Consider the following 72,089-nt stretch of genomic DNA (forward strand, 5'->3'; position numbering starts at 1 on the left):
CCCTATCGACACCAACTTAACCGATACCCACACCTAAGTGCATCAATAGTAACAAAAAGAAATAAAAGCTTTGCCAAACAATCCCTTTATTCTCTTAGATATTAGAAGTTCCTTTTCTCTTTTGAAATGAAAAGAAAAACCTGATCCGAAGGAAGTTAACGATAATTGAATTGATTTGGGTAAAGAAGTTCCCCCATCATTTAAAATTTGCTTTACGTTAAAAAGACAAAAATTGAAACTCATCGGTTCCCAACTCATAACACAATCATGATGATTTCCTTTTACCCGGGAGTCTGGGACCCAACTTCCATCATCCATGTCCCATTCAACGGTTGAGATTTAACAATACCAACCGTTATTATTTTCTATCAACTCTATACTTATTACCTCAACATTTGTTATTTTTATTTATATTTACAGGTTATAATTGTTGACATGGCAACATCTTAACTATTGAATTATAAACAAATAATTGAAATTTGAAAAACTTTACTGAGTAAAATATGTTAGAAATTTGAGTAATGTTACTTTGGCTTTTCTTTTGTTTTTTGTTTTTGTTTTTGTTTTTATTTTTAGTCACAGACATAAAAAGCTATTTGAAATAGGTCACTTTAAGGTGTGATAAATAGTAAGAGTGCGTTTGGCACTGTGATTTCATAAACAAAAAATGCGATCTTAAACAAAATCCCAAAAAATAGTTTAGTTGAGATTGCATTTTTAAAAAATCTACGTTTTTCAAATCTTAGATAACTATGTGTTTTTTTTAAAAAAATTCAAAGTTTTAAAGGATAAAACTATGATTTTAAAGGACAAACTGTGATTTTACATTTTGAAATCACAAACTTAAATAGATTCTAATACTACTTGTCACATACTTGTTATCATACTTGTTTGACATCGACTGATGTGATATATTTTAAGTGGCTTTTCATGTTAGTCATTAAAAAAAAAATCACTTAAAACACGTCATATCAACATAAAAAATAATGTATAAAGAATAACGTTACTCTATAATCTTTTTTTTTTTTAAAAAAAAAAAAACGTTATTTAGTAGACTATTATAAAACTTTCATAAAACAAGTTTACTGTAATATTCTGGAAAGCCCTTGCTAATCAAAAATTAATTTTGAATACCAACTCATTAATGATTGTATAACAGTGATGTTGCAATTAGTAAATAGCATTGAAGAACCGTAATCTTGCATTAATTATCATTCCCTTCTTCTGATAGGCAGTGATGGCAACTTTTGTCACAGCACGTGAGAAGATCAAACGGCTTCCATCATCAAAGAAGACACCTACTAGCACTCTCTCTTTCCATACAAGAAAGCCTCAACAAAGGGACGGTATCACAGTACTCCAGGGAAAAGACCAAAAGCGAAGCTACTTCTCTCTCTCTCTCTCTCATATAAAACCAACTTTGGAAAGAGAAAGTGGAGAGAGAGGATAGGGCGAAGCCTATTGAGCGTAAAAGATCCTTTTTGGCTGCGTCTTCTTCTTCTTCCAAATCTCTCCTACAAAATCCATTTCACCAAGAAATTTGAAGGAAAAAATTCGAAGAATTATTCAAAGAGAGAGTGCTTGTTGTGATCGATGAAAAACCCTAGGATCGAAGAGGCATCGGCGTAGATGCTTGGCTCTGCAGTGCCTCTGGACCAGAATTGGTTCCTTCAGCTGCTTTTGACGGTTTTCGTGATTGCCGTGGGATTGCTCCATCTGGTGAAGAACACGGCCTCCAAGTACTTTGAGGTCGACGCCAATTTCGAAGCAGGAGGAGGAGAGCCTTCTCATCGCGCCCCAATGCCCGGCGTTCTCACCGACGACAACACCGTCTGCGCCAACTGCAACAATCGCGGCTCCAAGAAGTGCTCGCGCTGCAAGGCCGTTCGCTACTGGTGATTTCCTCCCCCCCACTAAATTTAATTGTTTTCTTGGGGAGCAATTATCTTTTTTTGTTTGTGATCATTGTCAGTTTTGTAAATGCATTTGGTTCTTGATTATGCCAATTTCTTTTTCTATTTCTTGTTGTGATTATGGCAATTTTGGTTGGCGATGATCATGTTGTTTCTAAATTTCAATCGTTTCTTGGTTTCTAGTGAAACACTTGAATGGTGGTGTGCGCTATTTTAGTGATTAGATTAGGCTGAGATCTTTTTTTTTTTAGATGAATAAGAAATTTTACCAAAGAGAAAACACAGTACAAACTCTCCAGATAAGCTGGAACACATGCTACGCAACATCTGCTTACAAAACACGCCACACCTATTCCTACTCTATGCAATAACCAAAACACTATTCCAGCAACCAAAGCCACTCTAATTCTCCTATTTTGAGAGAATTTTTACCTTGTAATCCCCAGCCGCAGCATTTCTCTAAATTCTCATTTTTCTTTTTGAATCTCCCTTTTAAACCCCACATACCAATTTGCATATTGTTGCCTTCATGTTATTGCTTTTCAAATATATTTTAAACCCCACATCGTAATTTCCTCCCATTCTGTACATCATTTACTAAGCACCTTTTCAAAGCCTCCCTCCATATCCTTGTACTAAATCTACATTGAAAAAACATATGATCTCTTCCCACTATACCGCTTCTGCAGAAAAACACACTATTCCAGCAACCTCTCTCCTGTAGACATTTCCCTTGAAGCTCCAATTCAGCAACCTCTCTCCTGTAGACAAACTATTGCTTACTACCAGCCACAAGATGAATGCGTGTCTGGGAATTGTAATGGGAAACCAAATTAATCTCCACCAGTTAACTTTTGGAAGCTTGGTTTGAATGGCATTCCAAGTTTCTAAGCTAGAATAGGTTCCTGTTTTAGAAATGACCCAAATAGGCTGATCTGCAGATCCTATTTTCACCATTGGCAGTTTACTTTGGATTCTAACTAGCGTATCTGATCTCGCTGCCTGTCATTTCCATTCTTTATCTTTTAAGGCACTTACCAGTTTTGCTTCCACCTTACTGCCAGCATCATACACAACCCTGTGCCTGTATTTTGTATAGAGAGTTCCATCAGGATACTGCCAATCTAACCTCAAATGGATACTTTTTCCATCTCCTACAGCAAATTTGATGAAATTCTTGGCAGTGTCACGATTTTTTAATGGCCTCATTTGATAATATGTCTTGGAGAAGTTTTTTGATTTTTATCAAAAAAGCATTGACAAGCAACATCAAACACAAAACACTCAAAACCATTTTTAGCTTTATGTCACAAAAACAAAAGGCGCCCTCTAAAAAGTATTATCAAACTAACCCAATATTTTCCTTCAACTCCAAAAGCAGTTCTGAGGAATTTTTGCTTGCCAGAAATTTCTACCCTTTAACAAGTTTTCCTTCACCCAATCCACCCATAAAGAACCAACATTAGCAAACATATTCCATTTGTGTCTCATGATGGCTGCCTTGTTCCATTCTTCAATCATTTTAAGCCTCAAACCTCCTTCCTTTTTAGGAACACAAATCACTTCCCATGCCACTTTAACTCTAGCAGTATCAGTCTATTTTCCAGACCATAGGAATCTATTGCATTTCTGTTCTATTGATCTAATGATATTTTTAGAAAGGATAAAGATTATAGACCAATAAACCTATATACTATACAATACAGATGAGAGGAGTTGTAATGTCCCTGCAAATGACAACTTTTTTGATAGCCAATAATTAATTTTAGCTGTGATTTATTCGATTAATAAAGTGCAATCTGCTGCATTAAGCTTCTTCAAGATCAAAGGGACTCCCAAATATCTAACTGGCAGTTTACCTTCTTTAACTTGCAAACAATCAGTAAGTTGCTCCTTAACCAGTTGAGGAACCCTGTACAGCAGAGTGAGCTTTTGTTTGGATTTGCACACAACCCTGACAGATCAGAAAACCCTTGAAGCACTTTTTTTTTTTTTTTTGGATAAAAGAAAACTCTTGAAGCACTTTCTTGATGGTCTTGACAGATTTTAAATTTGCAGCTGAGAATAAAAATTATCAGCAAAACATAAATGACTAAGATGAAGCTTCAAACATCTAGGATGAAAATTGAAAGATTTATCATCCATGGCAGCCTCTTCCATTAATTTCGACAACACTTCCATTGCTATCACAAAAAGATAAGGGGATAATGGATCCCCTTCTTCCTTCAAAGTACCCAATAAGAGTTCCATTTATAGCAACACTTCCATACTTATCAAAATTTATAGCAACTGTAAATCTTACATGCTAAAGGAAAGTTTTTAAATGTGTGGAGCAGGAATTATTTACATGCTAAAGATTATAGAAGTTCAATATATATACTGGTGGAACCGGGAACTATTTACATGACAAAAATAATTGATGTTTGATATATATTGTGAAAAAGCTTACAATGAGATGTACAGTCCTGAACCCCTGATTTATGGCAAGTGCTTCGGCAAATTTTCATTGTTTTTTGTCAATTTCTAATTCCAATAACTGGCATGATATTTGGTATGGAGATCAACTGTTGAAGATATCTTATCTGGATTTGTTTAGTATTGCTTGGAGCAAAGATGCGTGGGTGGCGGAAAATATGCATCTGCAAGATGGGAATCTCCATTGGACTATTATTTTTACTCAACCTGTTTAGGATTGGCAGATGGAGATGATACTTTCTTTCTTTGAGAGGCTGTATTTTGTCCAGTTAAGACATGGAGAGGAGGATAGATTAGGTTGGAGCCCTTCCAAAAAGGGTCAGTTTGAAGTCGTTCTATAAAGTGTTAACTAGTCCGGATGGTCCTTCTTTCCCATGGAGGAGTATTTGGAGAGTAAAAGCTCTTTCTAGGGTGGCGTTTTTGTGTGGACAATAGCTTTAAGGAAAATTTTGATGCTTGATAATTTGAGAAAGAGGAATATTGTGGTGGTTGAGTGGTGTTGCATGTGGAAGAAGAGGGGGGAATTGATTGACCACTTATTTGCTTCATTGTGAAGTTGCGAGAGACCTATGGAGTTATATTCTTAAATTGTTTGGTGTAGAGTAGGTTATGCGGGTCATAGATTTGATGAACAGTTGAGGTGATATGGTTTGGTGTGTTACCGTAAAGGAAGTATTGAGGCTGGTTCTGATGTGTTTAATGTGGTGTCTTTAGTGTGAGAGAAATGCTCGATACTTTGAAGATGTAGAGACATCAGTGACAGGGTTGCAGAAGACTGTGATGAACACATTACATATTTGGATACCGGCACATCATAGGTTATTTGGTTATACTTTTGCACATTTTTTGACTTTATGTTCTTTTTCTTTATCTTAGGGGTTTTCTTGTATACTCCCAGTGTACTATGGTTGCGCCCCTATGCGCCTTATTTATGATGTGACATGAATTTATTTTTAGGAAGTTTGTCTTTGAAGTTTCATCTCATGTTTAATAAAAGAACAGATGTGTAAATGGTTGTTGTCCATGTTACTATAATGATACTCCATTTTCCAACCATAGTAAACATTAGTAGGACAACCAATCCTTCAAGCCAGTGGATGATGTAGTGCCAACTAGCACTGAGTTCTGTTCAGGCAGGCAGTGTTGCACAATCTCTTGACAGATTATCTTCATGTCAAGATATTATTTCCGTGGGATTGTTACAGCATTTAAATTTGATTTAATTAGTAGTTCTGTGAACCAGAGAATTAATTTGTTAAATTAACCGTCTTTTTTGGCATGCTAGCGGATGATGTTAGCAGATTCATTTGATTCATTCTACAACATTGCTATATGATTGGTAGGCTGCATCTAAATTTGGATGATAAGAACTTCTAGATACAAGTTATAAATTTTTAGTTTTCTTATCATTTGGGTGAAAATATTTGTTCTTGGAGCAAAGGAGATTTGCTTCCTTTTCCATGTGGACTACAGTAAAATCCAAGCAACTACCTTGAGAAATACAAGCTCAGATGTACCTCTTGCTGATAATTTGTTGCATGAGGAAATAACTCTTTTGTCTATGTAACAAACAACCCTTGTCTGTTATTTTTTCCCCTTATTCTTTATTGTAGTAGTGGTATGTATTAACCTTCTGCTTTATTCTATTGTTTTTTCACTGCATTAAGTTTTTTAATGAGTTTTGTCTTTGGTCGGTGAGTTCATGCTTATGTTTTTCTTTTGTGGCATTATTTTTTATTATTATTATCTAGTTATTGTTTTACCGTTTATGGAGTTTCATCAGTAGTGGGTGACTGTGCATGCTTATGAGGTGTAGTTAGGTACAGAAAACATTATCATGCGGTAATATTAATTTTTTTTTTTACTTTTTTTTCCAGCTCGGAAAAATGTCAAGAAGCACACTGGAAATCTGGGCATAAGACAAAATGCAAGAATTTTCAGCCATCTGGGGTAAATTCAACTGCAATAGCCAACTCTGGACACACAGCTTCTGGTGTTGGGGTTAAAAGTTTTTCAGCAGTTGCACTGGTTCCCACTCGTGGAAGCTCTAAGTTTATTAAGCAGCCAAAAAAGGTAATTGTGTCTATTTTATTTTTTTCACTTTTGATTTTGTAATATAAGTGATGCTTGAACTATTTTGGTAGTTCATGCATTGAAATACCTGTAACCTGCGCTTGTATTTTTGCAGATTCTTTTCCCGTATGAGGAATTTGTGAAATATTTTAATTGGGACAAACCAGGATTTCGTCCTTGTGGACTTCTAAATTGTGGAAACAGGTTTGCATGTGTGAATATCATATTTATGCTTTGGTACAATATTATCATTTGGATGCTTAAAACATAGACATATTGCACTTGTGCAAACCCTTCTCCTCATATAAAACACACATACACACATGCATGTATATGGGGCTCAATAATGTTGATTCTCTTTTCCAAATCTTTTTTTCTTGTGCAGTTGCTTTGCCAATGTTGTTCTACAATGTCTTGCATTCACACGGCCACTTGTTGCTTACTTGTTGGAGAAAGGCCATCGGAGAGAATGTAAATTCATGACCAGACACCACCAAGCCCCCCACCCCTCCCCCCATGCGGGGGGAGGAATTATTAGTGCTTAAGCTATTTCTCACTCTTATAACTGCTGATTTTTTTGTTCCAGGCAATCGTAATGATTGGTGCTTCCTATGTGAGTTTCAAACCCATGTTGAAAGAACAAACCAAAGTTTGCAAGCCTTTTCTCCCATAAGCATTCTCTCTCGCTTACCTAATATTGGTGGTAATCTTGGTTATGGGAGGCAGGAGGATGCTCATGAGTTCATGAGGTTTGTGTTATTCACATCGAATTCATGTTATTTGTTTATTTTAGCAAGTTGTCCCCAGTCCTGTTGAATATGAACATAGTGGACTCTAATGGTATTTGATATAAGTTTAGTTCAGTTTCATGAAGTATATTGTCGTGCTTGTAGGTTTGCCATCGATACAATGCAATCTGTCTGCCTTGATGAATTTGGTGGAGAAAAAGCCGTCGATCCTAGCTCCCAAGAGACAACCCTTATCCAACATATATTTGGTGGTTACCTCCAATCTCAGGTTATGCATATTCTTAGGCTGAACTCAATGATTGAAGAAAATTCCTGTTACTTCTGCTTATAATCTAGGTGTTAGACTGTTAGAGATCAAATTGCCAGTCTTCTTCTTCTTTTTAATATGTTGAACATTTTTGGACCGCAGATGAAGAGATGATGGTGTTCTGAGCGAGCTTTGTTGTATAATCTGTAGTTGTGTCTAGTTTTTGAGCCTAACTTATCTCACTTTCTTTGGTGGCTTGCTGCTGACGTAGAAAGTAACTTGTAATACTTGTCATATTTGTCATGTACATGAATTTTCAAATTCTTTTAGTGGGGATGAAGGTTTCATAATGTCTATACTTCCATTCCTCCGTTCAACCTGATTATGTTATCACTTTTCCTTTCTTGTGTTTATTGATATTCTTTAAAATTAACATAGTCACAATTCTCACAATTTGGCCAACGATATAGCTCTAGTTACGCAAGGATAGAGTTTGATAAAATAGGGCTTTCTGAGTTACGGTTTTGATTCTAAAAATATTTTATTCTTTATTGGGCAATTAAACTCATTTGATAGTTTGCTGTGCTTGTGCAACTGTACATCTGATGACAATACCCATTCTCTTTTTCTTTTTCTTTTTTTTTTATTAGTGCCCTTTTGAGGTATTGAATTTGTTTTATTCTTAATTTTTTTCCAGGTGATATGTACAGAATGCAATAATATCTCAAATCAGTATGAAAATATGATGGATTTGACCGTGGAAATTCATGGGGATGCTGCATCATTGGAGGAATGCCTAGACCAGTTCACAGTCAAGGAATGCCTTCATGGAGAAAATATGTATAAATGTGATGGGTATGACTGCTTCTCTTTTTTGATCAGGTTCAATGAAAGAATGAAAAAAAAAACAAAAAAAAATTATAATTCTGCATACATGCTGTGTTGTTGGTTCTTGTGGGATGAATATCTGTTTTAGTGATTCTTTTCTCTCTTGACGTTAATAAGAGTTTATCGTTTTCTCTTTTGTGATCATTGTTTTGGTCATCCTTCTTTTTTTGATAAGTAATCGCAAATTCAAGGATGACCAAAACAAGGTGTCTCTCTTGTTTTGGTCATCCTCTTAAAGAAGTAAAACCAAACTTTTTATCTTTATTATTTTTATTGGAGCCCCTGTTTGGCATTATCTGGGGTTTTAAGAGTATGGTTTATTTGATGGTCGGAGAGGATGATGAAATACTTTTGGGCAGGGTGATGGTTGAGATATTCCTAATTTGGCCTTTGTGGTTGAAAAGTTTGAAGAACAAGCTACAAAAGAATGGGGGGAAGGGAAATTTATGTCTCTTGATTGAAGCAATCTCTAATTTTGAATTTCATTAACTCTTGTGTTTCTCTTGAATTTGCCTTGCATGCAAGAAAGCCTTTTTGAACATTAAAGGTTCTTTGTATGTTCTGTCATCTCATATGGAGCTAGTCATATATGGTGGTAATTAGTTTTATATGGTGGTAATTAGTTTGATATTGCTTATATTTAATTTACTGATGTTTTGCTTCTAAATTATGTGCATTGTGAGCGTCAGCATATGATCTCATGTTAGAAATTATATATTTCTGGTTTTTGCAGCTGCAATGACTATGTTGAGGCATGGAAGCAGCTAACTGTTAAAAAAGCTCCCAATATTCTTACAATTGCCTTAAAAAGATTTCAGGTCTGAGCTATACTGATTTTGCATGTTCTATTTGATATTTTTGTTAAACACTCTTAATGTGTTAAATGTGATTTCACATTTAAAAGTTTGGTATAATTTGATTTGTTTTTCTGGATCAAATTCTCCAATGTCACTCAGATTTTGGTTTGTCTTTGGGTTTTCTTTTGATTTCTCATATCTGCTGGAAAATGTTTACAGAGCGGGAGGTTTGGGAAACTGAATAAGAGAGTTACTTTTCCTGAGACTTTGAATCTTAGCCCTTACATGAGTGAAGCTGGAGATGGTACAGACTTGTACAAACTTTATGCGGTTGTAGTCCATGTGGATATGTTGAATGCATCCTATTATGGTCATTACATCTGCTATACCAAGGATTTCCGTGGAAACTGGTACAGGATTGATGATTGCAAGGTAGTTCTATCTCTCTTAGTCTTCTTCTCTTTCTTACATGTGTATCATGCATGTTTATGTGCACAGATTTACTCAATCAGACACAGTGTAAGAGTTGGTCTTCTTTATTCCTAAAACGTAAATTGAGATTACATGTTTTGTTTCCATGCTCTTGCTTGTTCAATAACAGCTAGTTTAGGAGTTGACTGTACCAGTGCCACTGACATCTGGTGTAGAACTTGTTATTTTTATACTAAAAAAGGGTTTGTATGTGATCCCATGTCTTGCGAGGCCACTGTACACATGTAATGAATCAGTAGCAAAACGATTGGTTATAAAAGATTGGATCTGCAACTTATAAGTTGTCTTGATGAAACATTGGTCCCACAGTAGAAGTCTTATAACCAACTTAGGAAACCAATTTGTGCGTCTCCCTGCAGCATTCAAGTAGGCATGGATGTCGGATGATGAAAAATGCACATGTTTTTATCTATCATAAATAATTTGCTTGAAAAGTCTCATTTCTTATATCTTCTGCAACTTTTCTCAGGTTACAAGTGCTGAATTAGAAGAGGTACTTTCTCAGGGAGCATATATGCTTTTATATTGCAGGTACTCGTGCGTTTATGTGTATGTGTGTGCCCCAATATCCACTCTCTTTTTCTTTTCTTTTCTTCTCTTATTTTATTGACATTACATTTTACGCAATTTTATATATGGGCATTTTAGTTGGGCGGCCTTGAGAGTTAAGTTTTGGGTTAAGTTGCATTGGTTGTTAATTTCTTGCATCTTCAGATTGTCCTCCTTTTCGCAATCTGCATATATGCTGACATATGTATTTATCAAAAAAATATGCTGACATACGCATGATTGAATGTGTATGTGCTTTCCCTGTAGATGCAATCATGAGTGTTTGCTTTTGAGTATGCCTCGGGGCAATTCAAATACACTATTGTTCTGATGCACACTCTAAATGATCCTGTTTGCCTTTGGATGAGCAGGATTTGTGCTAGACCATCGAGTCTTAGAACTGACGAACCTTCAGGGAAGGAGCAGCAGCAAATGATGCAAGTGAAAGTAGCAGCACCTTGCCCAAAAGAGCAAGTCGGATGCTCCACAACTGCCGAGTCTAAGAAGCACATTAACGGTTTCACCATACTAGCTGATAGTAGTCCATGCCCGAAGGTTTCTGGCTGTGAGGAAGAGTCATCCACTGGAATTAACCCTGTAGCTCCAGAAGAATGTCTTGAGGATATGGATGTGGTTAGTGTCAAGCCAAGTTCATCTGTTTCCATGGAAGTTTCCATCTGTAAGACCGAGTCATCTTCTGGAAGTAGTATTGAAGCTTTCAGAGAAGATCAAGGGGGTATAAATATGGTCAATTCTGCATCAAATTCGCTACTTTCAAATGGGTTTTCTAGCTACAAGAAAGATTCTTCTGTGGCATTTAATTCTGAGGCTGGAAGAGAAGATCTGGAAGATATGAACATATTTCTTTCTGATATGGATTCGTCTGTTTCAGTAGATAGTAAATCTGTAAGAGAAGATTCAGAAGATATGGACGTCGAGATAACACCGTCTGTTGCAGACGATATCGAAGTTTGTGGCAACGGTTACACACACCAAAAGGAAATAATGCCATGCCCAGTGGAGCATGCTCATAAGGTGGTTTCGGCTGAAATGAATAAATTGAAGCATGAACTACCTCTTTGCAATGAGGATGGAAATGGAGCTAGGAGAGTAGAAATAATGGGTGGCAATTTGTAAGAATTTAGGTCCTTTTTTTCTTTATAAGTTCATATTTTTTTCATGATCCCACCATCAAAAGGAAAAGATTGAGTTGGGAATTCTTTTTCTGGGGTTTCATTATTTGCAGAAATCTCGGATTCTATTGTACCATTTTCAGATGGGACATTTTAACTTTATCAAACTTGACAGAATTTAGGATATCGCCAAGGGGATTGTATTCCCTTGCTGAGCTAATTTTCATCTGTAAGAATATCTGTGGTACAATTAATAATATTTTTTCTAAATCTTTTGGGGCGGCTATTTTTTTTTGCAAATTAGGCTCTGTTTGGTAACAGCCTTGACCCAGACACTGTGCAGTGTCTGGGTCAAGGCTCGATTTTTGGTGAATTTTAACCCCTAATTTTGCCCATTTTGCCCCTCTCTCTTCCAAAGTTGAACCAGAACATTTTTTTGTGACTTTCCCCCGCTGAACAGAGGAAACACGCCAGCTTCTCCCCCACAGTGCCCCCTCACACGCGTCGCAGCTGCCCAAGGCTCTCCATTCCTGATTTCTCTCCCCCCCACCCCTGCGCTGTGTGGGAACAATTTCAGGAGCCCCCCCTTTCACGCGTGCCCAGCTGCCTGTGGAAAACAACAGCTGATTTCTCGCCCCCCCCCCCCCCCCCCCCCCCACCCTCTGCGCTTTGTGGGAAAAAATTTGATTCAAGGCAGAGATTTCAACAGTACCGGCTTAGGAAACCTAAGTTTATTCTCTCTCAAAATTCCAGCCTATCTTTACCTTTCTCTCTCTTTCTCCCTCTCGCGTTCAGCCCGCTTATGTGAAGCAGGCCCTCATCGAAACTCTCTCTCACCATCCTCTCCGGCAACATATCCGGTCAAAATGGTAGCCAAACCCCGGAGCTCACGCCTCACCCTCTTCCCCAGGACCTTCAGGGTCGCACCCGACCCGTCGAGGCCGTACGACCCGGATGCCGACCTCGACGCCATCGACAACAACCTCAAGTCGTCGGTACTCTCTCTCTCTGATTAATTTCTTCTAATCGAATTCTCCTTCGGCAAATCTCCAGTCAAAATGGTAGCCGTACCCCGGATCTCGGGTTTCACCCTTTTTCCCATGACATTCAGGGTCGCACCCGACCCATCTTGGCCGTACGTCACGGATGTCGACCTCGACGCCATCTACAATCACCTCAAGTCCTTGGTACTCTCTCTGTGGTTAATTTCTTCTAATCGAACCTAATCTTAAGGTTTTGTTTAGTTCGTGAGTTTAAACTTTAAACATTGAATTTATTCTCTGTTTCGTTGTTCATAAAATTTATGGTGAGAAAATATGCTGGCAGTTTGGGATATAGTTTTGATTTTGGTGTGACTAGTTTCTTCTTTGGGATTTTGTAGTTTTTTCTTTGGTACATTTTATTATTGGTTTGAGTGTGTTGCAGATTTTTTCAATGCGTTTAGGTCGATTAGTAATTCCACAAAGCGCAGAGGGTGGGGGGGGGGGGGGGGGGGGGACGAGAAATCAGCTGATTTTGCTCCTTCAGTTTTGCAAATATAAGGGGAAGAGACAATATAAGGGCATAAGTGTAACAACATATGGGCAAAAGGACAAAAACAGTAACTAGGCCTGGGTGAAGGCTGTTGCCAAACACCCCCTAAATTGTGCTCTTTTTTTTTTTTTTTTTTTTTTAAGAAAATAGGGGAAGAGATATTCGATTTAGTGACTTCTACTTCATATTGCATTTATTTATTTATGTTTTTTGTCGTTTAGTTCGGTTGAACTATGCAGCACACATCATATCCAAAGTTGACTAACAAGGCCTGGATAGAATTTGGGGCGATAAGTTTATAAGCAATACATGCATTTAGAAAGAATGAAATATTTTTATAAAATTTAACACTTTCTTTTATTTGTAAAATTTCGCTTAAAACCTTTTTATTTATTTTTTATTACTTATTAGATATAAAATGACTTATCACTTAATTCAAGAACCTAAAATAATGAGACTTGAAAGAAAAAAGTTATTGAGAAAAATGGAAAGCTATAGAGAGTAAATGATAGTGGAATACGATGCGAAAAGAAAAAAAATTGGCCGACACAGTTGGAGTTTTATGTATGTTGAAAACTTTCCATATTCTTCTAATTCAAATGAACATTGGAGAAAATTGGACTTTCATGAATGTAAAAATTGAACTTTCAAGAAAAGAACACATAATGGACTTTCTAAAAATTTATTATTTATGGATGTTGAGACTTCCATAAATGTGGATAATAACTTTCAATCAGTAATTACTATTACCATAATTAGGGGCCTTAATTAAATACTATTTATTAATGCTTTACCACATTATAACCTTAAAAAAAAAAAAATTAGATAGAATCTCTATTGTATAATTATTGACAGGAGCCTTAACTAGATACTATTTATTAACTTTTTACCATATTAGAGCCTTAATATATATATATATATATATATATATATATTAAGGCTCTAATATGGTAAAAAGTTATATATATATATTGTAAAGTTATTAGTTGAAGACTTTATTAATTTATTTATTTGAATGGAAATCTGAGAATTTCATTGATTAAAGATTACAAGCATAAAGCTCGTACATAGCAAAGCAAAAAGCTCTTACAGCACAAAGTATAAAGCTCTGCAAAAATCATAGGCACATGTTATGAGGTTACAAAATCATAGATAAAAACAAAAATTCTTATAATCAGGTGCTATTTATGACTTCAATATTCTATATTCTATTAATCCATGTACAAATACAGTTAAAGAGCAGATCTGCTTCAAACAGACTAAATCTAAGACATGAGTAGCCAAATTTTCTAACAAAATTTATTTAAATCGGTCATAAGAGATAACTTATCACACCTAATTATCAAGGCTGTAAGAAATAATTTATCACACCTAATTATTCACCCTCTCTCATGAGGGCAGATGTAGAGAGAAGAAACATCTTATTCAAAACAAAAAACACAAACAAACAACTAGCAAGTAGCAGCAGCGGTCGGGAGGAAATGAACGGCACAACACGGTGAAAGGTGGACAGATGTATAGCGAAGAAGTTGAAGTTGCTGATCAGGTCAGAGAACACCTACAAACACATAAAAATAAAAATAAAATAAAATGGAGGGTGAAGGTAGGAGCAGGGAGTAGAAGGGGAAGGAGAGAGGAGGAGGGAGCAGATCTGCTCCCTCCTCCTCTCAAAACTATTTTCCTAAGGAGAAGAACCGAGAGACGGCCCCGTTGAGTAAACAATCTCTCATACAAGACCAGGTCAAGAGATTTTAGAATTAATTTAAACTAGAACAAATTTATATTATGGGTCTGTTTAAATCTATGATTTTAAAATGTGTATTTTTTTAAAAAAAAAAAAAAATTCCTCTTATATGTAATTTAAAAAATAATTTTTTTTAAAGAACTCAATTAGAAAAAAAAAAAAAAACATTTTTTGTAATTTTGTTTAAAATTACACTTCTTAATAAGAGCATTCTTATTAAGCTCTTTATATTTAATTTTTCTTTAAAATTTTGAAAAAATTCACAATAAGAGTCATTGAATGATTTAAAACAAGTTTTTTAGTTTCTACTCTATTTCAAATTTAATTTTAATCAACAAAGCTCTCTAAATACCAAGTGCCAAAAAGTGAAAGTTATTTAAGTTTTTAATCTTATATATTCATTTTTCTTCTCTTTCTTGTCTACCAAGAACAATACAAGAATTAAAAAATAAGAAAATAATAATATTTAATTAAATTTAAAAAAAAAAAGATATAATGTGTTTTATACTTGATTCATTACTTTTTAAATTTACAAAAAAAAAATTTTTGCTCTTCAAATTTAAATTTTATTTGAAGAGTGCATATGCTCTTGGGCCGTTAAGTGCAGACGAAGACAGCAAGGAGCTACTCAGGAAAGATATAACATTCAACAGAGGAGGTAGCTTGGGACGATCTTGGGAGTTTTGAACTCAGAATTGTCAGGTTTTGTATCCATCCTACCAGCAAAGTAGCCAACCGATTGGTCTGTCATCGACATACATGAACTAATAATAAATCCCCATTTTTTTTTTTCTTAATAACAACTTTTCTATAAAAAAGAAAAAAAACCAACAACGTAAAGCTGAGGGCGAACTTGGGAGCTCGTGTCTCTTCTTCTCTGAAGAGCTTGTCTTTCTTCTTCCTATTGTAGGCTTCGATTGAGTTGAAGTGACCTGAGGTGGATGGCGGCGAAGATTTTAGGAATGTCCCCTTTTTTGTTGGGGATTACTACGGTTTTGATGGCCGTCATCGCTGTTCTTCTCTTCAGATTTTCACCTAAACCCAATTCTCACTCCCCCCAGGTCAGCACCTCCAAATTTTTGATTTTCTCGTGGAAATTTCAATCAAATTGAACGCTAAGGTCTTCTTGTTCTTGTTTGGTCGGAGTTTTTGATTTTCCGGCAAATTAAATTCGGACAGAAGACATTATTATTGTTATATTTACTAGTAGTAGCTGATGTTGCTTGCTTTTTTCAGAGACTGTTTACTGTTGAAGAATTGGCCTTGTACAATGGGAGTGATGGAGGGTTACCCATCCTTTTAGGAATTCTTGGGTACTCTCTCTTTCTCTTTCTCCATGTATGAATTTACTTTCAGGATTCTTATGTACATTCTATATTTTCATTCAGGTCTGTGTTTGATGTAACAAAAGGAAAATCTCACTACGGCCCGGGAGGGGGTTACAATCATTTTGCTGGAAGGTATTTGACATCCTCGTTTGTTTTCCCAAACAGGCTTGGTTTTTTATGTTTTATTTATGTCAATGAGTTTACCTACATGTCTTAGCATAATGCCTTTGTAATATTTTCTTTCTTGTAGATATTTAATTGAGAAATGCTAGAAGCTACATTTCTATCCCCCAATTAGCAATCCCAGCCTAACCCTTGAGTCTAAGTCCCCCGCAATGAATGATCCAAAGGTTGGTTGGGATTGTCAAATCAACATTGTGGGATGATTGTGAGATAAAAAATATAGTTTCTAGCATTACTTTATTTAATTTGTTGCCATGTCGGTGTTAAATCCCTTTTGTTGGCTTTGTAGACTGTATACCCTGTCTGCATGGTGAGCTCATATCCTCTTTTTGCATTATATTCCTTCACAAATTGTTATCTAAACAAAAAGTAAGAAGGAAAAATAAAGTTTCAGCTAGTCTCCTTGGCCAAGAGACCTGCATGGATTTCTGTATATGATTCTCATGGTGTTCTCTTTCAGTGAATGGCTTTAAAAGGAAGGATCAAAAAACCTTTGTTTTATGCTGTAAATTCTACATGTGGTAGGTCTTTTTAGGAAGTATGACTTCAACCTTGTTGGTGTGTTGCCAAATAGAAGACGTATGTGGGCTAGAATTTGGATTTAACTTGTTGGCAATTAAGCTTTATGATGTTTCTTCGACATTAGTGGCACTCAGCATTGTTAAAACATTCTGGTTTTATCTCTCCAAGTTGCTTACTTTGATTTTTCTTGCTTTGAAAAGTGTAGGAAGTTTCTCTTGCATAAGCTTATATTTTTTTGTCACCCTTTGTGAATCTATCTCAAAATCCTCATATTGTCACACCGTAGTGCCTAAAACGTCAAATTGCCAAATTTAAATACCATCATTGACATATCTCCCACTGACTTATATTCACTTATTCATATCATTTCTCTCGTTTTAATGTTTTAGAATTGTATTCTGACAGCCTTTTGCTTTCTTATTCTCCTTGAATCAGAGACGCTTCTCGAGCATTTGTTTCAGGAAACTTTACAGGTAGCAACTGTCATTATTATTTTTTCGTCAAGCCTATTGACTATCTTATGCAAGTTTCGATGTTTGACAACCTGTGAGAATATGTTGAAGATCTACTTTTCTTTTTTTAATTCATGGTGATCCTCCATTTTTTGACTAAGAAACCATCTTCTTCGTTTTCAAATTCGAGATAATAGTGGTAATTTGATACTAGAAGAAAATGGATAGTTGAAAATCATCATCGTATTATCACTTACCCAAAAAATTAATCATTCTGCTCCCTAATCTTGCCATGATAATCTGTGGGTGGGGGGAAGAATTTGGCATGGGAGCCTCACCATGCTGGGGCTTGACTTGATCAAGAAGAGATCAGGAAAAGCTTTTTATTACTAATTCTCATGTTCTTTTTCCTGTTTTGATTGGACACTACCAGAAACTTTCTCGGTGTCCAATCAAAAGTGGAAAAAGCAAAGAGAAAAGGAGAGAGGGGAGAAGGGAGAAGGTGATTCTATGTTGTCATTGTGGGGGACTTTATGTGCTGCCATTACTGAAGGATTCAAAGGCTTTTGACAATGTGTTGAAGTGAGATGTATGGATACACAAAGCAGATATTGTGATGAATGGGTTGGAGTGACATTTAAGGATACACAAAGTAGATATTGTATTCAAAAAAAAAAAAAAAAGGTAGATATTGTGATTCTATGTTGTCATTGCGAGGGACTTTATGTGCCGCCATTACTGAAGGATTCAAAGGCTTTTGACAATGTGTTGAAGTGAGATGTATGGATACACAAAGTAGATATTGTATTCATAAAAAAAAAAATGTAGATATTGTGATGAATGGATTGAAGACCTCTAATCTGAGGCCAAGGTGAAAACCCTGCAGATCTTTGCTTCATGGCACACTTAAAAGAGAGTGGAAAAAAAACCCTCAATGCCTGAATTTGAGTACTCTAGCTGAAACACAAAAACACAAAAATGATATTGTGAAGGCATCAAAATAATATCAGAGAAAGAATTGGGTGGAGATGGTGTAGAGTTTGCAGTGCTGTTGCTGTCATCAACGAGGGGAGAGGTTCTTCAAATTGTCAAGACTCTGCTCTTCTTCTTTATCTTACTTGATTCTTTCTCCTCTTGCTGGGGCTTAGATCAACAAGAGTTTTATACTTTTATTTTTCATTTTGTATTGTAGAAAAATATATATTTTTTTTAGTTGTCATGTGCTCATAACATGGGCCAGTTTCAATTATTATTTTGAATGGAAGGTTAACAGAAGGGGTTATTTGCAAATTTCTAATAGTTTGTAGGTACAACTGGTTACAAATTCATTTCAAGGGTGGTCGTGCAGCTAGATGAAAGTTTAGAAGGCATTTGTGCGTTTTAGCCTTTTTTTTTCTTTCTAAAGTAATGGCGTATTATAGCGGCAAATAATTAAACGATAACTTTTGCAGCTTCAAACTTATTGCATTGTGCAGAATTAACTTTTTTCACTTTGTTTCTTAATACAGGAGATGGACTTACAGACTCATTGCTTGGGTTATCCAGCACTGAGGTAAACCAACTTTATTTGGTTGTATTTTTTCAGTGGTGGAATTACATAGCATTCTGGGGTATTGGCATCCAAAGATCTGAAAAATCATTATTTTGGCCTTTGCAAATGAGGCTAGAAATAATTCCCCCGCCCCTTTTGCCTCTTCTTAGTTAAGTAGCCTATATTTGATGATTGCTTGATGCTAAATCCTGGCTCAATCTATTTGTCATAGTCCTTATGCATCTTTCTGATTTTGTTAAATAGACATACTCCAATTCCTACTTGAGGCAAGTGTACAGTTATCATAAATCACTTCTATCGTAGTAGACCACAATCTAGGATTTTTTTTTATCAACTTTGTTATATACTGTTAGAAGAATATATTAGGGTTTGAGGGCAATTTGGTCATTTTATATATTCTCTAAGCTTATATATAATATGTTTGAGGTAGGCTACGTATCTTTGAACAGCCTCCTCTTTTCTCTATACTTTCTTCATGCAAACCTCTCAACATGGTATCAGAGCCTAGGGTTTATACCTTTTCCTGATATCTTGTTCTTCTCTCCCAAATCTTTTTCTTTCTTTTATTTTAATCGTTTTTTTTTTTTTCCCCCGGTTCTATTCTTTTCTCCTCTCCCATTTATATTGCTACTGATCGAAGGCAGTTGAAGTGCTGGGCTTCAAGCCCGTGGTGGAAGATGGCGCCAGGTTCCCCATCGCCGCTGGTATGAACCGCCGTCATCTCCATGGGTCTTAAGTCATCGTCGATGATTGGTTGGAGTCGTCGGTCGGTGCTGTCTGTGGTGATTACCACTCTCTGCGGTGGCCGGAGATTGTAGTTGGTTGTTTTTCCGGCACGATCTGGGCAAGGGTTGGTTGTTGCCGGCGTCTGGCAGTCTCCGGAGGTTTGTTTGTCGTCGTTGGTTGTTTTCCGGCACGGGTTGGTTGTCGTCGGCGAGGTCTGGCTGTCTCCGGCGCGGTTCCGGCGACGTCTGGCAGTCTCCGGCGTGGTTCCAGCGGTTTTGACAAATGAAGATTGGGTGTTTGGCTCCGGGTGCTTGCTGTCGCGTATTCAGGATAAGGATATCCCAACCTTAAACCGGGACAAGGCTATCCGGTTTCTGGTTTTCCCCTGTCCAGACCGGTCCAGCCCATTTTCCGGCTGGTTCAGTCCATTTTCCGGCCGGTTTAGTCCGGTTCAGGCCAGGTTCAAGCCGGTTCAGGTCAGTTTTTTGCTAATTTCTCTCGGTTTCTTCCGGTTCACTATGGTTTAGACCTGTTTTTGCTCAACTTCAGTCCGGTTCAGGTCAGTTTTGACGTATTTTATCGATTCTACCATGGTTTGAGTTGTTTTTGGTTGGCATTCATCATTGTCAGCAAGCTTTGCTTCGAGTTGGGGCTGTTTTGTGTGAGTTTTTTTTTTATTATTCTCCTTGGTAGTTCGTTGGTTGGTGGACTTGTGTAGTTGTTTGCATCTGGTTAGTGCATTATAATGGCTCCTCCTTCCGATTTAATTAATTCTGCCTCTATGGGTCCGGCTACTATGACACTTGTGAAACTTAATGGCAAAAATTATGGTTATTGGTCACGATCTGTGGAAGTATACTTGAGAGGGAAAGGTCTGTATTCTCACTTGGAATTTGAGCAATCTCCGGAAGATGACTCCAAAAGCCTTTGGGACTAGGCCGACAATCAGATTATATCTCTTATGTTGAATAGTATTGAACCTCACATTGGATCCTCATGTCTCTATCTTCCTACTGCTAAAGCAATTTGGGATCATCTTCGGCATATGTACTCTGGCACTGGGAATATCACTCGAGTTTATGAGGTGTGTCAACGATATTTTGGACTTGAGCAGGGTACTCAATCTTTAGATGAGTACTACAATCAGGTTGTGACCGTCTGTCGGGAAAGAGACATGTATCAGCCGCTCTCCACTGACTTGAAGAAAATGGAGAAGCAACGTCAAGATGTGGATGTGGTTCGATTTCTTCTCGGCTTGAAACCTGAGTATGAGTCTGTTTGTGCGCAGATTTTGGGTGGTTCTGATCTCCCATTGCTTTCTGAGGTTTTTTCTCGGGTTCAGCGTGCTACTATTTCTGATCATGGTTCTTTGTTGAGCATGGAACGTACTGGTGATCGTGCTGCATTTATTGCTGCCCGTGGTAGTTATGGTGGTTCCCGTGGGGGGCGTGGCAGTCGAGGTGGTCGTGGTTTTCGTGGTGGACGTGATTTTCGGGGAGGTGGTCGCATTGGAGGTCGTGGGCCTCGCAAATGCACTCATTGTGGCCGTACCAATCATTCTATGGAGTTTTGTTGGGACTTACATGGCACACCATCTGGTTTTGCCAATTAGGTTACTTCTGATGAGGGTTCTCTAGCCCCGGCTGGACCACTTGGTACTTCAAGCTCACCTCTTGAGAATGATCTCATCTCCATCCCGAAAGATGAGTATGCTCAGTTCTTAGCCCATAAGCAGGCTTCTTCCTCTTCCACTGCTACTCTTGCTCAGTCAGGTACTGCATCTCATTGTCTTTTATCCTCCACTAGCAACCCGTGGGTTATCGATTCTGGCGCCAATGAACATATGACTGGTTCGTCTACTTTCCTCTCTAATTATCATCCTGTCGCATCACCTAGAAGTGTCACCCTAGCTAATGGTTCCCTATCCAAAGTGGTCGGCTCAGGCACTACCCATCTGAGTCTTGACATTGAGTTGTTATCTGTTTTACATGTTCCTGGCTTTCCTTTTAATTTGTTATCTATTAGTCAAATCACAAAATCCCTTAACTGTTCAGTTAGTTTTTATCCTTCTTTATGCATTTTTCAGGATCTCAAGACGAAGAGGATGATTGGTATGGGGCATGAAGTTGATGGCCTCTATTATCTCGATCTAGCACCTACAATTTCCTCTCATGCGTTGCAGTCGTCGGCCTCCCCTCTTCAGTGGCATTGTCGTCTTGGTCATCCTTCCCTTTCTACATTGAAGCATCAAGTCCCCAGTCTTCGTCATGAGGCGTCTGTGCCTTGCGAAGCTTGTCAGCTTAGTAAGCATCATCGTGTCTCGTTTCTGTCCCGTGTTGTTAGTAGGGTTTCTAGTGCTTTTGAGTTAGTTCATTCTGATGTATGGGGTCCAATTAATATCGCAGCCAATAAATTCCACTATTTTGTGACCTTTGTGGATGATTTTTCCCGAATGACATGGTTATTTTTAATGAAAAATCGTTCAGAGTTATTTTCTATTTTCCAACTTTTTCACAATATGATTAAGACTCAATTTGCTCCGAAAATCCGTATTTTGCGTTCGGATAATGCTAAAGAATATACATCTCATTCGTTTGCCTCTTATTTGTCTGATAAAGGCATTATCCATCAAACATCCTGTGCTCACACTCCACAACAAAATGGTGTGGCTGAATGCAAAAATCATCATTTATTAGAAATCGCACGTTGTCTCTTAATTCATATGCATGTTCCCAAACAATTTTGGAGTGATGCTGTCCTCACTGCTTGTTATTTAATTAATAGGATGTCCTCCTCGGTCTTAGATGGTACCTCTCCTCATTCTCTTTTATATCCTTCTTCATCCCCGTTCTCCTTGCCATTGAAGGTTTTCGGGTGTGTTTGCTATGTTCATAATTTGGGTCCCGGATTTGATAAGCTTGACCCTCGTGCTAAATGTGTCTTCCTTGGGTATTCCACAACCCAAAAGGGATACCGTTGCTATAGTCCGGTTCTTCGACGCTACTTCACTAGTGCCGATGTCACATTTGTTGAGTCTCTCCCCTATTTTCTTGCTACTACCTCTTTGGGTGACTCTTCCCTTGAGCCTGATGTCGAGTCTCTTCCGCTGCCTATTCCTCTTCTCTCTGTGCCGGTCTCTCCTTCTCCTCCGGTCTTGCTACCTCACCGCCAACCTGCTCCACTCCAAGTTTATCAACGTAGACTTCGACCATCAGCTCCTGCACCGCCATCATCATCCTTATCGTCTCCAAATCCGCTGCCTCCACATCCATCCGACCACTTGCCTATTGCCCTACGGAAAGGTACACGTTCTTGCACTACCCAACATCCTATTAGTCAGTTTGTCTCCACTCGTTCTTTATCTCCTACACTTTCTTGCTTTATTTCCCATCTCTCTAGTGTTTCTATTCCTAAGACAGTGCAGGCTGCAATATCTGACTCTGGTTGGAGGCAAGCTATGGAATTGGAAATGAAGGCTTTGCATCACAATGGGACATGGGAGCTTGTTCCCTTACCACCTAATAAGAAAACTGTGGGTTGCAAATGGGTCTACACAGTTAAGTTTCATCCTGATGGTTCGGTTGAAAGATTGAAAGCTCGGTTGGTTGCTAAGGGCTATACGCAAACGTATGGTATTGATTATGATGACACTTTTTCTCCTGTAGCCAAAATTTCATCTATTCGTGTTCTTATTTCCATGGCTACTAATCTTGATTGGCCCTTGTTCCAATTGGATGTCAAAAATGCCTTTCTACATGGGGATTTGAGTGAGGAAGTTTATATGGAGCAACCACCTGGGTTTGTCGCTCAGGGGGAGTCTCAGGGCTATGTCTGTAAATTAAGAAAGGCATTGTATGGTCTCAAGCAGTCACCGCGGGCATGGTTTGGAAAGTTCTCTGAAGCGGTACTAAAGTTTGGGCTGCAGAGATGTCAGACAGATCATTCAGTATTCCACTTACATACTAGTGCTGGCTATATTCTCCTTGTGGTATATGTAGATGACATTGTCATTACTGGAGATGATTCAGGAGGCATTGCCCGATTAAAACAATTCCTACAGGATCAATTTCATACAAAGGATTTGGGCAAACTTCGATATTTTCTAGGCATTGAAGTTGCTAGATCTCGAACAGGTATCAACTTGTCCCAGAGAAAGTATGCACTTGACTTATTAGAAGAGACAGGTCTTTTGGGTTCTCGACCAGTTGATGTTCCAATGGATCCAAATAAGAAATTACTAAAGGATGAAGGTGAATTATTTGAAGATCCCGGCAGATACCGTCGTCTAGTTGGGAAGTTGAACTATCTTACTATCACCAGGCCAGATATTTCATATGCCGTTAGTGTTCTCAGTCAGTTCTTGGAGGCTCCTCGGGTTTCACATTGGGAAGCTGTTACTCGGATTATTCGTTATGTAAAGAGACAACCTGGTCTAGGAATATTGTATAGACCAAATGGACATCTTAGGGTAGAAGGTTTTACTGATGCAGATTGGGCAGGTTCTCCTTTAGATAGACGGTCTACTATAGGGTATTGCACATTCTTTGGTGGTAATCTTGTAACTTGGAAGAGTAAGAAACAGACAGTGGTGGCACGATCTAGTGCTGAAGCAGAGCACAAGGCAATGGCTCATACGACTACTGAGTTGACATGGTTACAACATTTCCTTCAGGAGATTGGCTTCTCGACTACTACTCCTATCCCATTATCTTGTGATAACCAGGTTGCCATACATATTGCATCTAACCCGGTTTTTCATGAAAGGACTAAACACATTGAGGTTGATTGTCATTTCATCCGAGACAAGATACTCAATGGAGACATATCTACAGTATTTGTGAAGTCTGGAGACCAATTAGCTGATATGTTTACAAAGTCTTTATGTCGTAACCGGTTAGAGTTTATTTGTTCCAAGCTGGGCTTATATGATATATATGCTCCAGCTTGAGAGGGAGTGTTAGAAGAATGTATTAGGGTTTGAGGGCAATTTGGTCATTTTATGTATTCTCTAAGCTTATATATAATATGTTTGAGGTAGGCTACGTATCTTTGAACAGCCTCCTCTTTTCTCTATACTTTCTTATTAATAAACTAATTTTGGCTTCTGAAAATTTATTTTTTTCTTTTTCCCCTTCTTCCCTATAGACACACCCTTTGATAGGATATTTAACTCTTCTCTGCCTAATGGCATTTTAACTTCTATAAAACAATGTGCTCCTAAATCATATATATGCTCGACCATATGGAAAATTATCCTACTTTACCAATGTGGAGCACTGGGAGAGAAAGAAATCAGCACATTTTTTGAGGATCACGAGTCTAATGTGCTACAATTAAAATCCGCCTTGAAATCTCTTTTATTTTGGGCTGTAACGTTTGTTCTTAATTTTCGTCCTGTAATCTTGTAGATCTTCTTAACTTTTTAAATTTTCAATCCTATTAGGGTGGTGGCTTCTCTTGTATACTTTTCTTGTACATGACCTTTGCTTCTCCTCTGAATAAAAATTATTACTCATCAAGAAATCATATATAAGCCTAATCCCATTGTTCCAAATTTTCATTCTTCTTCTGTGTATTTCAATTATGTGTGTTCTAGGTAACCTAGGCTTTGGTGTCCTCCACCTTCAGCTATTCAATATTTTGTGTATCTTTTGATGATTTTTCACACTTTCAATGAAGATTACCAGAATATATGATGAGAATTAGAGCAGGAGCAATATAAAGAGCATGAAGCATCATTTTGAATTTTATACTAGTCTATGTGAACATATTAGGGCATGCCTCGAAGCTCCTCTTTAATTGGAGCAAACAAATTGGCCTTGGTGGTAGGTGTTGCTTGTTACATTGTTCTAGTCTTTTCACAATCCATCAAAAATGACATTCTCTGAGCCTTGTTCATACGAAATGGCCTTGAGTTACCAACAAGAGCTTCTGTCTGCCATATATTAACCAGCTGATTTATGAAGAATGTGCCCCCCAATGGTCATTGGGCCAAATGGCATCTCATCCCCTCTTAGGTAAGAGGTGGAAGGTGAGCTTACAGTTCAATATTGTGTCAGTGCAGCCTGTAAAATGGAGAAAGTATCAATTTATACTTAGCGAGGTCTTTAGAATGGTTGTGTATCCTTTATTTCAAAACATATTTTCTCAAGAGTGTTCAGAAAAAGGAGGGGGAAAAAACTTTTTTCTCTACTCTATGAGATCTGTTGTGATTAATCTTGCTCCATGAACCATAACCAATGTCATTACAACTTTAACAAGTTCCACATGTGATTGAATTATACTTGTGTTTATAGGTGAAGAGTGTTGTTGGATGGCGGGATTTCTACTTTAGAAGCTACACGTGAGTTACATTGATCAGTTATCTTTTTCCATTCTAGTAAGTTGATATTTGAAAATTCTCAATCATGTTATAATGCTTCCAATATAGTTACTAAAAGCATTCCCCCTGGTGAATCTTTGCTTTTGTTAGTGGCCTGCTTCTGAAACTTAACAAAACCTCTCTAGGATTATATATATATATATATATATATATATATATATATATATATAATGTTTCTTTAAAAGTTGTTCCAATCAAATGAGTAAAGATTATTCATACACCTCCAAAACATTTTCTTTATTTTTTTATTGGTGGATGTGATAATATATCTACATCTTCATATGCTGCATTTAAGATTTATTTGACACTAATTTTTTAATTCAAACATTGTCTAGCAGTTTGGATATGATATTCATTACGTAACTAGCAGTAAATGCTTGCTGTGCATGACATGATAGTATTGTACAAAAGCTAAGAATTATTTAAGAAAGTAATCGGTTGTATAATTTTGTTAAATTTTTTATATAATGTATTATTTAAAATCAAATTTTATTTAATGTATTATTTAAAATCAAATTTTATTTAGCAAAATTAAAATAAGAAATGCTATGGGGCCATCTTTGAATAGTCACTTACACCTTTTTTTCAAAGTGTCAAGCCCATGTTAAGCTCCTTTGCTGCCTTGGTTGTGGGACTGTAAAATATTGAGTAATGGCTTTCTTAGATAACATCCCAGAAGCGTTGCAACTATCTTCTCTTTGCTTGTTCCTCACTTTCCGAAGTTACTTTTTACGATTTTTACAAAATCAAAGCATGTTTCTCACGCTCAAACCTGTTGTCTATTTTGTCCCAAAGTCCAATATTGTTTCCATAAACATAGAAAAGTCATTTGCAACACGAGTGAAATTATTTTAGTTCAAAGTAAATTTTAATGAAATAAAAAGAAGGGATTAATAGAGAGAATTATATATGAAGTTGTTCACCTTGGGTTACACTTGTGGTTTTAAAATCCGAAGATTAAAAGAGTGTGGAGTACTTCATTGTTGATGGTTTCCCATCAACAGAAGTCTCATGCATGGACACTTCATATTACCAATCCTATGATACCCGATGTACATATCTCGGCCACTCCATCTCTATAGTACTTTGGATTCTTTTCATTGACTGACTCCATCCAATTCGTAACACAACTCATTCTTCACATCCATGGCAATCAACATTTCTCGTTATATTTATGGGGTGAAAGTAATTGCAATGAGTTGGTAACAATTTTATCAAGAATGTGAATGACAACCCTATCAATACTGATTTGTGTTTGGCAATATGAGATTAAATAGACAAGGTGAGTTGGATGTAAATGAATGAGGTGATAATATGTGGCTCGACCACTCTTTTTTTTTTTTTTTAATTATTATTATTCTTATTATTATTATTATTATATATTTTAAATTTTTTTATTGTAAGTTACACAGGTTAGAATATGATTGGTGTCGATGTGCCACATTAATGGATTCTGTCAACTCATCTAACGATAGACCTTTTTTTTTTCTTTTTTTTTTTTCTTCTGCCTACCCCAGGGAGTGTTTAATCAATTTTAAACCTCGAAGAGCTATTTGTTAAAACTCCAATTTACAGCAACCAATTAGCATGTTTCCAAATTTGTTTAATACTATTTCTTTATTTAGATAAGGGTTATTTTATTGCTTTTTCAATTAATAGATTACTGGTGCCAACTGTTTCAAAAGTTTAAAGCCATTTGCAAGTGAACAATGTATATCAAAGCCCACAGTTAACACACTAATATGCCCCTCTATGCAGTGTCCCAAAACTTCATGTGATTCCCGAAATAGAAATAGAAGTAGAAACAAGGTTCTAGTATTATGTAGGTCCATTAGTTATCTTGAAGATCAAGTAATCTGGAATAAAGCCAACAATGCATATCAAGCACTTGGTAGCATGGGCGAAAACTATTATTTGTAGACAAAGTTTCTAATGGCACACTACTTATGGCTAATTCGTCCTCTTGTAGATAATTTTTGCTTATTCAGCTAGATGCCTATTTTGCTTATATCGATGTGAAGCTGATGTTATATTTTGTACTAAAAGTGCCTGAAACAAAACTTAATATGGTTCTGTGTGTGTTAGTGAACTAAAACGTTTTCACTTTTCAGTTTTGAATTTGACATGCTTCTGCTTTTCATTTAAGGTGTCTTAAGAATGGAGGAAAGAATTATGTTACCATAGAAACTCAAAAATTTCAAATGAAAATATTGCTTTGTATCAAGTTTTAGCATAATATTTTGTATTGATTCAGTGTGAACTCGTGTTGTTAGATTTATTGGCAAGCTAGTAGGACGTTATTATGATAGCCAAGGAAATGCCACAAAATATTTGAAAGGAGTTGAAGCAAAGGCTGCAAGAGGTGCACAGCTTTTGGAGAAGCAGAAGATTGAAGAAGCTAAACAACCTAGTTGCAATTCAAGGTGGAGCCAAGATGATGGTGGAGAGGTATATATTTTGTCTCTGAGCCTGATTGGAATTGTATTGAGAAATAGAACTTTTGTCTATAAAAAGAAAAGCCTGAAAGAGATTTTTAGAAAAAAAACCTCACTTTCAAGCTTCCAAAAACCCAGTTTTCGGCTTTGTTAGAGCAAAAAAGTCAAAAATATGTTTTTAAGTTTTTTTACCAAACAGACCTATTTTTGTTTGGCATAGTTTTTTATATACTAAAAGCACTTTTTAAGCTCTTTGACACACAATTTCAAACATGCTCTTAGTGTTATTCCAGTTGTATGGCTTCCCCATCTCAACTTTTTGATTTTGTATAGGCTTCTTAAAAGAAGTCTGCTGGCACATGGCAGCTAGTGGAGTTAGCCCCCATCTTGTCACACACAAATCTGTAGTCATGAAAATTCTGGCGTGTAACATGAGAAGCGACCCAAACATTTCATAATGATTAAGCAGGCATTTTAATGTTCATTGAGCTATATTTCAGATCTTGATTGTTGTTATCAGGTTTGGTGTGATGTTGGTGTCCCAAGGTTAGTTCAGAGGCCTCTGGAAATTGCTTTGACTGGAAAGATGAGCAAGCGCTGTGCTTGCTTTAAAGAAGATCAACTTGACCAGCCAGGTTTGGAAGTTTATGATGGATGTGGCCTCCTTGCCAAGACTTGCCGTGTTTAAGTTAGATTGTATTAGTCCTGCTGGTAGAACTAATTAAGTTAAATCATCCCAAATGTGTTGAAAACTAGTTTTTCATATGTAATTTTCAACTCATAAAGAAGGTGAAGAAATATCAAAGATCTAAAAGCTAGGGGGTGGGATTGTATATGATTCTTAAACCACATTGGACGCTTTGCAACTATACATGTCTACCTTTTATTTTTCTCTGAAGCAGTATATACCTCTTTTGCATAATATAGATATTCACTCTTTGATAGATTTATTATGCTTAGTTAAAATGGTTAATGGCATAACCTTACGTGAAAATACAATAACAGACCCCAAACACACCGAGAGGGTGGGTGAATAGGTGTTTAACAAAATAAATACGGAATTAAAATTATAAAGCAATAAATAATTAATCACCAAAATATGTAAAGCGGTAAAGTAAATGAACATAGATATTTTGGTGACGAAGAGAAAATTTTTTAGAAACTGTTCTAAAAATAAAACCTCTCTGGGGCAGCTAAACCTAGGATTATCACCTATCAAACAGATCATCAAGAGATTAAAGACACATGGACACTTATAACCCTTTGCAAGTCTTTGGCTCTATAAGAGACAACAAGCCTTCAACTTGTTTTCCTAGCTCACAATCTTCTTAAAGTGATACTCTTTTATCGGACCCTTCCGATAGGCTTCTTCTCCAAAGTAGATTACACAAGTATAGCTTCTAAACAAAACAAACACTCTAAGAGAGTATGGCTTCATAGCACATAAACATCAAATCTCTCTTAGCACATAAAGAAACAAACACTCAAGCACTAAGGCTATTCTCTCACAATAGAGCTTCATCTCTGGTTGTTTGCTTGATAAAAACAAATGGCCCAAGTCCCATATTTATAGGCTCATGAGAACAGGGCTGGTCAGTAGTATTTTAATGATTTGGTTGACTAGCGTTCGAACGGGTGAACAATACTATTTGAAGTGTGCGCGACAGGGGGACAGCTTTTCTGAGATTCCTGCAAGAATATAAGGACCTTTTTGACCGTTGTTCAACCGACCATTCGACCACAGACCCTGACTTTATAGAGACATTTTCCCCATGTTTTCTAGAGCGTTTTAAGCTTGTTAGGCATGACAAAATGTCTTTTTACTAACCACCGTTCGAACGGTGAACAATGGCGATCGAACAGGCACAGTGATGTAACAGTACCATGAACAGTGCCGTGAACAGAGCAACAATACCGGTCGAACGGGAATAGAACAGCAGTCGAATGGACAACACTGAGTGAACAGTAACTCTAGTGTTAGAAGAGCAACGTTTGAACGGCAGTTGAACGGACATCACTGACTTTCATTTTGGAACCGAATTAAGCCAACCAAAATACTAACATTATGGAATCGAGTTAGGGCTCCAGCAGGTCGTCCTAATGTTATCTTTTTAAAGAAGCGGAAGCCACCGAAAACTTCGTCAACAAAACATTATGACGAGAGCTATTTTAGCGAGAGCATATTTTTTATACTTTGTTGCAGTAAACTGCCAATTTTAAACATTGAATGCTAAATTGAAAATGGAGTGAAACTTTGGGAGGTAAAATGTATTTTTTCCTTCTTTATATATAGATGTACATTAGTAACTTTATTTGTAAAAAACTTTCAGAAAATATATTTTTCTTTCATGAAAAAATAACCTTCATTAATATACTATGCTAAGTTAATAAACTTTACTTTAAAACTAAGCTTCACTCTATTTCTTAAAATAGTAATGCTAGAAATCACATTTTTATCTCACTGCTTATGTAACAACTCTAACTAACAATTTATTTTATTTTATTTTTAACAATGATTGATTCAATAGTTGGTTATATCTATCACGTTAGAATTGTGAGATAAAAATGTGATTTTAAACATTCATCTTCATAAAAATATAAGGCTCGCCCCAAATATTAAAAATTAATATTTTTATTTAAGAAAACATATTTACACTATAATTTTTAGAATATATATATATATAAAGAGTTCTTTTTTCCTTTTAACTTTAACGTTTTTTGATTCCCTAAATTTGACGTTTCATGCTTTTGTGTCCGAGAGGCGAGAACCCATGTTTGAAACATAAAATCCTACAATAAAATTTGAGAAATTCTGGAGTATCAAAATGTACATAAAATTCATCTATGCATCAACCTCAACCATTGAAAATTTATCTCTCTTTTCATTCCTTTTTTTTTTCCTACCAATGCAAAAGAACGGAAAGGAGAGAAAGAGGGGACCTTTCTCTATGAAAGTAGCCTCCTTTTATTTTGTATTTTCTTTTTTAATATTCTTTTATTCTTTCCATATTTCTCTCTCCATCACATGTCAGTTCCTACTTCTTACCGAACCACACATACTTTTTCAGCTATCAACTCATGTCTCATTTCCTTCGCAACCTTCTTCTTCTATTCACCATTTTGTTTTTTCCTTCTCAACTATTTTTTCTCAATTTAAGGAATAAAATTACTTTTAATTTCCTATAAAAAAAATACATCACAATAAATTCTCATACTTTTTTTTATATGAATTAAATACTATTTCTTTTTATCATTGCAACCAATAAGAGAAGAGAGAGAATTGTTGAGACATGTGAATGAGAGAGGAGAGAGAATGAGATGTTTTATAATTTAATAATGCATAGGGAGTTTACGGTGTTTTCCAATGCATTGGGAAACATTGTAGATGCCCTTTGATGTTGGTTAAATTTTGAGCTTTTGATATGGATGCTTTTTTGAGATTTTTTTTAAACATAAGAAAAAGAATGGGCTATAGAGAGCCTGCTGCTAGTGCTCTAACAAGGCCACCATCCCTTATTCCCCCTGCTGCTAGTGCTCTAACAAAGCCACCATCCCTTATTCCCTCCCCCCCCTTTTTTTTATCAACCCAAGGCAACTTTTATGACAACCTCTCGCACACTGCAAAAAAAATATAGTTTTAGTGACATGTCTACAGTAACCCTTTTTTTGAAATGTCACTAAATTTTTTAGTGATGTACTAAAGTTCACACGCCACTAATTTGTGACGTGTGAACTTTAACGCGTCACTATTCAGTGATGTGTGACAATTCAGCACGTCACCAAATTTAAAATCTATTAAATTAAACAAAAAATATTTAAATTTAAAAAAAAATTATGACGTGTGGAATTATGGCACGTCACCAATTTAGTGACGTGTCACTAATTGGTGATGTGTCACTATGACACATTACCAATTGGTACATTCCATAATGGCACGTAGTGACGTGTCACATTGACCCGTCACCAAAGTGGTGACGCTCCGATATGGCATGTCACCCCCATAATGATGTGCCACTTAGTGACGTGTCACTGTGACACGTCGCTATCTATGATTATAATTTATAAGTATCCATATAATATATAATTGAATGATAAAAGTTAATCATATGGTTAATTATAACTTAAATAATCTAACCATTCAATATCTTAAATGACCTAACAAGTACGGATAGTTAAAACTTGAATAGACAATTTGAATTATTAATCGTATGATTTTATGATACTTAATCATATTATTAATATAATCATATCGATCCCAACTTCTGCTATAATTGTGGTCGGTTGGTACATGAGGAGAAGGGTTGTCCAGTGATAAAAACAACCAAACAGAGCTCTAATGACGGCATCAAACAATGGCGTTCGTGGCTACGTGCTGAGGAACCAAAATGCAAGACATCTGGAGGGTGGACTCATCGGCCATGGGAAAAAGACGGATTCCAACGGGAGGAGAATCACGGGCAAGATGAAGGCGGCTGGCGAAACGTCTCCTCTCCCTGGAAGGAAAGTACCAGAAAAAAACGGAAACCCTAGCTCAGAGCACGCACGGGGATCTGCGTCTTTCTCGGAAGGAGTGAACAATTTCCAAAATCGGTGCAGGATAGTTGGCTCTCAAAAAGGAAGAAAGTTCAAATGGGTTCAGAGGGAGACTCTATTAAATCAAAAGGTGCAGGAAATAGGGAGATTTGGGCGGAAAATTCGGAGACAGAATCTGGAGATGATTGGTCCACATCTTTTAAGGGAAGTATGAGTATAAATGAAAAGCACGCAGCAGGGGAAGAAGAAGAAGGGGACAGCGCTGACCCACAAAATGGGCCCAAAAGTTCTGGGCCTAATATATAGAAGGTGACGGGCATCAGGAAAAAATGGGCCAGACAGAATTAAGTGGGCTACCCAAACCCATGGAATTAATTCCAAATGTAGAGAACGTGAACATGGAGAGTGATAGCCCAAATCACACATTATTAAAGGTGGACCACCAACCTTCTACCGAACCCAAAACTGATGCGAGGAAAACAAACTGGGGGAGGACTGGAACCAACTTGCGTGCATGGAAAAGAATGGCCAACGTGGACGTAGAAGGGACTAGGGCGGTAGCGGATGCGCAGGAGAGAACCCTTAAGCGAAAGCTTCCCACTTCTGGTGACGAGGGGAAGGAACCAAAGAAAGAGAAGAAGTCCCGGATGATGGAGAGGGACGAACCAACTACCACATGTACAAAGGCGGCGGCTGTTCCACAGCCCCGCCAAAGCCAATGATTCTCCTAAGTTGGAACTGCCGGGGGCTTGGGAACCCCTGGACAGTTCAGGACCTTTGCCTCATGGTCAAGGAAAAGAGACCCGAAGTTGTGTTCCTCATGGAAACTAAATGCGCGAATGCAAAAATGGAAAACATAAGAGTTAAGATGGGGTTTGAGGGTTTATTTGTCGTGGAACCCATCAGAAGGAGCGGGGGCCTAGCACTGATCTGGAAGGAGAAGGATATACTAGAAATTCAGAATTACTCGAGATGGCACATCAATGTGGTAATGAAGAAGACGGGAGCCACAGTGCCATGGAAGCTAACTGGCTTCTACGGTCAACCTGACTGGACGAAGAGGAGGGACTCTTGGGCACTCTTGCGACATTTGCATGAGTTTTAACCAACCCCTTGGCTGTGCTGTGGAGATTTCAATGAGATAGTGGCATCTCATGAGAAGGTGGGAGGAGCAGTCTGAAAAGAGGAGCAAATGTCAGAATTCCACCAAGCTCTAGAAACGTGCAACCTTAGCGATATGGGTTTTAAGGGAGCAAAATTTACGTGGAACAATCGACAAGCTGACCTGGAGTTTTATCAAAGAAAGGCTGGACAAGGTGGTATGTAATATGGAATGGCAGAGCTGCTTCCTGGAGGTGATGGTACAACCTCTACCGTCGATTGTATCAAACCATAAACCACTATTGATCTCTTTTACCAAAGAGAAGGAGACTAATAACAGTCGGCCGAAGGGTTTCAAATTTGAAGCGAGTTGGCTTCTTGATGATGAGTACAGTAGTATAGTGAATGAAGCCTGGAGTGAAGCTGTAGGGGGCAATACAGAAGCTGGGATAGCTTAGGCAAAACTAGCCTCATGCCAAACAAAATTGAAACAATGGAGCAGACAAAAATTTGGTAACACAGAGAAAGTGCTTAAATATAAAATAAAGGAGTTGGACTTACTACAGAGAAACGAAGGGCCAGATAACATTGAAACAATCAAAAGACTTCAGGGTGAGATTGAGTATATAATGGAGCAGGAGGATGTAAAATGGAAGCAAATGGGTAAACAAAACTGGTTTCGAGAAGGGGACCGAAATACCTCTTTTTTCCATGCTTGGGCGTCCCACCGGAGGAGAATTAATACCATCAAGAAGATAAAGGATGAAGAAGGGAGGGAATGGATGGATAATGACATAAGCACAGCCTTTATAAACTTTTATCAAAATCTATTTAAATCAGGCGAGGTAGAGGGAGTTGAGCGGTGCTTAGAAGGGATGGAGGCAAGGGTGACCGAGGAGATGAATACCAATTTGCTGAGGCATTTCATTGCCGAAGAGGTGGAGACAGATTTAAGCCAAATGCACCCTCTCAAATCCCCTGGACCCGACGGATTCTCTGCTTGTTTCTACCAAAGGACTTGGCCGATGGTGAAGGTGGAGGTATGTAGAGCAATTATGGCTTTTTTGAATAATGACTGTTTTGAGAATTCCATTAATGAGACATATATTGTGCTAATACCAAAGAAAAACAACCCAACTCGAATTACTGATTATCGGCCAATCAGCCTCTGCAATGTCATTTATAAATTAATTGCAAAAGTCCTAGCAAACAGGCTGAAGCAAGTGTTGAAGCACATCATCTCCCCTACACATAGTGCTTTTGTACCAGGAAGATTAATATTTGACAATGTATTGGTGGCCTTTGAAGCTCTACACATGATGGCCGCTAGAATGAAGGGTCGGCAAGGATATATGGCATTGAAGCTGGATATGAGCAAAGCCTATGACCGGGTGGAATGGGACTTTTTGGAGGCCATCATGAGGAAATTGGGTTTCGAAAATCGGTGGATTTGCATGTTGATGAGGTGTGTGAAATCAGTATCTTATTCCATATTGATAAATGGGCAGCCCCATGGTAGAATTTTACCTACACGGGGAATTCGGCAGGGTGACCCTTAATCCCCATATTTATTCATTTTGTGTGCAGAGGGCTTGAGCCATATGTTGGGGAAGGCGGAGCGGGAAAGGCAGATCACTGGCCTCCTTATAGTCCGGGGTGGAATAAGAATTAACCATCTATTCTTTGCAGATGATAGCTTGCTTTTTTGCAAGGCGAATGTGGATGAATGGGTTCGAACACAAGAAATATTAAGTGCCTATGAGAAAGCATCAGGGAAAAAAACTGAATAAGGAAAAAACTTTCGTCTTTTTTCAGCCGAAACACCAAGCAAGAGACTAAAGATTTTATCCTTTCTCTTACAGGGGTGAGTTCCTCAGCAAGCTATGAAAAGTATCTCGGCTTACCTCCCCTTGTCGGCCGTTCTAGAGTAAGCACGTTCACAGGCATCCAAGGGAAAATATGGGAACGAATCAATGGGTGGACGGAAAAATTTTTGTCTCAAGTTGGGAAAGAGGTTTTGTTGAAGGCGGTCATTCAAGCAATACCCACTTACACTATGAGCGTTTTTCTCCTACCAAAGAAACTCTGCCAAGATACCACCTCCATGATGTCTAGGTTTTGGTGGTGCCACAAAGAAAACCAGGGGCGTATGACGTGGATGAGCTGGCGAAAGATGGGAAAAGCCAAAGACAAAGGAGGATTAGGATTCAGGGATTTAGAATCCTTTAACATGGCTTTGCTTGCAAAACAAGGGTGGTGTTTGATTCAAAATCCGAAGACTTTGATGGCATGAATTATGAAAGCAAAATATTTCCCTAATAATACTTTCCTTGAAGCGGCTATTGGTAGAAATCCCTCATATGCATGGCGAAGCATTTGGAACTCGAAGAAACTGCTCAAAGAAGGACTTGTATGGAGAGTGGGAGACGAAACCAAAATTAAAATATGGAAGGACCCATGGCTGCCTAAGCCCAGGGCCCACCAAGCAAGATCACGGTGCAGGAAATATTCACTGATGAGGAAGCAAAAATGATTCTCAATCTGGGGGTAAGCCCTCGCCGAGGACAGGATATACTAGCATGGGAATATACAAAAACCGGAATTTTCAGCGTAAGGAGTGCATTTCATCTGGCCTTAGAGAAAATGGAGGAAAGGGAGGCAAGCAGTTTGGATTCTAACTCCTCATGCATGTTTTGGAGGCAAATCTGGAATTTTAAGGTGCCTCGGGTTGTGAAATTTTTCTTATGGAAAGCCAGCAATAATATTTTAGCAACTAAGGAGAAGCTCTTTCAAAAAAAAGGTGGTTCCGGATCCCCTGTGCCCCATTTGTCTGATGGAGACGGAAACCATCAGTCACTGTCTCTGGTCATGCCCAGCTACACAAGATGTATGGGCAGAATGCAGAAGGAAATTACAGAAAAGAATCTGTTTGGTAGGAGACTTCACCGAAATCTTACTGAACATTGGTCAGGGGTTGGAAGAGGAGGAACGCCACCTGCTAGCAACTGTAGCTAGAGGAATATGGCTGCTTCGAAACAAGTTTGTTTTCGAGGGCACTTTCCAAGCTCCAGCTGTGATTGTGCGAGTCGCAAAAGAACATATGACAGCTTTCAACGATGTTTCACGCAGACATGCAGCACCAAGAAGCAGTACTCTTACTAGGGAAGATGGATCATGGCAGAAACCTCCACCAGGGATGATGAAGGTAAACTGGGATGCGGCGGTTGACAAAGAAAGAGGAGTAATCGGTATGGGAATTATTATTAGGGATCCCTCTGGTGCGGCTATTGCGATGCATAGTGAGCCCAAATGTTTCATAACCGATCCTTTCTTGGCTGAAGCGATAGCTGCACGCACAGCCATTGAGTTTAGTAGCTCTTTCGGGTTTCGGAACTGTATTTTGGAGGGAGATTCCCAAGAGGTGGTCAATTTTATCAACCAATCTGAGCCTTGCATGGGGGTACACAGACAGTTGGTAAATGATATTAAGCTTTCTCTGGCGCAAGTAGGACACTGGCAGGTGAGGTATACAGGCCGGGACAACAATGGAGCTGCACACATGTTAGCCAAGATGGCGTTGTACCTTCCAAGCTCTCATAGTTGGAGTAGAGATTTCCCAGCTAGTCTTGAAGAGATTGTAAGGAACAAACAGTTTGGGTGATCTTTTTGAATGAAATACCACTTCAAATATATATATATCGATTCATATAATTTATATCATATACCATGACAATGTGGTTTGAATAATCCCAGATGAAATGGTTAGCATTAGAAATTTAAAATTGACAATAACAAATTAACCAGAGAAGTACTAGAGAGCCAAACAACTGAACATAGAAAAATTTTTAAACTGACATGGCAAGGGTTTTTAAATTAAAAAAAAAAAAAAAAAATCAGTTCTCTCTCCCTTGTTTGCTACTTACAGTCTATCACGTCAGTTTAAAATTTTTTTTGAATTAATTTGTTTGGTTCCCTACCATTCTCCATTTAACAATACATGTAATGTCCTATAGTGAGTAAAACGTAATTAATGGGCAGTCAATAAAAGTTACCTTTTTTGTAGTGACATCTTTCACCAAACCCCTTTCCCATGCAAAATCTACTCTTTTTTTTTACCTACTGCACATCAATTACAATCTCTTGAGCAACCAAGTCTATTTGCTTGACCAACTTTTCAACATTTGCATCCTTTTTAATCTCCAACAAATCTTCGTATATTTATATATAGTTATTATGAGTGACTTTATTTTTCTAATAAATACTTTAAAATAAAAAATATTGAAAAAATTGCTACGGCAAACTTTTATAGCACCCTTAAATTTTTTAAGTCTTTTTTTTTTTCTCCATTCTCTCTCCTCTTTTTCCTCCTTTTACCTCTTTAAAAAATAACATTTAAATAAAATAAAGAGTATAATAGAGTTTTTTTTTTTTTTTTTTAAGAAAAACATAACATTTTATTCAATAATACCACGAGCATAAAGCTCTTACATCACAGAGCACAGCTCTGAAACAACTATAGCATAAAACTACAAGATTACCAGATTTAGTACATGATTCGAGACCAATCCGCTAACCCATGACTAATTAAAATCAAATTTAATACTAGATCTGTGACAGACAGACTCAACCAAATACATGGATAGCAATTATTCCTCGACCCTGAGAGCAGAAAAAACAATAGTGTATAAAAAACAATACTATTAAAGTGTGTATAAAAAACAATAGTAGCTAAAATTAAAAGTTATATTTTTTCACTAGTTATTTTAACGGGGAATGCTAGGTATTTTTATGGTGTTCTCCTAGTGTTCTTTTAGTCCTATGTTGATATTATTATTATTATTATTTTTTTAAAAAATATAACTTCACTTTAGACCTATGAATTACCACGCGATTTGAGAAGCCTCCCAAATTTCAAAACCTCTCAATTTTGACCCATGAACTTTCAATTGCAGTAAATTTGAACTCCTTCGTCAGATTTAGCCGTTAACTACCTTAATTTACCCCTAAAAAGACCAAAATATCCTTGATTTTTTTAACTTTATTTATTTTTTACTTTTTAATTTGTAATTAAGGGTAAATTTGAAATTTTATAAAAAATTCAGGGGTATAAATGTCATTGTCTCACTTTTAACGTTTAAAATCTGACGGAATGGTTCAAATTGATTACAATTCAAAGTTCAGGGGTCCAAATTGAGAGGTTTTGAAGTTTGAGGGGCTTCTCAAATTGCTTGATAATTTAAGGGTCTAAAGTGAAGTTACAAAAAAAAAAAAAAAAAAAAAAACTTCCCTTATTTCTCTCACTTGATTTTAAAAAAATAATATCTATCTAAGACTAGGAGAACACCAAGAGACCACCTAGCATTTCTCTATTTTAAGTAGTATATATTGATGGGTGCTTAGTGTCACGTCGAAGATGACGTTAAAGATACAATCATCCCAATCTCAAACAAGATCCGCTAACTCATGACTAATCTTCAGATATAACAACAGATCTGCTCCAGACAGACTCATTCCAATGCATAGGTAGCTCTTATTCCTCGACCTGGGAGTAGAAAACCCTCATACCGAAACTCTTCATCCTCAACCCGAAAGCCAGGATATAGATCTCTTCCACAATCCAAGGGTTTGGACCATAAACAAATACCTCTTGGATCAACAAGAGAACAGAGCCTTATTACAAGCAACAAAACAATAGAAAATATAAAATAAGGAACAAATAACATTGGAAAAAACAACAGAAACTGAAAAATACAGGGAAAATGAAAGCAAAAAAAATTAGAAAGCCAAAAAACAAGAGCACACTCGGTGGATGACGGCGGCCAGAAGAAAGGCTAATCGCGTGCTTGCCGGAAACCGAAGTTGGCGTTGGAAGTGAATAGGGCCAGTAAAACGCAATGGGGGGCGCAATAACAGACCTGACAGTGGACGATGGACGACAAAGTGGCGTGGAGGAGATCAGCGGCGCACTCAAAGAACTAGGGGTAGTTGAGTGAATCCCCTAAGAACGGCACCCACAAAGTGTGCCAAAAACAAACAAACAAGCAGAAAACAAAGACAAGCAAAAGGGAAAAAATAGGGGAAGGGAAGAGGTGAGGAGAGAAGGGGAAGAAAAACTAAGGAGGAAGAGGGGAGGAGGGGGGAGAACAAAAGTTCTCCCCCTCTAAGCGGCGCTCTCTGCTAGGAGAATAAATCCTATAATCACACTTAGTTAAGTGAATTATCTATAGCTAATAGCCGTCTCCTATCCATTTTATTATATATATATATATATATATATATTACAATCTCTTGAGCAACCAATTCTATTTGCTTGGGCCGACTTTTTCAACATTTGCATCCTTAGTGTCGAATGTTTATACATGACAATATCCCATAATAATTGTCTTGATATTATTGTGGTTAAAAAAAAAAAAAAAAAAGTCCTTTGTCTCAATAACACAGACTTAGTAGTATTTTAGTTCCTCTTCTATTGGAGACACATAAGCATGCATGAATGCAGGGATGAAGCCAACTGGAAATTAGTTTGAATAGTTAGATTTCTAGAAATCAGTTTGAGTAGTTTAACTTTCTGTTTGTATAGTTAGACTTTCAATTTACAGTTGTTAACTTAGAACAGATTTAGTTATGTATTTTTCTGTTTAATAGTGATGTAACACATAGTATATAAAGTTGTATAAGCGTATTCTTTCATTCTATCATCAATGAGAATTTCTTCAAACATTTTCTCCCATTGCAAGCTCTTTTCACTCTTTGATTTCTTATTTCTAATATGGTATCAAAGCCCTTGAGCTGAATAACACATGGACTGTTGTTGATCTTCCTTCATCAAAACAGTCTATTGGATGCAAATGGGTTTACAAAGTTAAATTTAAGGCTGATGGGACTCTAGAGAGATGCAAGGCTAGATTTGTAGCTAAGGGATATAATCAGTGTGAAGGTATAGACTATTATGATACTTTTTCTCTCCTAGCCAAGCTCACAACTGTGAGGACTCTTCTAGTAGTTGCAGTAGCTAGGAAGTGGCATCTTCATCAACTGGATGTGAACAACACTTTTCTACATGGAGACCTAGATGAAGAGGTTTAAATGGCATTACCCCTTGGATTCAGAAATAAGGGGGAGTCCAAGGTATGCAAGCTGAATAAGTCACTCTATGGATTAAAACAAGCTTAACGGCAATGGTTTGCCAAATTTTCTTTTGCTTTGTTGGAGTTTGGCTTTGTTCAGTCTAAGGCAGATTATACCTTGTTTACTAGACATCAAGATGATTCTTTCATTGCATTACTAGTTTATGTTGATGATATAGTAATTGCAAGTGATAATTCAGTAGAGGTTTCAAAACTTATTCAAATTCTTGATAATAAGTTCAAATTAAAAGGCCTTGGACAGTTAAAATTCTTTCTTGGTTTGGAGATAGCTTGAAATGAGCATGGCATTTCTATTAGTCAGAGAAAGTATGCATTGGAAATTCTTGAGGATACTAGTTTTTTGGCCTCCAAACCAGCCAAGTTTCCAATGAAACCTAGTGTCAAATTTTCTAAGGATTCTGGTACTCTCCTAGAAGATCCTACATCTTATAGAAGACTAGGTGGGATATTGCTTTACCTTACTATTACACAACCTGATCTTTCTTTTTCAGTTCAAGTATTTAGTCAGTTCATGGACAAGCCTCGAGATACTCATTTAGAAGCTGCCAATCGAGTACTTAGATATATATAAGCTTCTCCAAGTATGGGTTTGTTCTTTTCAGCTCAATCCTCACTTCAATTAAAGTCTTTTTGTGATTCAAATTGGCCTGGTTGTTCAGATACTAGGCGCTCTGTCACTGGATTTTGTGTTTTCCTTGATAATTCTTTGATTTCATGGAAAGCCAAGAAACAAACTACAGTCCTTAGGTCCTCTACTGAGGTTGAATACAGAGCCATGGCCTCTACATGTTGTGAGATTGTATGGCTTCGAGCTCTTCTTCAAGACCTTCAAGTCACTCCTCAAATTGCTTTGCTATATTGTGATAGTAAGGATGCTTTACATATTGTAGCTAATCCTCTGTTTCTTGAACGTATGAAGCACATTCACATATATTGTCATGTGGTACAAGAAAAGCTTCAAATGGGTGTCATTAGAACTTTTCATGTCTCTTTTTAGCATCAGTTGGTAGACATCTTCACCAAGGCACTTTTTTTTTTTTTTTTTTATAAGTACATTACAAACCCGAAAAACTACAACAAACAAACAGAATGATTATGTTCCTCTCCGCTAACAATCGTAGAAGAATTGAAAGGGGAAGAGGAAAAGGGAATGCTGCCAGAATGAGATCTGGCTGCGGCCCAACGTGCCAAATAGTCGGCACAGAAGTTTGCACTTCGGTGAACATTTCTAGCTTCCCAAGAGGAAGCAAAGGAAATAGAGTCTAAAATATCAGAGATGACAGAAGAGATCCTCCAGTCTGGAGAAGAATCTAATTGACGAAGAGCTAGAATAACCACTTCAGAATCTCCTTCTAGAATAAAGCGATCAAGACGAAGCGAAGATGCTAAGGAAACCGCAAGACGGGCTGCCAAGGCTTCTCCCAAATTTGGAAAGCATGATGGACTGATCTGGGAGATAATTGCAATAATATGGCCTTTAGAATCACGACAAACTGCTGCCTGACATGAGAAAGAGTCCCGGATGGCAGTATCAAACTTAATCTTGAACCAGAGATTTGGAGGGGTAATCCAATTTTCTGTTGAAACCTGTGTATCTAGATGCCAAGCTTGATAATGCTCGAGAGAGATTTTATTAATATGAGCTGAGACATTCCGAACATCAAAGACAGAATTGTCATGAAAAGCTTTGTTTCTGTAGAACCATAAGATGTCACATGCCACAGAGGCAAAGATTTGGAACTTATGACGGTCCTCACGAGGGATACCAAGATATCTGCCTGGAGAAATAATCAAATTTATCTATTCCTCCATTGAAGAGAAATTGAAAGCTGTTGAGTCCAATGGCCAGAAAGAATTTCGCCAGACAACACGAGCAAAAACACATTTGAAAAATAAATGATGCATGGAATCTGTGGCCACTTTACAAAGAGGACAAGAAGTATCAGAAATGGAAGGAAACAATTGACTTAATCGCTCCTTAGTCGGAAGAATATTCCAAGCTATTTTCCACAAAAACAATTGGAGCCTGTCATTGAGATTAAGCTTCCATAAAGATTTCCAACAAATAGAGGAAGGATCTATATTGGAAAAGCAGTCAGAAATAAAATGATAGGCTGATGAAGTGGAGAAACATCCTGAAGTGGAAGAAGTCCATATATACTTTGTCTCGGGATCTGATGAAATGCGAATTTTAAGAATTTCATGAGCTGAAACAGGATCAAACAAAGCATGAATGGAAGAAAACTTCCAATTACAGGAAAAAGGATTAATAAGATCCTTAATTTGAAGAGATGGAAGATTGCGATTGCTGGGGAATTTGGGCATAGGCTTGAAAGAAGGAATAGTAGGGATATAATTTGAGGACCAGATAGAATTGGAAGATGACCTTGAAACCTTTAAACAAGCTCCCGCAGAAATATACGGTTTGATTTTTTGAATACCTTTCCAGAGCCATGAGGCAGGAGAGGAATTGGGGGAGGAAACAAAATTCCCATATTTGATATATTTATTCTGAAGTTGCTTTACCCAGAGACAATCAGAGTTTGAGAGCAATTTCCATCCCAGCTTGGCTAAAAGAGACAAATTAAAAGCATGCATACGACGAAATCCAAGACCTCCTACATTTCTTGGAAGACAAATAGAGCTCCATGATTTCAATGAGAGATTTTTTGCTTTATCCTTTGGAAACCCCCACCAAAAGTTTTTGAAAGACCTATCAAGGGAAGAAGACAAAGAGGCAGGAAGAAGAAAAGTGCTCATAGCATAAGAAGGAATTGTAGTTGCAATCGATTTAATTAGCACTGAGCGTCCAGCTTGAGACAAAGTTTTAGCTCGCCAACCCTCTATTTTGCCAGAAACTTTTTCCAAGATATCCTGAAAAGCTGCCTTTTTGGATCTACCAAAGAAGAGAGGAAGACCAAGGTATTTAGAAGTAGCCGAAGCCGACTTGTATGGAAATATGCCCTGGATACTGGTGATAGTGGAGGCAGCAGTGTTTTTGCTAAAGTGGACCGAAGATTTAGAACTATTGATAGCCTGTCCAGACCAAAAGCAGTATTTATCCAAGCATGATTTGATAATAACTGCTTCTGCAGAAGTGGCTTTAGTAAAAACAATAAGATCATCCGCAAACAAGAGATGCGTAATTGGGGAGCAATTACGAGCAATTTTGATTCCTTTAAGAAGATCATGAGATTCTTGGCGAAGGAGAAGCCGAGAGATGACTTCTGTGCCAAGAATAAATAGAAAGGGGGATAAGGGGTCCCCTTGACGAAGCCCTCTGGCTGGGCTGAAAAGACCAAATGGGCTTCCATTGATGAGAATGGAGAATGAGGGAGAAGTAATGCAGATTTGAATCCAGTTGATCCAAATAGAATTAAACCCAAGCTTTGCTAGAATAGCTAGAAGAAATTTCCATTCCATTCGATCAAAGGCTTTTTCCATATCAATTTTTATAGCCATAAGTCCACCTCGCCCTTTCTTAGAGTTGAGAGAGTAGAGAAGTTCATGAGCTAAAATAGTATTATCTTGAATATTCCTGGAAGGAACAAAGGCAGATTGATAAGGAGAAATGAAGAGGTGAAGCAAACCTTTGAACCGATTGGCTAGGAGCTTGGAGATGATCTTGTAGATAATATTACACAAGCTAATAGGTCTAAATTGATCCACAGAAGATGCCCCCAATCGTTTGGGAATGAGAGCAATAAAAGTGTGATTTTGTTGTTTTAGGAGATGGTTTTTCCCAAAAAAATCCCATATGCTTGCAAGCACCACATCTTTCACCGTGCTCCAATATTTCTTATAAAAGAGTGCAGTAAACCCATCAGGGCCAGGAGCTTTTGTGGAACCAATACTGGATAAGATAGAGAAAATCTCTTCTTCCGAAGGAATAGCACAGATAATATCATTATCCTCAAGAGAGATACAATTATCAAACAAAGATAATAAATCTTCATCTAAGGTAGGAGCAGAAGATGAAAATAAATTCTTGACATGAAAGGTAAAACAATTACCAATATCAGGTCTATCGGCAGTCCAGTTCCCAGAAGGCATTTTTAAGAAGTCAATTGCATTCCTCCGTCTTTTGATAATAGTTGAAGTATGGAAGAACTTCGTGTTCAAATCTTTACAAGTAAGCCAAAGTTCTTTAGATTTATTCATCCATAGAGATTCTTCCTGAATAAGCAGATCATCCAGAGTTTTCTGAAAATTTTCTTCTAAGTCACGAGATTGAGAAGAAGGAACAGACTACTGAATGAAATCAAGTTGCTGCAATGTCGAAGCAATCCGTTTTTGAATATTTCCGAAATGGGAAGAATTCCAAGCTTTGAGAGCTGCTTTGGTAGTTTTGAGTTTTTTTGCTAGGATGAAGGGTGGAGAGCCAGTAGAATAGTGACTCCAAGCCTTAGAAATAACCGAACTACAAGAAGAGTCATAGGTCCAAAATTCTTCAAACCTAAAAGGTCTAGGTAAGAATAAATTTGAAGGAGCTGTATCCAAAATGATTGGATTGTGATCAGATGAATACGCAGGGAGATGCTAAACAGAGAAGTGAGGAAATAGGTGAATCCAGTGAGAATTTGCAATTCCTCGATCAAGGCGCTCCTTAATAAGCCTATGACCTTGTCGTTTATTAGACCAAGTGAAAGGATTACTAGAAAACCCTAGATCAATCATACCGAAAGAATCCAGAAAACCATGGAATGGGTCATTAGAGGAGCATGCATAAGGTCGTCCACCATATTTTTCAGATTGAGATAAAATCATATTAAAGTCACCAATACACAGCCATGGCCCAATATAATCCTTACCCGCATCCATCAGAGAATTCCATAAATCAGATTTATTTTTATGTACAGAAGGACCATAAATACAAGAAAGCAACCAGGGAGAATTAAAAGGATCAGAGTAGCACCAAACATTTATTATATTAACAGTAGTCGAAATACATTCTAGATTCATACCATGGCGCCCAGCTAACAAAAGCCCTCCCTTAGAGCCAGAGGGGGGAGCATGCACCATCAAATAAAAACTAGTCTATTTAAGACCACAACAGCATCAGAAGATTGTGTTTTAGTTTCAGACAAAAAAATGATATCAGGAGAATGTATTCGAATCTTAACCCTTAAACTGCGAATTGCAGAGGCACGGGTTAACCCTCTACAATTCCATGCTAAGAACCTCATGCAGGAGGAGGAGGCCTCACCGGGCACTCCTCCAAAATCTCCAAATCCTCTGGTGAATCATCAACATGAGCAGGGAATGAAAGATTATCCAGCTCACTTCCATATACATAGTCATTAAAAAGCCTGCGTCTTCCCCTAGATGCCCTGAAATACCGACGTGAAGGAGGAATCGAAGTTGCAGCCACAGAAGCTGTAGTGGGAATATTCCTTTCAGACATATTATTATGGGCCGAATCAGTCACTAAAGAGGCCACAAAAACATCCGGAGCAAAAGCCATGGCAGGCTGTGGCATAACATTCAACGTCTGGCCATAAGGCCCATGAAGAGGGCTAGTCATGAAATTATGGACAGTTCCCTTTGGAGGAGCAGCATCTTGTAATTCAGTGAGAGATAATGCAGCAATTTCCAAATTAGAAAGAGATTCCAAGTAGGCTTGTTGTTCAATTCGAGATTTTTTCAATTGTGCTAGGGGTATATCATCTTCATTGTAAACAAGTTTTGATTTCCCTTTAAATCTCGGCAAGCTTTCAGTAGATGTAGCAGCAGATGCACCTAAGATAGATGGGTTGGATGGATATGGAAGCTTTGATGGAGCTGAGGGGGAGAAGGAAAGAGCAGCACTGTGAGGACGAGTAAGAGTATAAGGGCGGAATCTAGATGGGCTATGGGATTTTGCTGGGGTTTTACGGGTGGTTTGAGGGCTGTTGGAGTGGGTTATTTGGTAATACATGGGCTGTGTATGGGATTGATGGGCTGGAATTATAGGAGGTGTTAAATGAAAGGGTGGAGATGGGCTTATGAGGCTTGGGTTGTCTGAATTTTGGGCCCATGAATTGAGAAAATTTTTAAAAAAGTCTGGTTTTGAGAATTGAGTTGGAACCGTCGGTGTAAAAAGGTTTCCAGAAGTTTGAAAAGTTGATTCCAGCTGTTGGGTATTTGGTGAATATCCATATAAAAATGGAAGAAGACTTTTGGGATCATTAATGAGAGGGTAAGTACATGATGAGTCATGAGATTGCATGGGGAGATGAGTAGATTTACCTCTATCCAATAGCTGGCAGACCGACTGAGAGAGTGGGGAACTATTCCACGTTTGCTGCAACTTTTCTGGTTGAGAACAAACCAAAACAGTTGAGGACTCCACGTGTTGCTCAGTAAACTTATTTGAGGTGGCAACAGAAAAATCCCTCTGGTTACTTGCTACGAGAGGCACTAATTGGCCTTGGTTTAAGCATGAAGAATCCTGGATCAGAATAGGATCTATGATTCCACAATTGTTTCCCACCGAAGCTGCTGAAGAAACTCCAGAGTCAGAATCTTCTGATGGCACCGAAGCAACCAACCTTGGGCTCACATAAGAAACTATTCGAAGAGGTCGATCATATTTATCTGGAGGGATCAATTTTTGAGGCGCAGGACAGACTCCCTTCTTGTGCCCAATAAGCCCACATGAAACACAATAATCATCCAAACACTCATATTTAAATGCAATCAAGTGAGGTTTTTTTCCTGGTCGGGGTATAAAGAAGCCCGGAGCAAGAGGCTTGGAAGTATTGATTTCAACCTTAAAGCGGATAACTTGACAACAAATGAGTCCAAAGGAATTGTTGTTATCTAGCTCCAGAAGATTTCCAATTCCTTTGCTAATCTTGATTGCATTTTTTGTTGTCATATATTGATGAGGGAGATTGTGGACTTGCACCCAGAAAGAACAGAACAAAAGCTTCACTTCATCAATAGCCAAGACATGAGACCAAGGTTGAAGGATCAACAGGGATCCTCGAACATTCCATGGTCCTTGGTTGATGATTCGTTTAAAATGATCTTCAGTTGAAACTGTAAACAAAAACTTATTTGGAGCCAATACCTCCATAGAAAGAGGCGCTTCAAAACTCCAAACCACAGATATGGTTTGACGAACATGATAAGTGTTAGGGGTTTTCAAAGCTAGGAGCTTACCTATGAACGCATAACCCTCTTGAGAAGAAGGATTGCCATTATGAACCTCCAGTTGATCCGGAGTATCCCAGCCCAGTGCATCAGTTTCAGCAATGAGGGCTTGCAGAGCATCCTGGGACATTAAAGAGTTTTCCATGGTAACGCAACAAACAAACCAGTGAATTGTGAGATTTGATATGAAGAGTGGAACTAATGAAGGATGGAGGAATATAGAACTGGAGAATAATATAATAGCGGGGTTAAAGGAAATAGAATAGAAGAAAAAGTAGACGAAGCCTTAAGGATTTCTGATCATAACGAAAAGAAGGTGAAGCTCTGGTGAAAGGCACTTGGTTTCTCTGTTTTTTATCCTCTGATGTCCAATATGAATCTACTTGGCATATACTTTTCCTAGTATCATGAGTCTCATATTGATGGGGAGTATTGGAGACACATCAGCACGCATAAATGCAGAGATGAAGTAACTGTATTAAGGAACACATCAGCACGCATGAATGCAGGGATGAAGCCAGCAAGAAATTAGTTTGATTAGTTAGATTTCTATAAATCAATTTGAGTAGTTTGACTTTCTGTTTGTATAATTAGACTTTTAGTTTACAGTTGTTAACTTAGAACATATTCAGTTATGTATTTTTCTGTTTAAGAGTGTTGTATTCTTTCATTCTATCATCAATGAGAATTTCTTCAAATATTTTCTCACATTGCAAGCTCTTTTCACTCTCTATTTTCTTATTTCTAATACCTTCCGAAATTTTCCTCCGAAATTTTCCTCCTTTTGTGTAGACATGTAAAAAAAATAAAGTATTTTAGTTTATTGTAAGTTATGAGTGTCCCGGTAGTTGCATGGTCACTTGAAACTAAGGCGTATCTCCATATAGATATGGGGCAAATTATCTTGTTCAAATTCATTTACAATAATTACTCATCATATTCCCAAATATCTTCTTCACATTATTCTCTTTATTTAATCACCAACCTCTCAAATCTTAATCTTTGTGTTAGGTAAATTATACTATCTTTTAGTTACAGAAAAATAATTAGTGGCATTACAAATTTATTTTATTTTTTTTAAAAAGGCCATTTAGTGTCATTTTTTTAATGACACTAAATGCTACAGACCGACATTAAGTAATTAATGTCATTTGAATAATTGATAAATTCCTTACCATAATCCTTTCAAATTTTTGTGCCTTGCTTGGTCACACATGCATTATTCTTCTTTGCTATATTTTTTACAGAGTTGATAGACGAGAATTAGGGTGGTTAGCCTATGGCCTATGTTCACACATTAAAGCATTTTCTTAATTACATCTTTCATTGATCATTTGATCGTGTACTAGACTCTATTTATAAAAAAGAGTTTGTACGTTATATGTCTTTTTTACTTTTTGTCGCTTGAGTTCTTATAACTCGTATTTTAAGTTCTTGTAACTCTTGTCTTGAGTTCTTATAATTATTGTCTCAATACCCTTAAACTAACACTCAATTGATAATGTTCCTTCAAATTTTAAATTGCTATAATGTCTATCTCAAACTATTAAAAAATTGACAATATCCCGCCAATGACAAAAATATCCTTGATAAAAAAAAATAAAAATATATAAAAAGTTAAAAACAAAAAGGTAATAAAAAAAACACACTTTAAGTTGGTCGAGCCACCTCCAACACCCGGGGTGGTCCGGCCACCACCCCTAGGTGTTTAGGGTGGCTAGACTCCAAACACCTAGGTGATTCGACAATTACCCATTCTTTTTTTAAAAGATTTTAAAAAATTTATAAGATATTTTTATCTTATTGAAAAAAGAAAAGAAAAGAAATTAGAGTATTTATTTATTTTTTATTTTTTACTTATCTTGAAGACATTGACAATTGTTTTTTGTAGTTTAATGAAACATGTTTGGGGGATAGGTGAACTTTTTTTTTTTTCCCTCCTTTTACTTTTTCTTCTCTTTTGTCCTTACATACACTCACCTGATCAGGTCACTTTCACTCTTTCAGAACACAAGGACTCATGCTCACACAGTACTACACATATCATACCCAATTCTCTCGTCGTTGGTACATGCACACTTCCCCTTTTCTTCTCTTCTCTTCCCTTTATTTTTGTCATTTTTCCAAACGCTCACCTTATCAAAAAAAGCCCAGGGTTTGCCATTGCCGCCCCCCCCCCCCCCCCCTCAAAAAAGGCATGAAACTATAGCAATATTTGATTGATGTGTGAAAGAAGTAAATTTTTTTGTTTTGTAGTGAATTTTTTTTTATTTGAATAGTAATAAAATATGATTAATATAATGTAAAAAATAAGAATGTTGAAATTAAATTTGAGATGAATAGTTTAGGATTTTTTTTTTAGTGGATTGGCAAACAAGCCCAGGGTTTAGATCTTGCCTCCACTTGGTAATTAGAGAAAAACTTCTTAGGATGTGGTATTGTAAATATGAGATTCTCTAATCATCATTTTCTATGAGCTTTGATGTGACATGTCAATGGTAGAGTGAGAAAAATAGTGGACTAGCTTGTAAAATAAATTCATAAAATTTTACAGTTTTGTTTAAGTAATTTTGTTGTACTAATTGAATGTATTCAATTCTTATTTGATTTTATTATAATTAATTACAATGTCAAATTATATCCCACAATATGCTCCAACACGAAATACAAATGTGAAAAGAGTCTCTTTGTAGGTCACTTGTTCAAACAGATTTCGAGCATCATATCTATATATTAAGGTACGTGAACCCTATAAAGAGAATCTAAGCAAAAAAATGGCTAAAGATCCGAGTCCGTATTCTATGCATCTATGCATAGATCCGAGTCATTAATTCCTTGTAATTCATGTGTCTTTACATCTATGCATCTTGAGTGATTGCTACTTTGTTTTTTTATCATACTACTTTCACCAAATTTCATCATTAGTTAGTTTAATGTTGTTTTGTTTATCATGCCTATATGCTTAAGACATGTCTTTGTTATTTAGTGCAGGCCTGTATTAAGCACCTCCTTTGAAAGCATCTTGATGAAATGATAGGTTTTTAGTTCTATTGGACAATTTCTTTTATTTTTAGTTTTATTAATTTTTTTAATTGAAAAAAGGGCACCATTTGTCTATCATTAACCTTAAACTTAGTTTTCAAAGATGAAAGAATATTCTTTATCTATAATATTATGAGTTTGGGAAATATCCTGATTAATATTTTATAGAATTTATAGATAAAAAATATCCCATTCTTACTCTGGAGAAAATTCTATTTGAACTAAATATAAGATTATGTGATTGAAGTTTTCTAAAACCCTTCACTTTTGTTTGTATTTGCTTAAAAAAGAAAAAAAAAAAAAAAAAAAAAGATTGAATCTAAAAGACTAAAATAAAACTCATATGACAAAATAAACATATCTTTTTTTTTTTTTTTTTAAAAAAAAAAAAAAATTCGGGTAACGGATTTGACGTGGTTTACATTGTTAATGATAAAGGCGTTTGGCTAATGAAATGACTAAGGGCCTATTTGAGATTGCGTTTGAGGGGCCTAAAAGTGCTTTTAACATTCAAAAAGCTCATTTGAAGAAAAATGTACTCATTTGATAAAAAAAATTAAAAGCGCTTTTAAGCGTCCCAAAAGCTTAAAAATGGCCAAAAAAACACTTTTGGCAAAAGTTTAAAAATGAAGCTTTTGCCCAAAAGTTCTTTTTGACTTAAAACTCTATTTCTTAAATACAATCCCAACCAAACTCTAAATGACGAGGCAATTTTTGGCCTTTAGATGTACATTTTTGACACGTGTCCTAAGTCCAATTAAAAAACAAAGGAACTTGAAGAATTTGAATAGGAGTTAACCCATTATCTCAATTATATAACGGTATTTAGCATACTATTATATCACTTCTGTATAATTTGATAATGTAATATAATATGACAGTAAAAATTAATTATTAGATCGATGCTTATAAAAAAAACATTTAAAATTAAGAATTAATTTTTACTATCACACTTGTCATATAATAGTTTATTAAATGAGAAATGATAAAAACACAACTTTGGCCCAACTTTTTTTTACGTAGTCATTTAAAAAAAATAAAAAAATTTCTGAAGTAATAAAATTTTATGTGGTCTTTTATTTGGTATTTTTTCTTTTATTTTTATTTTTAAAAAAATGGTCATTATTCTGAAGAAAAAGACCATTTTTTTTATAAAAAAATATCAAATAAAAAAATGACCACATAAAATGTATTACAGAATAAGTTTTTATTTTATTTTTTAAAATGACCACATAAAAAAAAAAAAAAAAAAAGTTGGGCCAAAGTATCTCAATCGTTTCTCTTATTAAAAAGTATAATTCGTGCTCAAAACTCTCGTGACATGGCAGGTGACCCACATGTTTCAATAGTCCTCCCCTTCACCCAGGGACAAAGGAGGGTGCCAGTCCCCCTCGAAATAACAAGAAAAGAAAATTTCTAAGGTAATTTTTTTTTTTGGTTTTTGCTAATTGGCCCTTACCAGCTAAATTTTTTAGCCATAAGCCCCTGCCCATTTGCAATGCTGGCTACGTCTCTGCGGCTTCACCTATCTTTTCTTCATCTTCGTGGTTCTTACAAATGGGATATTGCATTAGCTCAAGTTATAGAAAAATGTTTACGATATATTTATTTCATTTCTATCAATTCAGTCATGTACTTTTTTTCGATCGGTTTAATCTGTGCCCAGAAAAAAAGGTTGGGAAGGCCAAGAGAGAATATGATTCTCTCCGAAAAATGAATTATTTTATAGGCTATATTTTATTTTACAAATCTAACAATATACATATAATATTACGTAGTTATATTAAATTTTTAAATAATATAACATTATATATATTATTAGATATAACATAATAAAATTTTCACCATAAAATATATTGTTTATTTATCAAAGGTGATAATTATTTTCGCTACTCTCAAAGTCTATTTTAAAGTGTACGGCTATGAAATAAGCTACTATTGTATCCATCCTATGCAAAAGTCTACGTACATACTATTGTATCCATCCTATGAAAAGTCTACATACAATCATGCATGCATGTTCCGACATCTTAAAAAAGAAAAGAGGAAGTATCATAGTAGACTTATATTTAACATAAATTGAATTTTATTTAAGATTAATTTATATTAATTTTTTTATCAGTATTTGTAGACTAGAGATAAAGTCTATTTGTATTTCAATTATCTAGTTATTTATTTTAAAGTCTGTATGCATTAGTTATCATTCTACGAGTTTATCTCCAAGTGAGTGTAGGAATTCTACTCCAAGTGCAAATTGAGAAAATTAATCACAAACTTTGAGTTTGAAAAGAATTTTAGGTTTCTTCAAAATCTCAAAATCTAAAAAGTCTAAATTATCTCAGAATCTAAGGTATAGGTTCCCTTAGTATTCCTTAAGTAACATTTGGTATCAGAGCCACGATCTTGTCAATAGCGAATCCAAGGCTGGATCAACTTGGGCAGCAGCCTGGAAATCTTATAACTATGTGTGAAGGCTTGATGATGAAGATGGAAGAAAATAATGAGAGGATTCAAGAAAATAATGCTAAATTGTATGCATTGATTGCAAAATTCGACGATGGTTCAGCTGATAACAATGATGAGTTCCATTTTTCAGAGCAGCCACAAATAGTGCTACCACCGTATCCCACACCATGCTCATATCCAGCAAACCAATCGTCAGCTAGAGAAAATTCACTGTACTGTGCAGCCCACAGAAACAGCCGACCAAGACCCAGAGACCCGCCACACCAAACAACCAAGAGTCCCAACACAAAGCCGTCTACAGACTACAGATCAACAACCCACTGCCCAACAAACCCATTTCTCACCGAGAAAATTCATCAGCGCGCCCTACTCGCTACAAAAGCTCTACCTCGAGACCCACAGAGCAACCACCGTCTCCAACCCATACAGAACCGTCGAAAAGACTCGAATGGTGCAGATCTGGAAACTTGGCGACGAAGTAGCGCTTCCACTTTCTGAACGACCACCTAGGAAGAGGATCAAAGGCCAAAGACGAAAGAATGCAAAATGGGGGCATCTATTTCTAAGTTTGCATTTGCAGCTGTAGGTGCCCAAAACGTAGATGAATGAGAAGAAAAAACGAGCAGAAGAGGAGACAAAACCAAACTAGAATTTTTATTAAAAAAAAAAAAGTGAAAAATGGTTTTGATTTTTATCAAAGGTGCTTGAGTGAGTCACGTCATGGTTACTTTCAATGCCTCTAAGTCCCTGGCTCATATCTCCTACTTCATGGCCATGTCATCGGCTACATCTCAATATTGAAAGAAAAGAATTTATAGACCTTGAGGACAATGTCTTCTTACGAGGAAATGAATGATACACAAGTAACATAGTTATAAAGTAGACTTATATTTAATATAAATAAGATTTCATTTAAGATTAATTTAGATTAGTTTTTTTTATCAGTATTTTTAATTCGTCTATTTGTATTTCAATTATCTAGTAATTTATTTTAAACTCAGTATTGCATTAGTATATTTCCAAGTGAGTGTTAGAGTTCTACTCAAAGTCTAATTCGTTGTAATGTTCCTATTTAAAGGATAATATTTTAATAAAAAGAAATGAGAAAATTAATCAAAAACCTAGTATTTGAAATGGGTTTTAGGTTTCCTCAAAATCTAAAAGGTCTAGATTCCTTCAGAATTTTAGGTTCCTTCATAACCTAAATTCTATCCCTGAGGTACTTAAAAAAAAAAAAAAAAAAAAAAAGGAAGTAAGTAAGAGGACTGAGTTTTTCTCTAAATTCAGTCGGAGAAAATTTTTCTAATTTATTCTATAAAAATGACATGTGTCACTTTAAAAATACATGTTTTTTTAAATAACATGTGAGAAGCATATGCTTTTTGAATAAAATTTCTTTCAACTTTATCATTGTAATTAAAAAAAGTATGTGTTTCTCCCATGTAAACGACACATGACATTTTATAAAATAGATTGGAGAAATTTTGAAAGAAAACTCTGTCCTAATAAGTAAGAAAACAATAGCTACTCTCGTAACCACCCTATTCTCAATATGTCAGTAACAATAGTATTCTTAAGTCCTTTTGGTTAAGCGTTTGAAAAAACAAATTGTAATTTTAAAACACAGTTTATTAAATATAAATTTTAAATGCGGAGTAATTTTATATATATAATAAATATCTCACAAGTATTTTACAGTCCTGACATGAAAATATTATTCCACTCTTTATTCTTATTTTTTTATTTATATTTTTTTTTAACAAAGATTCATCAAAGAGTAAATTAATCCCAATATTCTTACTTTTTATACTATATCAATCATTTTTATTGTTATTATTTAAATAAAAAAATCACTATAAAACAAAATTTTTATATTTTTCATATAAAATATATTTTTTCACTTTTCTCTATAAAACATTTTTATTAAAACTAATAAACACATATTCTTAAAAAGGCATTACAGTGATGGCCGTGGGCCCAAGCCTCTTGGCAAACACTACCATATAGACCATCTTACGCTCTCATTTAACTCTCATCTTTTTGGACTATGTGGTAATGCTTATTAACTCGTAGATGAGTCCTTATTTTGAAAAGAATTCAAAGGCCAACAAATACTACCGCACGAATTCAATAAAAAAAGTGAGTAACGCTACACTTACTCTTACTTTTTTATACCAATTTGCTCATATTTATAGATAGCTTTTAAAACTACCGTTTAATATAAATTATATTTTTATTGAATTTTAATCCAATCGAGTATCAACACGTACGAGAAAATATGTATAAAAAAGTGAGATGAAAATGGAATGGTTTTGTGGCATGGACGATTACTCATTTGAGACATCTCTCCACAAGCCTCCTGTCTGTACATAAAATGCGGCAGAGAGAAGACACCTCAAGACTGCAACAGAGAGAACATAAAAAAAAAACCATAAACTTAAAAAGAAAAAGTTGAGGCTATAAAGAGAGAACAAAAGGCCAACTTCCTAGCCCGACCAATCGAATTTCAACTGAGATTGAAAAAGCGGAGGCATCAAACACACACACACACACAGCGAATCAGAGTGACAGAGTCTCAGAGAGAAGAGAAAGAGAGGCAAAGAGAGCCGGACAGGCCATACCCAAATCAAAGCAGCTCTTACTCCGACGACCCATCTCAATAATCTCATGGTTTTCTCTTTCTCTTGCTCTCTCTCTGCCTATCATCTTTTTCTTTGGCCCTTTTTGATGATTATTTATTTATGGTAATTTGTGGTGGCCGCAGACTATTTTTTCTGTCGTTGTATGATTGATGTTTAAGTCTTAAAAAATCGAAGTGAATCTTTGTGAAGCTTGTGCATAATTAATATTTGTACGGTGCATAAAGACTTCCAAATACCAAACTCTAAGTTTGGAAAACGCTATGGCAAATTTAGCTGTGCTTTCTGTTTTCCGAACCCCACGCCTACATCTGGTGGGGTGAGTTATTGTTTGAGATATTTTAGGTGTTGATTATTTATTTTCATTTTTTTGTGGGTCTAGTCAAATATGGTAGCTGGATGGGTTGAATTTCTTTGTACTGGTGGATCCATTTATTCACTCTTTTCGATTTGGAGAAACCCAATTTAAGAGTTCTATTCTGTTCTGGGTTTGCTCCATTTCTGCCCGATTTTCTGTTTGTGCTTTGGGTTCCTTTTATTGAAAAGCATATTAACGTAGTTTTGCATGAAAGACGGTTTTTGTCGGTGGCTTTGTATGTTATGGGGGGAAAAGTAAGCATCTCTGACTGGTATTAGTGTTGTTATGTCTGGACCTTCTTTGAGCAGCTAGAGGTAACTCTTATTCTGTTTCTGTTGCCATTTGTTTTTGCTAGACTTTGACTAATTGCATGCATTGGTTGATTGCCCTGTCTTGACCTAACTAAGTTGGGTATAATTGGATCAAGATGTTGGTTTCCATTGTTGTGATCAATACATTGGCATTTGTACTTTTGATCGAGTTGAGTGGATTGAGGTACTGTTGCTGTATGATTGGATTTAGGTATTATCATCGTAATTGTGGTTGATATTTCTTATTCGTCTTTAGGAGTTGATTGGCTTGTTCTGGATGAATTATGTCATTGTTCTCATTTTTGTCACAAAATGCGTTTTGCTGTACAGACTTGATTGAATTATTTTGATATAGTGATGTATTTTGTTCATTCTTTTGTTGTAAACCATTTAAAACTAATTTTGTTAGATTGAGAAACAGTTGTCATTTCCATAAAAACATTACTCTTCTTGCAGTAAGTGGTGTGCCCTACCCAGTCTATTCAATTCTTTTCCTAGGTCTCTTTATATCTTCCAGTAGCTATGCTATCTAATTGTCACATGTCAAATGGTTTCAGTGGTTTTGTATGTAAGTTTAATCAGATATAATTCAGCTGATTTGCTTGTTTGAGAAAGATCCTAGAGTCTAAACTGTTGTTACGTGCAGCTTTTCCAGTCATTGTACTTTATTTATTTTATTCCCTCTCTTTTTGCTAAGCGTGATTTGAGCCTAATGCCTACACCAATTTGACTGTGTCGCAATGGTCCAATTGATGGTTTCCCCCTATACCCTGCATTGCTGATGAGGGATGCAGCTAGATTACTTAGGAAGGGTTCAATTGCTTAAGATTACTTAGAATTGGCATGTACACCTTTTCTGCCACCTACCACTCTAACCCATGCTCTTACCATCTTCACTTGTTTCTTATACCTTATCTCTGTTCTTCTCATATAAAATCCCTGCAGCTTAAAGATAAGGCTTAGCTAATATTTCTTCTGCTATTCATTAGCTGCATCTTTTACTCAATTCTCTAACAATTTTTGCCTCTTTGCTCATATGTATCATTCTCTTAACAATTGTGATTTTCTTTTTACTCAGTTTTACTTAATAATATGTACCCCAGTAAATGTAATTGTATTTGTTTGTATTATTAGAGTTCCTTTCAGAATATCAATGTCAAAAGATCTTATACAGTTATTCTCAGCCATCAATATCACGGTTTCTCTTATTTACACGTCAAAGTTTAGTCTGTTCACATGCATTTCGTGTCCCCTGTTTGTAATGTATTTGACAATACCGCTTGTTGGATTATATTTTCTTTTTTATTTTAGTTTCATTATTTCTCAATGATATGAGCTGGGTACATTTATAAATATTGCAATGCTTTTATTCATTTCCCCGGAATGGCGGTATCTTCTTTTAGTATTATTATTGGTCTATTTGCATGAGAAAAAGATGTACACATCGACATTATTATAGCTTGTGCAAGCTGCCCTGCTAAGGTTTATGGCTTTCCTATTAGGCCTGTGTCTGGCAGCCTTATGTAGAGGATTTTTTTTTCTTTTTTTGGTAGTATACGCTTTACCCAGAGCATACCAATGAGCCTCATATGCTTTCCTAAATCATAAAGATATAGATCCCAAAGTCGGCAATAATTGATATCGTATCGCCTTTAACACCTGTACATAGTGCCTATAACACCTGTTGCAGCTTAGGATGAACTGCTGCTTCTACTTAAAATTGGGGTGCACTTTTTCAAAAAATTGTACTTTGTTAGCTGTTAGCATAGTAAACTGTGTGAATGTTAAAATCCTGAATATAATTTCTTGCATAGGGTATCTCTTTCTAATCTCTTCTTTTAAATATCGGCTTATCTTTGTGCTACTGATGTGAACAGGCACAGGAAAAGATGTATTGCGCCCTTCAAAGAACCGAGAGTGATACTCAGAAAGTTTCAGAGGAAGGAAAAGAATCCTTGTCAAGAAAATTTCAAGAACAATTTAATTTCAGCACATCTTTGGAGGTCAAATTTTGTTACATTAACTGATTTGGGTCTACACTTTGGCATTTAAGTTTTGTTGAGTAATGCTCCCTGACTTGTATTTCATGAATGTCCACCCTTTCTTCAGGCTTGTGGAGTGCCTTCCCATGCGTGGAGGAACCCTGATCGTAGGTAAAGTTGTTTTGGTCTCTGTGTGTTGGCACTCTTTATCTTGCTTGTTGTTATGGAGCCATTTGGGTTTCCTGTAATAGAACGAGAGTTCTTGCCTTGTTTGGTTTATTAAAGCAAGTATGATGCCATATTGACCCTGCTTCAAGGAGCGTCCTCCTATCTTAGGTTTACCAGTTGAAGTATCTCTTTAAAGAAATTATGACTAAATCAACTGTTTGTGAATAATCTGATAAGTTGTAGTTTTATCCCTTCTCTCTCTCTCTCTCTCTCCCATTCATTATTCGTTTTTCACTTTCTTGTCATTTTGGGGGTGGGACTTTGGGTTGAAATATTACAACAGGAACTTTAATGTTCTGATGGTTGTGTAAACAAGTTGGATTTTAGTAGATATCCTCTATGTCAGGTTTAAAAGTTCAAGAGTTCGTAGCTCTTTCCTTTTGTTTTTCTTCAAGTCTCAGACACTTAAGAGAAGGATGTTAGCTTTGTGGTTAGGTGGTATCAGCGTTAGGAGATCTTAGGATTGAGTATTTTCAGCTTAAAGACAATTTGGACTGGGAGCCTATGGAATGGACTGAGGCTTAGATTTTTCCACGTAGGAGAACTGTAGAAATAATCTTTTTTAAACACATACTGCAGTTCCTGATTGCGCAAAGTGTTTTTCAGCTTTTAAAATTGTAGACCGGCTGAAAGTGTTAAACCAGCTTTTTCACATTTTCTGATGTCATCACTATGATAATGTGTTTATACAAAATTTCACTTTGCTTTGCATTTTTATTGTAGCTAGTGTGTGATCTTATCTCTTAATTTACCAGGTGTGCTGTTCTTGCATTTCTTACCGTTGAATCTGATGGACATTGGAGAATTCTTGCGTTACCCCTGCCACGTCCTGATCACATTAACCACTTGGGATCTGCAGCTCATGTAAATATGGATGGTCTCAATCTGGTTTGCCCACCATCCATTAGTTCATACAAGGCTGATCAACAAAATGTGAAGAAAGGACCTCCAGCTGTTGGTACTTGTTCTGTGACATCATTTACAGCCAGAAACTTTCCTGGTTCAAATGTGCGAGGTCAGTCTCGAAACAAGGCCTTGGCAATTAAAGGAACTAAGTTGAATGAACTCTCCAGCAATTCTTCTCGTCGCAGTTCGTTCATCTGCAGTAATTCCCCTGGATTGAACCCAAATGGCTCAAAGGCCAATAGTGCATCTGATATTTTTGTTGATAGTTCTCAACTTGACAAGGCTGTTAAAAGGAATTCAAGAAAGAAGGCTAGAAAGAAGGGGAAACAAAGTAGGAAGCTTTCATGTGACTCTGGCCCTACTGAACTTGAAATTCTCTCTGAGGAATGTGCCCATGGAAGTTTGACTTCTGAAACCTGTGGTAATAATGATATGGATCATGGTAATGGACCAGTATCTTCGGTTGCACCAGAAGTTTCGTTGCCTAATGTTATGGTTGATGGTAACAGTTTAGAAGGCAGTAGCAATGGCATTATTAGCAAAAAGACGTGCAGCTCTTATGCTGATGAGGGGGATGTATCAGAAACTATTGCACCTTCTGCAGTTCAGAATTATACTGGGGGACATCCTGTATGTAGTTCTGACTATCCGTATCAAACCAAAGACTTATCCGTCTTTGATGGAGGAGTGGAGGATACACATTGCATACAGATCAGCCGTTATGATGATACGTATTCCAAAGGTTTGTCCGATGCACATGAGTCCTTAGCATTGGATTTAGTTTCCGTTGCTTCAAACAGTGATGATGGCATTCACGCTAGTCATGATGTACAACAATCTGAAAAGAAAAATTGCAGAATCAGTACTGAGCCACCAGGTTTCAACTCCAGTAAGGGATATCTCTCTCGTCTAAGCTCATTAAATGATGTTGTGGATACTTATGATCCCATTGAGAGAAATAAGCGTGGTAGTCAGGGTAGTAGCTGTAGTGACATTCAAGTGGTTGTCCCTGGAAAGAGAGGCAAGCAAAACAAGACAGTCTCAAGGAGTTCAAGTGTCTACAGATTTGGAAGTGTTGGACGTTTTCATGACCGTACAGGGAAAGAAAACAATCATTCTGTTTGGCAAAAGGTTCAGAAGAATGATGCCAATGGATGCGTTGGTGAGTTGAAGAAAGCTAGTCCAATTTACTCTCAGTTTGATGTGACATTGAAAGAGGCTCCTTTGCTTAAAAGAACTTGTAATGTTGAAGAGGCTTTGTTATCAAAAAGTGAGGATAAGAAACACTTCAAAGATAAAGCTTCTAGGAAGTTGAAAAGAAAAAATAGTTCAGCTTTGAAACAAGAATATGGATATTCCAGGAAGGGTTCTGATGCTGATAAGGCCTGCACAAATGGTTTTGCAAAGATCTCACCCCAGGTAAGTAATCAAAAAGGATTGATCAGTGTTTCAAGATCTCATTCTCAGATCAATTTGCATGAGGCTACGTGCCTGAGCAACAGAGTGGGATATATGACCTCTGAATCAGTTCACAGCGCACATGTTTATCTGGATGAATTGGAGCCACTTGGAAGTGTCTGTGGTACTGTTTCTAGTATCAACAGTCATCTTATAGGAAATCATGAATTCTCATTGCCAAAATCTTGTGACTCCTTGGATCAATCAAATCTGCTTGAGGTGCAGTCTCCAGTGTACATTCCTCATCTTTTAGTGAACGAAGTTGGCCCAGTACAGAAAGAAACTTCTGTTGCAGAATACAGAAAACAAAACCATGGTAATGGATCTATTTTGCAGAGATGGATACCAATTGGGGTGAAGGACCGTGGGTTTACAAGTGCTGCTAGATCAGACTGGTCATCATTGGAACATTCTGATGTGCCAGCTGCTGATTTGGAAAACACTGTTGAAGGGAAAATGTCTTCCAATTCTCAAAATATTTTTTCTTCATCAACTGCAGGAGTAATGTGCATGGGTCAGAATTCAGGAGATGTGAGTTCTGCTCTTGAGGATGAGGGTCATAGTCAGAAATTAGGGAATCAGGGTGCAGGCATGCTTAATGAGCATGATAACAAGCATGTTGCGGCTAACTTCTTCACTGTCAAATCAACATATCAACATCCATTGGAAACCAACTCGTGCACGATAGGACGAGCAGCAAATGATGCCTGTAGGGTACAATTGGCATCTGAAGCTATTCAAATGGCCACCGGTGGTCCAATTGCTGAATTTGAAAGACTTCTTGATCTTTCTTCTCCAACGGTTAGTGCATCTTCCAGTTTCACAAGCTGTCAAACATGCTTGAGGGACCAGGATGGGGGTGTGTTGCTTTGCAGACACGAGATACCTAATGTCCCTTTGGGATGCCTGTGGCAGTGGTATGAGAAACATGGGAGCTACGGATTAGAAATAAGGGCAGAGGATTTTGATAATTCCAAGAGATTGGGTGTTGATGGTTTTGCCTTTCGTGCTTATTTTGTCCCATTTCTGTCAGCGGTTCAGCTGTTCAGAGACTGTAGAAGTTATCCGGTGGATACTAGCAAAGATATTCCTAGTTTTGAGGTTCCAGAGGCATGCAAGACAAGTGAAACATCAGAAAAAGCTTCTAATGTGGACCACCTTCCAATTTTTTCGGTACTTTTTCCGCAGCCTCGCACAAAAGATGAAAGTGGTCCACAGCTTGGAAATCAGGTGTGTGGTTCAGAACAATCTCCAGCGTCAGGAAAAGATGATGCATCTGTTCAATCAGTTGATATGAAATGTTCCAGTGATTTTGAGCTGCTTTTTGAATATTTTGAGTCTGAACAACCCCAGCAGAGACGGCCCTTGTATGAGAAGTAAGTAATATTGTTGTTATTTTGTGTGTTTCTTTACTTATTTATCAATATATTTTTTATTAGAAGCTGAGCTTATTAATGCCAATGAACTCTAACTCATATTGCATTTCCTCCCCACTATATAAGATTGTGTATTCTTAACCCACTAGATGCATGTATAAATGACCAATAGGACTTATTAATATCAATATACTTGGTACTTGATTATTGTTCTGTTAGTTTAATTATCAAACACATTTGTACCTTAGGTAAACTTCATATACATGAAATTATATTTTGTTTGATTTTATTTCTAGAAAATTAGTTACGTACTATGTTTCCCATGCTAGTTGACATGACTCCACACATACTTGATAATCAATTAATAAATTTTTCACTATTTTTCTGATGTCGAACCAACAATGATCACAAAATTCACACGGTGAAAGTAGGGAAAAAAGGAGAAAGAAGCTAAAAGTGGGAGAGAGAAAGAAGCTAAGGGGAGAGAAAGAGAGAAAGAAGCTAAAAGGGAGAGAAAGAAATAAGCTAAGGGGGGAGAGAGAGAACGCGAATCAATGCCACATATTTTTTATTTCCATCAAAGTCTATCGCCATTGGAGTACAAAATACAGTTAAATTGACTAACAATAACTCTTAACATAATTGACTATGGGCAAAGGCCAAAGCCCATTTATTGAATGACAAAAACACCCTTGACTCCTGAAAATTAAGTAAAACAGAAAACTAAGTATAATAACCCAATTAACTAATAGGACCTAAATAAAACAACATGGGCCAGTATTACCAGGAAGTTAAAAAAAATAAAATTGATCCTTAAAATTAAATTAGACTAAATTAAAGTAAAATCCATGTCTCACCCCTTGCATCATTTTGTCCAATAATTTATAAACTATGTTAAAAAGAACTTCTTTTGTGTGGAAGAACATCTCTCTCTCTCTCTCTCTCTCACGAATTATTCTAGTTTATACTTTACATCAGGTCTCCTATCATACATCCTTTCCTTCATGAAAATTTTAGTCATCAAGAAAACATATTTTGTTTGGTTAATGTTTTGTGATAGGGCAGTGGCATGAGCATAAATTTAGATAAAATCTTTTACTGGATTTTAATTAAAATTGTTTAGTCACCAGATTTAACTAATCAGTTAAACTAATATTTTTCAGGTAACTTTACTGATAAGGTTGTTTCAGGAATGGGTCCATAAGATTTATCGCATACATCTTTTTCTTTTTTTGATAACCAGGGTATCCAGGGCTTCGTCCTGAGTAGATCCCCAGGACACTCCATACAATCTTTTATTGGTTCTTTAGTGATCATTAGGAATACAATTACGTAGCAAATCGAGAGTTTTAGGTGCTTATGTTCAGATTGATCTTAATTCTATTTCTCTTGTTTCAGGATTAGGGAGCTGGTTAGAGAAGGACCTTCCCATTGCAAAGCATATGGGGATTCAACTAAACTAGAGTCCATAAATCTACATGATCTGCATCCATGTTCCTGGTTAGTGATAGAATATGATTCAGAGTATTTACAGTCTTGTTTGATTTAATGAAACAGAAGTCCAAATTTTAAATTTGTTACGAAGCATTCATTCAGAAGAAAGTACATTTAATTACTGAGTTAATATTTGAATATTAATTTTGCATGCCATCTGATCTTCAGGTACTCGGTTGCATGGTATCCAATCTATAGGATTCCGGATGGCAACTTTCGTGCAGCATTTTTGACTTACCACTCACTTGGCCATATGGTTCGTAGAAGTGCCAAATTTGACATCTCAAATGCAGATGCTTGTATAGTATCTCCTGTTGTGGGTCTTCAGAGTTACAATGCTCAGGTATCTATGATGATGTTGCTAATAACTATGAGCAATCAACTTCATTACACTGTTTCTGTGAGTGATATTAAGATATTTTGCGAAAGTCAGTCCGTTTCTTCTAACTTCTAAGGAGAACTCTCCTACTTCTTCTGACATACTCATAAGTAGCTCGATTTATCCTTTTTTTCTTATATACAATTTTGCTATTTTTGTGGTCAACTCTGATATTAAGATATTTTCCGAAAGTCAGTCTGTTTCTTCTAACTTCTAAGGAGAACTCTCCTACTCCTTCTGACATACTCATAAGCAGCTTGATTTATCTTTTTTTTCTTATATACAATTTTGCTATTTTTGTGGTCAACTTTCGATCCCTCCCCAACGGCTATCAATGAAGTTAAATAAGCATTCCTGGCACAACAATTATATTGAGATTTTGATCACTGATTTGATTTTTAATGATCCTGCTCCATCTGCTCCTTGTCCTCTGCACCATGACCATTGAAGCAAGGTCAATGCATGTTAAAATGCAATTCCAAGGTGGTTTGTAGGACTAGGAGTAATCATTCATGCACTAAGTGAAATAGGTTATCTCTATAAACCCACATATATTGCGCTCAATGCGCTAAGTAGGGGCTTTATTAGAGCATTGCGTAAGCCTAGAAGGTTACCCACATGGCCATCATCTTCAACTCGCCCTGTCTGTTTGTGCAGAAAGTAAGGGTTGGTTTGGTGAAGTTTTAAGAAGTGCTTTGGGTTTTGAAAAAGGTAAAATTGAGAATTAATTTGGTGGGGGTCTTATTTTTAAAAAGTGTTGTATTTAGGGTTCATAAAAGAAAATTTGTTTGGTAAAATTAAGGAGTGTTTTTGAAAAACAAAAAATTGAAGTGATTTTACAATTTTTTTTTTTTTTTTAAAAAAAGGATTTTAAAAAAACTGTTGGAGTTAGACTCCACGGTGGTGGCCGTTTTGCGGCAGCCAATGCGGTGACCGCGCCAAATGGTCCTAATGGCCACCCCGGGGTTGCTAGACAACCATGGCCGCTAATGCGGGACCACTGCCATCATTGGTTAGGGGGTCATCAGTAGCCACCATGCCAGCCTATTTTTTTAAAAAAAAAAAATTTTAACATGTAACAAGGCTGCCTCCACAGCTGAAAAAAAAAATGCACACAGACAATCTCCACATCTGAAAAAGATGTACATGTGTTTAGTTATTTTCAAAGAAGTGTTTTATGTTTTATATTTTTGGAAGTGTTTTGTTTTTAGAAGAGAGTTTTGCGGCATGTTTTGAAAAGTGTGTTAGTAGTGAAGGCTGCATCTGAAAATCTGTTTGGATAACTAATATTTGTGAAAACTTTTTAACGTTTGAGAAGTGAAAATCTATTTTGAAAATTTTCCCAAACAAACCCTTAGATCTTCTACAAATAGTTCTTGTTTGTGTAATTTCTTGGTTGAGACCAACCTAATTGTATACCACAACAACAAAAAGTTTTGAAGACCGTGAGAGGGTTTTGGAGAAGATCAAGCCTTTTTATATATATGCTTTGTATCTTTGGACAACTGCATTTGTTTCTCCTTTGGTGATTAGTTATTATGATTTCTTTGTTCTTTTTTCTCCTTCTAGTTAGGTGTTTTCTCATGTATACTTCCTGGTACTTGGAGGCGGCTTACGCTTTTAATGATATTTCAATTACTTATAAAAAAGAATTTATGTACCACATGTATAGTAAGGGTGCTTCCTTATCCATGTAGCCACCATCAAGCCGCCAACAGTTTTGTGGTTTATGAATCATCAATTTGATTTTTCTCTAATTTCAGCACCCATTTTGATTAGTTTGTAGTGCAATAACCCCCTGGAACATGTTTGTCAAGTAATTTTTCAGAGATTTGAGCAAAATATCCCTGTCTTCACCTTCTTTATTTCTCTAAGGCTATCCCTCTAAAATTGTATTCTGCCATTAAAGTAATTTATTTTACGATTTAGTTCCTGTTGTTTCGATGGAAACATCTTTTGATGTAAAACATTTTCAGCTAAACATTTTCCAGGAATCCTACTGATTTTTTGGTATTCAGTTGTCACCTTGAAAATATCTTTTTGAAAACATTTTCCACGGGTGTGGATGACTTTAGCAGGGTTGGTGTTGGCGGGAAAGTGGGTGGTATTTAGGGTGTGCCATGGTATGCCTATTCATCGGGAGGGAGGGGGTTAAATAGCGGAGCTGTGGTTGGAAAATATTTTATGGCTTAAAAAAATGTTAATCATTTTATGGGAAACAAGGGGCGGTTTTATAGTTGACCGAAAATGTTTTTTGGTTGACCAAGTTTTCTAAGCTAAAAAGCATTGAAAAATACTGAAAACTTTTTACGAAAAGCATTGAGTGTCAAAACAGAGCCTAAGTAGTGGCTTCTTCACTTGGAAGCATATTTATAATTTACTCGTGCTTTATGTTTCTCAAGTTTATGTTTTATGTTTCAATGCATCTTTTTCCCCAAGTTATTACCATTGCGTGTTTCTTTTAGCTTTCAATTTCTATTGTGCTCATGGTGCAAGCATGTAAACTGTATATACATACTTGAATTGCATTTGGTTTGTGCTGTATGTAAAATCTGTTAAGCTAAGTAGTGCACTTTCTGTGTCATATAAAGGGTGAATGCTGGTTCCAGCTGAGGCAGTCTGTGCTGAGCCAGACAGCAGAAACCCCAGGCTTAAACCCCTCTGTAATCCTGAAGGAGCGGTTGAGGACACTTGAGGAGACAGCATCTCTCATGTCAAGATCTGTTGTTAACAAAGGTAATCTGACATCTGCAAACAGGCATCCTGATTATGAGTTCTTCCTCTCTAGGCGACGCTAGCGACCCTTTCCAATTTTTCATCCAGTAATTTCTTCTGTTTTTCTAATAATGCTCTGGCTACATTTAGATGTGATCTAACCCCAAGAAGGGAGTGAAAAAGGTTGATCCTGTTCTGTTTGTATTCTTGATCTTTTTCTACTTTCCCAGTGGAGCGTATTGCAGATGTATATAGTTCATGTGGGTATCTTTTTTGTTTACTACCCTTCCTCTAAAGGAAATGTAAATCTCTGGATTCTTGGACAAAACAATGTGTAGTACTGATTCTGATTATGCAACTTCTTCATACTGTAAACATGTGTTGTTCTTGGTTTTAGCATATGCTTTTTCATTGAGGTACATGTATCATCATGATCAAACAATGTTGATTTCTGTTTCCTTTCATTTGCTTCTTCCACCTTTCCCCTCTCTTTTCATTACTCCATACATCCAAAAGAGTGTTGTTCTACAATCGATTTCTGTTGCATTGTACTTTATCTCATCCTCAACGGCGCGAGTTGACTCATGAAGATGTGATTTTTACGTGCTTTTTTTTTAATAGGATTAGCAGAATATGTGATATATGTCCTTAGAACATATGATTAAAGAAGTGTCGAGATCAATTAGTATAAATAATGTTATTTTCTCCCTTCTTTTTTTTTGGGCATGTGAACTTAAAGTTGACTAATATGTATTTTTTATATGTGCTACATTACTTATAAAAAAGAAAAAGAAAAAAAACAAAGTACTCTTATATGTGCTTTTGTTTTATATAATAATTTTTGGACATAAATGGTACTACAAAAAGCATTTTTGTGAACATTTCATGAGGACAATTTTGTGGCTGTGGAAGTCAAACAATCCAATCCTGGAGAGCTTGTTTTAAAATTCAAAAGATCTATGATCATGTTTATCTCGTATCACAATCTTGTAATAAATATATATTTTACTTATTAGCTATTATCTTATTTAGCCCAAATTGCCTACTACTTTGCGGGGTGAGATTTAGAAATAATGATTTTAAAACGTATGATTTGAACATACGATTTTTAAAAATATAATTAAGCCTTTGGTAGAATCACATCCTTTAAAATGTCAGTTTAGTCTTTAAAATCGTATATTTTTATTTTAAAAATACACTCTCTTGCCTACAATTTGAAAACATAGTTTTTTTTTTTTTTTTTTGCAATTAGATTTAAATCTCACTTTTAGTATACAAAATCGAAGTACTAAACTCACTCTAAGTTCACTATAGCAATATTGCGTATTTTCTTTTGTAGATATTTGAAGGCCAAATTACCTTAAATCTCTCATCTTTGTCTATTTTTCCCCTTTTCTCTAAATTATATATATATATATATTTGACATGTCTGCACAAGAGAGAGGATAAAGTCACGTTTGTTTATCCTCTTTTTCCCTTGCTTGCCGCTCATTTACCCACACACTATCACAACATACTAGAATCCTCTCTCGTTCAAATGAATTGAGTCCAAATTCTCACCACCACATGTATCACTTGTCGCCATTTAATCCATTTTCTGTAGCTTGTCTCACTAGATCTAGGATCACGTGGTCATTGTCGATATGCCAAAGCCATGAATAATCATCCTACAGAATCACAATACACCAGGGCGGACCCACGGGTGGGTGCCCCCAAAAGTTTTAAATTTCTTCTTAAAATATTCAACTTTTATAAATTTGTCCCTCCTCAACATTTTTCTTTTAGTTTTAACCCCACCTTTATCATGAAGAACGGAAAATACCCTATTTAATTTGTTTCCTCGAGCTCATTGGTGGGACTTGTCACTTTCAGCTATGCACCTCTGCATAGACTTCATACTATAGCTGCATAGCTCAACAGTGACTGAAAGTCTTTGCTTCAATTATAAAACAAAAAAAATAATTGATGACTATCTATTTTAAATTAGAGATATAATAGTGGTTCAACTGAACCTTATATAAGACTTATTAGGTTTTAGATGAGGCTCAATTGAGTCACTATGCATTTAAAATTGGGATTTCGTAAAAATAATATGTGTTTTTAAAAGATATCGTAAAACGCAAGGCGTTTGGCATTGCGATTTAAAAAATACTTAATTTAAAATAAGAAAGAAATCTGCGATTTCTATAAGCAGATTAGAGGGTGCTTATTTGAAAAAATATAAATTTAAACCAAAATTACGATTTCTCATAACAAATATTCAATAAAAAAATATTTTTTTAACATATTTTACCAAACACCTTTATAATTTTAAAAAGTTACGATTTCAAAAATACAATTTTTAAAACCGAAATACCAAACGAACCCATATCTCTTTAAATTAACCGTTTTAAGAATAGCATACCCTTGAAAATTGCAAAGAAAAATTTGCCAATGTTGAAACTTATTCAATCCCATCTACATGCATGTGGGCCCCAAATTTACCTAAAATTCTATCATTTGCCTTTACCACATTCACAATCTGCACCCGCAATTTTCCTCTAATATAATTTTCTGAAGGCCCGATTCTTAAGCTGACCTTGACTGCACATAACGGTGCTAATCCTTCTGCTATCACCGGCTCCATCTATGAATTAACATGTTGTTAATGGTTGTTGTTGCCGCTAATGTCAATGCCTCTACGCGCCACTCGTTTTATCCACATGATCACATCGGCGTCGCTATCGGCTACAGCCGTCAACTCACCATATCTTATCTTTTCCCATGTGCCGACATGCGCATGATTCCATCCCAATCATTTGGGAAACTACGCGCCTTAAAATAATTTGCTATTCTATAAAGTTTTTATTTATTTATTATTATTTATATTATATATATAAAATTAAGAATGAAATAATTTAGTGGGTGCCGGGTGCTGGTTAAATTCTAATTTCTACTTATTTTTTGATTGAAGTTTTGTGTCAAAACCACAAGCTTTTGGTTTTGGTGCTACTCTACAGTATCTTTTGCTATTTGCAAGAATTTTTTTTTTTGAAAAAAACAAAGCATCTTTCATTCAATTTCAACAAAATACTAAAGGATGAAACTCTATACAAAAAGAGCAAAATGCTCTTGGGAAACAATGTCAAAAATACAAATCGAAACTTCTTCCATCCATATTTGATCTGTGGGCTCCTTTGTAGCGACTTTTGCCAGCCCATTTGCTGCTGAATTGCCCCCATCTTGACGTGCTCCATTTCCCATCACTAAAAGTCACGTAGTAAGCCTTTAGTATCATTTACAATTTTGCCATACCGGCTATGTGCTAGATTTACACACAATTGGTGTACAATACCTTTCGTATCTCAGTTATTAGTTAGTTCAATATATAAAAAATATTTTCATATATTTCATATTTAGTAGATATAAAAATATTTTCTATTACCAATTTTTTGTCATTAATTTTTGAGAAAATTTTATTTATCTGTTAGAATATATGAAAATTATTATATTTTCATTATATTTCATAATTATACTGATATCAAATATTCTCTATTTATATTAGAATATATGAAAAATATAATAAATTTTCTATATATTCTAACAATCTCTTATAAATTGTACCATTTATAAAATTTTAGAATAAAGTATGCAAAACCGCAAGTAACATGGCCCTGGTCCTCTCACCTTGAGACTTAGAGCCTGTTTGGGATTGTGGTGGAAAATAGAGCTTTTGTCAAAAGTTCTATTACTGAAAAGTTGTTTACATGTTTGGTAACCGCATATCTTAAGTGTTTTTTTGATGTTATTGATGTTTGGTAACAAAACAAAAAAAGTGCTTTTAGTTGAAAAAATGACAATAAAGGACATGTAATGATTTTTTTTTTAAAAAAAAAAATATAGGCCAAAAAAAAAAAATCATTATGTGACACCAAATATAGTATCATCTGTTTGAGATTGCATTTGAGAAATAGAGCTTTTAAGTCAAAAAATGCTTTTGGACAAAAGCTTCATTTTTAAGCTTTTGTCAAAAGTGCGTTTTATCTATTTTTAGGTTTTTTTGGACCTTTAAAAGGGCTTTTCATTTTTTTTACTAGACAAATACTTTTTTCTTTAAACGGGCTTTTTAAATATTAAAAACACTATTAAACTTCTAAAACACAATCACAAACATAATCTTAACGGTCAAACATGAAAATATATAAATAAATAAATAAAATCCCAACTTGAAAAAGGAAAACAGAACTCAAAGTCATAAAAAAAGAAAAGGACAAAGACAACTGGATCCACCACAGATTTTTGTTTCCCCATGGGGATATTTTTGAACAAATTTGGGGGGATATTTTTGAAAATTTTGTTAAATTCTAACATATGCTTAAATCTTTGAAAATTTTTTATTTTTACTTTTCAAAAAAAAAGGGGAGATATTTAGTAATTTTGACATCCTTTAGTTAAGATTTAGCGAAAAAAATTAACGGAGAGATGCCATTGAAAAAATTAAAAGTTCGCTAATTTTAGAGTTTTTAAACTTTAAAAGGATAATTAGAGCATTTCTAGTCGTAAGAGGTATTTTACCTAGTCAAAAAGTACAATTTCTTATCTTAACTACTCATTTATTAATGCCAACTCCAACCGATTCTTTATTTCATTATCTATTTCTTAAA

At 36.3% G+C, this 72,089-nt stretch overlaps 4 protein-coding genes and 1 pseudogene across 6 annotated transcripts; all 5 read left to right on the top strand.

Annotated features, from left to right (window-relative positions):
• Positions 1-1,342: 1,342 nt before the first annotated feature.
• On the top strand, positions 1,343-11,602 carry LOC132184310 (ubiquitin carboxyl-terminal hydrolase 18). Its single transcript, XM_059597892.2, has 11 exons — positions 1,343-1,895; positions 6,266-6,461; positions 6,577-6,665; positions 6,847-6,932; positions 7,048-7,210; positions 7,355-7,478; positions 8,155-8,312; positions 9,079-9,163; positions 9,362-9,574; positions 10,104-10,165; positions 10,555-11,602. Exons 1-11 carry the CDS (start codon positions 1,630-1,632, stop codon positions 11,318-11,320), a joined length of 2,208 nt encoding a protein of 735 aa, XP_059453875.2. The 5' UTR covers positions 1,343-1,629; the 3' UTR covers positions 11,321-11,602.
• A 3,603-nt stretch (positions 11,603-15,205) lies between these two features.
• Positions 15,206-29,115, top strand: MAPR4 (membrane-associated progesterone binding protein 4). 2 transcript variants are annotated; one of them, XM_059597530.2, is made up of 9 exons: positions 15,206-15,295; positions 15,504-15,654; positions 15,830-15,906; positions 15,982-16,053; positions 17,062-17,099; positions 18,587-18,630; positions 25,653-25,699; positions 28,012-28,186; positions 28,694-29,115. In XM_059597530.2, exons 2-9 carry the CDS (start codon positions 15,535-15,537, stop codon positions 28,859-28,861), a joined length of 741 nt encoding a protein of 246 aa, XP_059453513.2. In that variant the 5' UTR covers positions 15,206-15,295; positions 15,504-15,534; the 3' UTR covers positions 28,862-29,115. The 2 variants fall into 2 exon arrangements, with proteins under 2 accessions (XP_059453513.2, XP_059453514.2); XM_059597531.2 differs by having other exon boundaries at positions 15,250-15,335.
• On the top strand, positions 19,855-21,518 carry LOC148584612 (uncharacterized; annotated as a pseudogene). The gene is made up of 2 exons (XR_015912881.1): positions 19,855-21,206; positions 21,443-21,518. The product of XR_015912881.1 is annotated as an uncharacterized LOC148584612 (transcript).
• Positions 29,116-36,640: 7,525 nt separating the features above from the next.
• LOC148584613 (uncharacterized) lies at positions 36,641-37,468 on the top strand. Its single transcript, XM_088518539.1, has one exon. The coding sequence runs from the start codon at positions 36,641-36,643 to the stop codon at positions 37,466-37,468; it is 828 nt and encodes a 275-aa protein (XP_088374665.1).
• An 18,517-nt stretch (positions 37,469-55,985) lies between these two features.
• On the top strand, positions 55,986-67,821 carry LOC132183773 (uncharacterized). The gene is made up of 7 exons (XM_059597187.2): positions 55,986-56,270; positions 58,786-58,911; positions 59,018-59,061; positions 59,874-62,858; positions 64,257-64,358; positions 64,521-64,695; positions 67,323-67,821. The coding sequence occupies exons 1-7, from the start codon at positions 56,268-56,270 to the stop codon at positions 67,527-67,529; spliced, it is 3,642 nt and encodes a 1,213-aa protein (XP_059453170.2). The 5' UTR covers positions 55,986-56,267; the 3' UTR covers positions 67,530-67,821.
• The last annotated feature ends 4,268 nt before the right edge of the window (positions 67,822-72,089 follow it).

Source organism: Corylus avellana, chromosome 7, assembly GCF_965113065.1.
Source record: "Corylus avellana chromosome 7, dhCorAvel1.hap1.2, whole genome shotgun sequence".
Taxonomy (NCBI): Eukaryota; Viridiplantae; Streptophyta; class Magnoliopsida; order Fagales; family Betulaceae; genus Corylus; species Corylus avellana.

Bases quoted from the DNA above. Each gene is read 5' to 3' on its own strand.
- LOC132183773 (XM_059597187.2), top strand. The intron at 58,912-59,017 runs GTCAAATTTTGT...CCCTTTCTTCAG, and splicing joins ATTTCAGCACATCTTTGGAG to GCTTGTGGAGTGCCTTCCCA. The intron at 64,696-67,322 runs GTATCTATGATG...TGTCATATAAAG, and splicing joins TTCAGAGTTACAATGCTCAG to GGTGAATGCTGGTTCCAGCT.
- MAPR4 (XM_059597530.2), top strand. From the start codon at position 15,535: ATGGCGGCGAAGATTTTAGGAATGTCCCCTTTTTTGTTGGGGATTACT. The intron at 15,655-15,829 runs GTCAGCACCTCC...TGCTTTTTTCAG, and splicing joins CCAATTCTCACTCCCCCCAG to AGACTGTTTACTGTTGAAGA. The intron at 16,054-17,061 runs GTATTTGACATC...TCCTTGAATCAG, and splicing joins TACAATCATTTTGCTGGAAG to AGACGCTTCTCGAGCATTTG.
- LOC148584613 (XM_088518539.1), top strand. From the start codon at position 36,641: ATGGAGACGGAAACCATCAGTCACTGTCTCTGGTCATGCCCAGCTACA.
- LOC132184310 (XM_059597892.2), top strand. From the start codon at position 1,630: ATGCTTGGCTCTGCAGTGCCTCTGGACCAGAATTGGTTCCTTCAGCTG. The intron at 1,896-6,265 runs GTGATTTCCTCC...TTTTTTTTCCAG, and splicing joins TGCAAGGCCGTTCGCTACTG to CTCGGAAAAATGTCAAGAAG. The intron at 10,166-10,554 runs GTACTCGTGCGT...TTGGATGAGCAG, and splicing joins TATATGCTTTTATATTGCAG to GATTTGTGCTAGACCATCGA.